The sequence below is a fragment of the Triturus cristatus genome, chromosome 7 (genome assembly GCF_964204655.1).
Source record: "Triturus cristatus chromosome 7, aTriCri1.1, whole genome shotgun sequence".
NCBI lineage: Eukaryota > Metazoa > Chordata > Amphibia > Caudata > Salamandridae > Triturus > Triturus cristatus.
Window position 1 is genome coordinate 1530085277 of NC_140590.1, and position 72089 is coordinate 1530157365.

The 72089-nt window shown below is 45.3% G+C and overlaps 1 pseudogene; it reads right to left on the reverse strand.

The window, feature by feature from the left end:
* Nucleotides 1–24749: 24749 nt before the first annotated feature.
* LOC146812312 (band 4.1-like protein 4A) lies at nt 24750–47901 on the reverse strand (annotated as a pseudogene).
* Nucleotides 47902–72089: the final 24188 nt, after the last annotated feature.

Below are 72089 nucleotides of genomic sequence, written 5' to 3' on the forward strand. Positions count from 1 at the left end.
ACAGCTGTCATAACACACAGGATCGGTGATCGCTCACGTAAAACTATTCTCACTTTAAAGTATATAGGTGACTGGCAATGACAAACAACAGTACTAACTTTAGTGAAGAGGAATATAGTGCTAGAAAGTTGCACCTAAAATGTTCTGACTTTTCAGGAAACCCATGAATATGGCCAACACTGTCAAAATATCTACTTTTTAGACAGAATCATATGTTTTATAGGCAACTAGCAATCCTCACCAGTATTTTATGCTCTATCGAGGTGTAGGATTTTGTATGCAAGTGGTCAGATAGCGCTATGTAGAATGGGTGAAACCACATTTCAGCTTTCTTGAATGAGGACAGAAATGGAACTTGCATTAGAGACTTTTAGTTCACAAGGGGCGCCTTTCATGTGGTGCGTAAGGAAGGAGTCATTGGGCTGAGGCATTTACTCTTCTGAGTTTGATGAGGCGAACTCACATATCTTTGTATTTAGTATTTCTAGCCCTGTAGACTCTGTTGGAGGGATGTGTTGTGTGATCTGTAATTATAGAGTTTCAGATGTGTAAAGTGTTAAAGCAATGTAAGTGGAACACTGTTCCAAAGCATTGGGGTTGGTGAGCGAACTAAGTTGCTGAGTGCGGTGTAAAGGGGGATTAGACGAACCATGCCTGGCAGGCCAGAACCTGTGGAATAGAGATAGGGATTTCATTTTGGTAAGTAGGTAAGAGATTGTTTGTCTGAAGTAACAGTAATGAAGTATTAGGTGAGTAATAGTACCTCTTATGTTAATCATGTCTATGGGCCTTATTATGAGTCTGCCGGTCCATGGACTGCCAGAATCACGGTGTCGGTCTACCGACCACCCTATTACAACTAGGACGGTTGGGACACCCTGGGACCACTGCAACCATTGCAACTGCCAGGGAGCTGCTGTTCTCTGGCAGTTGCACGACGGTCCTGAGGCCGCTGCGGCCCCGCCAAGTATATTACGAGTTTCCTCACTGCCAAACTTTTCATGGGGGTGTGACCACCATGATAAGTGTGGCAGTGAGGAAACAAAGGGGGCTCTACAGGGCCCACTGGTACCTCACGCCATGTGGATGAACACAAGGGGGCACAAAATGTTACCCCGTGGGTCCATGCACCTCAGTACCTGCACAGCATGAACTTCAGCAGAGTGAGCAGAGGAGAGTCAGTCAGTGGTTCCCTGTCAATAGAAATAGTATGCATGGAATCAGTGTTAACGTCCCTAGCAATGCTATGTGCTTAAGAACCTTCAAGGTATCAAAGAATGAGGTGAAGATAATGTGGCTAATATTCAAGAATTTGATCATAACTTTCCACTTTTCCTACAGGATGATATGTACCCCACATTTCTAAATTTGATAATCTAAAATAGTTCGTTTTTCCCAGTATAGAACTTTGAGATTAAAGAGAAAAATCATGGTGTGTTAGTACAGAAAGGTAGATTCTTAGTAAAAGAATAAAAAAAGAAAAAGAAAAACTAGGGCAGATTTAATGGAGCCCAGTCTGAGTATGGTATTAGCCAAAGATTATGGTCTCTAAATTGACAGCAGTGCTGTATTTTTGGTATTTGAGTGTCATTGGCTTACCTCATGAGGTAACAGGAATAATTGAGGTGCTACATGCGAACTGGAGTATGATTGGATATTAAGCCCTCTTTGTTTTAGGTTTTGTGAGCATAATAATATCACATGATAAACAATTATGCTATTGTTCTTGAGAAGCATACTCAGTATGGGAGAGCGACAATATGTTGTTGTGGAGTATAGGACAGATGGAAAATATCACGCTGAGATATTGCATTATGGGTAAAAGGTGTGCACCAAAATCATCTTTCATTCAATGAATAGTGCATTGAGTTGCAAAATCACCCTAGCTTTAATATTAGCATGAGTGTGGGTAAGCATTACAAGTGCAAAACACATTTTGGGGTAAATCGATTTTATGTGAAAAATGCCTTTTAAGTGCAAAATTAGTCGATGCTAAATAAGTTGTCCATTGTTATCTTATTTGGGAGCAAAATCACTTTTAGGATGGAAAATACATGTTGCTGCAAAATCACCCTTGGTGCAGCATCAAAAGGAGCGTAAAAATCCTTGCAGAAGATATCACATTTAGAAGTAAAATCATATTTCGGAGCAAAGTCACACTATGCGAACTATCAGCAAGAGTGGCAATACACTTTTATGTGTAACAACACATTTAGTTACACAAATCACATTTATGTGCAAAATCACTTTTATATTAAAGTCAGCAGGTGTTTGGTATCATATAGAGAAGCAAATTACCCTTCGGTGAAAATCATCAGTACTATGGGAATGCTTCTTGAAGTACAGTTAAATGTAATGAGGAAAGTACATTAGGCGTGAAATACAAATTAGGTGGAAAAACACCTTTGGTGAAAAGTCGTCAGGTGTGTGGTATAACATTTATGCGGATGGTAGAGGCAGTATAGACAGAAAAATGCAGTAGTAAGATGGCTCATTGGTGCCATTGCAGTGCATAGCCGCATTGCATCCTTGTCCAGCCACTGTAATTGGATGCACTGTGGAAGCAAGTGGACAGACTCACCTAATAGCCAATAGTAACACTGAGAATAAACTACTTCTCAGTCTTGAGTCAAAATGGTAATGACAATTTCTTTATGCAGCAGCTGAAGAGAGCTGCCGCAAACAAAATAATGGCTAGGGGGACTGACGTAAAACACCGCTCTGTGTATGTTTTTGGTGTTGATGACATGAGCTCTGATCAGACCTTTAAAGCTTAGAGACTGGCCACCTAGATTGGTGCCCAGTCTTGAAGGTAGTGAACTGCACTATTAGGAATGATGCCCCCATTCCTACAATGACTTCATTAAAATGTCAAATCGTTGCTACCATACTATGAGTGGAAGCTACTCTATGTTGATTTTTGCCCTCATATGGAGTAAGCTGCTGGATCAGTAATGCTCTAATTGTGTGGCTTCAACAGGTAAATAAACCCCTACTAAGGGGGACCAACTCCGCTAAGGGGGAGGAGCTACACCTAACTGTTTTAAGAGCAGTGGAAAAGGGAAAAATAAAATGATAATAGGGCTAGGGTAGGGCGGGGCAGAACTGGTGGCTCAGGGAGGAGGAGTGAACCATGCACACTAAGGGGTAGATTTACAATCCCCTATCGCCACTACAATGTCACTTTTCCCGACGTTGTGGTGGCAATAGCGACTTAGCCTTATTCACAATGCAGAGTTAAGCCACTTAATGTGGCTTAACGCCGCCTTGTGTATAAGGCACCATTTTACGCTATACTTAACGTGAAAGGGTTGGGCAATGGGTATTGTGGTGGGCATTCCACGCAACACCCATTAATTTTGACGCTGCAAGGGTGGCTAAAATATGGCGCACTGCCAAAATTAAGACCAGGGAAAACCTGCTCTTACCCTGGCTCAACAAGGAGAAATGTTTAATTTTGGCTCGTTTTTGCTGTTTCTATCTGTGCTGCGTTGTGCAGCATACATAGAAATAGCAAAAAGCCATTGATTGTTTATGTGCAGGAAGGTGTTCCTTCCTGCACATAAACAATCATTAAAAAATTGCGAGTTGCAACTTCTATGTGTGTTGCATTAAGCAGCACACATAGAGTTTCAAAATGCCAATTCGGATTTTTTATGTACAGGAATGGACACCTTCCTGCACATAAACAATCATTCTCCTTGCATTGCAGCATTGTGATTGGCTTAGTGTACCCTGTGTGCTTCCGGACTCTCCACGGCACGAGGAAGTACGTTTTTTGTATTTTTTTTATATATTGGTTCCTCCCATCCCTCGCCCCCGTTCCCTACCATACACCACTGCCCCTACTGTGGCTTCTTGTTTGTGGTGAATTATGGAATTACGTAGCCAACATTATTAGGCAAGTGTTAGAATTGTAAAACATTTTTCCTGTGGCAAAGTAGAGAATAAGATTGTCAGGTTCCTCTGTTCCGATGTCCTCAGGGCTTTGTTGATGCTCTAAAGGGGCCCACCTCTGGACAACCCCAACTCCGGCATGTAAGTTAACACGGACTGTTGGGGTAATCGAGCGGGGGAAGGAAAGGGTAGGAACTGCGGGGAGGGAGATCTGAAAAGCAAAGAAGGTGAAGCCTAACGTATAGGGGAGAGCAAGAGGCAGTGGCAAGGATGCTCCAGGCAATTGTGTATGAAGCACTATTCTCATGCCCAGCGGGTATGGCACTACCCCTTCTCGAGAAGCTCTCTCCTATATCTAAAGATGGAACATAAGAAAAGAAACAGTAATGATGACTGGCTGCTGGATTGTGACTTGCTACACGCCTTGCTTCTGCCAATTAATGGGTTCTGCCAGAATTAAATATGCATCATCAATTCCACACTAGATAATCCACGCACACTGGCAGTATGTCTCTACTGCCCCGAAACGAAGTCTATGAGCGATATGACAGTTGCCAATAGCGTCGTTTGGTAGCGTGACCTCTAGCCACTCAGGGAAAGTCAGGGCTGAGAATCACTAACGCACATACACCCCACTCCTTGCGTGATCTCCTTCAAACGGAGTAATCATGAGGCCCTTCTGGAGGGGTGTGGAGCCTTACAACAAGAAACGCTCCTCTGCATGAGACCCTTAAGTTATTGTCTCTTCCAACAGAGGGACGAGGTTGCTCGAGGGTTGCGTGAACCCGAACGCTCCTCTGCATGAGACCCGCCGTTTCCGGGTCTCTGCCAACAGAGGAGCGAAGGTAGGAATCAGCTTAAATACGCCTACCTCGCTAGTCTTCCGTTGTCCCAGGGAGGTGCGCCGCTCTCTCACTGTCCGGTTCGTTGGAACTACGGTGCTTCTCTCCTCGCGCACGGCCAGGAAGAAATATCAGCTCCGAAGGAGTCGATCTTTGCCCTTTTTGTTTCCGCGACGGGCGTTGCGTGAGTCACGTGAGACGTCTCTCGCAACGCCCGCCAGGGCTGGTAGTCTCGGGGCAGACGCGCTCCGAGCCGCCGCGTATGGTTATTGCGGCATTCGGTGCACTGTCGATCCCGTGATCCTGACAAAGATAATAAACATGGCTGGTCTTGGCAACTTGTCATTGATTGCTTTGACTCTAAAATATATGCAGGACATAGAGGTGCCTTGACTGAATGTTCCGCATTTCTTTACCAACAATCTACTCAAAATGAACACAGGAATTCTGCCTATGGTCCTCCACAAGAGTAAGTGGTATTTCCTATGTTCTTATAGGTCGCCATTTTCTTCTTCGTGTCATGTGAGACAATCTCCCATTTTTCTCTGCCCCTGTCATCATTGGAAAGTTAGTCCTTCCAAACTGAAAGTTTACAGCATTTCCGGCTACTTAGCTTCCAATTTGTTGTAGTAATGTATATCTCCTACGTCTAGAGTACAAAGGGGGGCTCTTTGTCGCAAATTGGATGCTGCTGAATTGCCTATGTCTTACTGTTTTCTGGTTGGCTGTAGATGATGACTGACCTATTTTTCAGATTATCTGTGCTGTGTCTAATGTGTATACTAAATCATATTCGCACAAGTCAGTTGATTTACAATGACCATTTGTTCAAGCGCTAAGCACTCCGAGGTAAAACAAAAAAAACATTTAGAGCAGTTAATTGCAATTTGTAATGCACTTTGGTTGCCAAATCTTCCATCAAAATTTGCGCAGGATGTTAATGACCTTTCAATATTTTAATTCTCTGATTGTGTTTAGACATCGGTCGTAGCAATAGAGTATCCACCTTCGTTTTTTATTATAATGTTCTATCCTATGTGGCTTTTGCTTGAAATATTTTTGTATGGCTTAAAGGATTCAAGTCTGTAAAAACAACAGCCACCCCATGCCTGACACTTGAAAGCGGTAGGTACTCTGAGTAATGCATGTGTGTGCTCATTCCGCAGGTACCTTCATATCATCAGTCGAATTTCTTCTGCGCTATATGGCATTCAGTGTATGTCCAGAAGGGCAGATCCAGGCCACTTTTTTTAAAGATTTCTACATACAATCTATTTGCATGCAATGAATTTAAATGGAACTAATTTGCATAGTCAGTACTCACCCTGAAAATCTGCCATATGAATTGGCCCTTCATTGTGTGTTTCTGTTCTAAAGATTCACATCTGAAGGCTGACATCTGAAGCCATCCTTTGCCTTCATATTCCCACACTTTTAGAATAGTTTTGAACATAATGTACTTTCCGGATAGCAACCTTTTGTACTCAGAGAACATCGATTTGCCTGTTAAGGTACTTGAAATGCATTTTGCAGAATAAAAAGTAGAGCTAAAAGAAAGAAAAGTGCAATTCCCCCCAACTTAATGTTGAAAATATATGGGCACTCGATTTCGAAGAGTAGCATCAACACATAGAAAAAAATCACTTGATACTGGAGTGAATGACCAACACAGGAACAGGAAAATTGATCATGACCTTTTCCGAATTTCACATGGATCTCATCATGCACCCTGACAACTGTGGAGAGTTGATATGGATAGAAAAAACACAATTGCAGTAGATGTTAGCTCTTGTGTATAAAGTGTCCACTTTGTCTCAGGCACAGATAAAGACAGATGCCAGGCTTGTCTTCCCATCCCATTCAGTAAAGAATGCTTAATGTAGCTATTCTCTAATCAAACCATGTGCATGTGCATGGGTTTTGTCACATTCACAACACATCTTTTAGCATCCAGCACCATTCCCACACAATGTTAACCAAGTAAATGCTATGCAGTTTATTCTAAAAAAACTGTTACAATGCAAACAAGTATTTTTTTAAATGACTTAGTACATGTTATATTACTTAAACATATATATGTATTAGCCAGTGGCAGTCATCACAGGGTAGTTATAGTTAGGACCACCTTTCCATAGGAAATGTCTTTTTTGGTTTGCTTATAACGTGGGGGCCATTTGACGAATCTTCACTAAACTTTGCAATGAAAGTTTTATCCACCTCAGCTTCTTTCTGGAAAGTGTCTGGGTTGTCTGTCATGCAGGTGAGAAAAAGTTAGGATCCCAAAATTCATTTTCTCCATTAATTTTCCCTAGGAAAATTAGATACAGCTACAGCTAAAATGGCTGGACAGAATTACATCAAATTTAGCAGAAAGCTAGCTCTTGGTCTAGATAGTGTGCTTTTTGTGTAAGGTTCAAAATATTTTTATATTTCATGCAGCCGAGGATTCGTGGATCTAACAGATGAAAAAATATGATCTGACTAACTTCTACCACCTCAGCAAAAATGTGGCAGCAGCCAGTTTTGGACTCAGGCACTCTTTTCTTTTAATAGTACCCATTAAAAAACGAGAAAAATACAGACTCTCACCCTTTGTAAATATGAGTCCCTCAGGGTGGGCCAGGGCCGGGGGAGGTATCGGTGCTTATATACTTTTAGGGGGGCTTGCAGCCACCCTCCCCAAGCCTTTTCTAGGCATGAGAGACAATATTCCCCAGGGCCAGCTTTCATTAAGTGGGGCGGGAGGTGTGTAGCCCCTCTCCCTAGAAGATATTTAGGCCACAGAAACCCCATTACTCAGGGTCGATCGTTTTTTTAGGTGGGGTGTGCAGGCCCTCTCTAGCCTCCTGGGACCTACATGAGGCTAGAGGGTGCCCGCACACCCCACCTAAAAAACTATCGACCCTGAGTGATGGGGTCCCTGTGGAGAATAGTGTCAAGACTGATTTGGATATGGCTGTGTCTGAACTGTAATGGCATGGGGAGCAAAAATATGATGGATTTAGGCCCAGATCTCTGTACTGAGATGAATGTTTGACATTGTGCAGCATTCTGTCCATCAATTGTTATTTTTGCCGGAGAGTGCAGACAAGAAATATTAACTTTATTCCCTGCCCGCAAAGAAAAATAGCTGCTTCTGCTCAGGTGGGAGCAAAGGAACAAAGCCGGCTCCTGCCAGCAAGTCTGCTGGGGCTGATGGCATTGGGGCTCCCCCCACAAACACCAACGATTTTACCTGTTGTGGGTGCCTTTGGTGGGCACCAGGGCACCCATTAAAAATAAAGGTGGCTCCTGTTGGTTCCCACAATGGGTGCTGTCTGGAGAGCCAGCAGTGCCATGGGAGCAGTGGGGGCTTCTCCCATGGCACACAACATATGCCATGTCAAGTGTTTCCCGGCTGGGCAGCGGTGCACCCATAAAAAATAAAAAAGATTGGTAAATGAGCATCAGGAGCAGCTCATTCATCATTCACTGCTCCTGCAAGGAGAGACTGATAATGCCCTGTGCGGGCTTTTTTTATTATATTTGTTTTTCTGCTGGTGCCCTTAGACAGGGCAGGGACACCACCAAGCATTTTGTTTAATGTTGTGGAGACTGCAGGCAACACAGCAGCCCCCAGCAACATTTAAAAAAGCACAGTAAGTCTCCTGGGTCATTGAATCCATGACCCCAGAAGAGCTTGTCACAGGGATTCTGCTGGTAAAGCAGAGCTGTGCTTTGGAAGCATTCTGCGCTATTCATCTAATGAGGAGTTCCCCCTAGATTCTGCCATCGGGTGCATGGCAGAATTATTTTCCAGTTGCTGCATGTGAGCCTTCTTTTGGTACGTGCTGGCGATCGTGAAAAGATTTACTGGCCACTATAGAGCACAAGCGAGATTTGCTGGCCATGAGTGCAGCTTCCAGTCACCACAGCACCTTCCAACGCCATTTTCGGGAACACTGGCGTGTGCAAGTGGCCGAATCTTGAGCTGAGTCTCACTTGAAAAGTACTTATATCTACACGAAAAAGAGTTTTTTTTGTTGATTTATTTTATTTTTATATTATTTTACAATAAGAAGGAAGTGCCTCATAGACTCCAACTTCCTGTTCCTCTCCAGCAGGCTCCTTCCTGTGCTTTGTCCATTTCCTGGTTACTTTTCATTTGGATTTCGAGGTGGAAGGATCACTCTGTCTGCTGAAGATAAACCATTGGATTTAAGGACTTTGTTTTCGTGATATCACAAGTAAGTTAAAAAAAACTTTTGTATAAGGTAGTTCTTTGTTTGATAGAGGGCATGCATCTGTATTTATTTGTACTTTTATTTGATTTTTTAATTTTATTGTGATGGGTGGCCTGCCGTTTCTGTAGGGGCCTAGTTATTTATTTGCCTATACTTTTTATCTTTTGAAAGGGAAAAATGTTGCACAGTTTAGTACATTTTCTCTATGTTTGTTAACTTTGGAATATTAATGTATTTTACTATGTGGCCTAGTCTGCCCATGGGCCAGCAGTAGGCCCAGTACTAGTCATAGGTACATGAAACAACTGTTTCTGTGGTATATGTTGTTTTAAAACATAATTAAGAGTCAGGGTGACATTGGACGAAATGAAAAATGTTTTGGGGTATTTGTTTCTGAAAATAGTGTATTAGTGGGGAAACATTTGATACCTTGGGAGGATGTGTGTTGTTGTAAAAGTATTATAGTTCATTTAATTTTTGTTTTTGGCATTGCTAAATTAATGGTAGTCTTTTCTTTAGTGTTACCATGCGTCCTTTGTCTGACCAGTATGTGTGTGTGTTTTCCCTTGGTCACCATTTGTCTTTGTTCTCTATGCCATGTGGCCGGGAGACATTTTGTGTAGTCAGTGACATTAAGCCTGCATGTGCTCCTTGCTGTCCATGGCTTCCTTGGTTGTTGTTTGTTCAGTGGCCGGCAACCATTTTGTGTAGCGGGTCAGTGTGCTTTTGCCATAGGCCTGCATGTGTTCTTTGTTGTGGCCATGCCTCCTTCCTTGCTGTAGTTGTTTGACCTTGTGGCACGCAACCATTTCATGGAGCCAGGCAGTGTGCTTTAGTCATAGGCCTGCATGTTTTTTCATGTGGCTAGTGGGTATTTTCTGTAGCCACCCAGTGTGCTTTTGTCCGTAGGACTCATGTGTTTTTGTTGGGGCCATGCCTCTTTGCTTGCTGTTATTGTTTGACAATGTATAATACTCAAAGGGAGACACTGTTCCTTCAAAGGAGAAAGAAAACGAGAGAAACTCGAGAAGAATAGAAGGGATTAGAGTCCTAGGCTACTATTAGGCCCAAAGATAGATCGAGGGGGAGGCACACCTTGATTTCTCTTGTTGCCCTCACACACCCTGAAGGATGTCATGCTTCATCATTGGGCGTTTTGCTCCTCGTCGGGCCGGCGCTGCAATGCCCTACGGGCCCCCCGAAGGGTCACTTTAGCGGAGATCTTTTAGAGAAAACGCCGTTGGGTGCATGCGGGTGTGTGGTTTGGGTCCTAATAAAATAAAGACACGTGGTGATGTGGGTGTGTCAGTGACGTGATAAACTAAAAATGTCTAAGGGTTGCTCATGAAATAAGATTTAATATAAGTAGGCACCCTTGGCATACTAAAAAACCCGTAGGTTAGGTGTTACCTTACTGGAAATAATGTACCATCCGGTGACTAATAAGTGGTCGACATGTTTCGCGCCCCACTGGTCCAAAATGGATCCTTGGCGCTTCCTCAGGACCAAAATAAAGGTAGTGAATGGTGAGAATGGACTGAGGGATACTACCCACAGTCAATATCCGGGCGTACAGGTAAAGATAGCCCTGCTCTCTGTGTAAGAGTAAGGTCGCTCCAGGATAAAGCCTAGGTAAACATAAAAGAAAGAGAGAGGAGAACATCCTACATGTTAACGTATGTTCACCTGTTCAAAGAATTCCAAAAGAGTACATAATTAAAATTAAAATTAGAAGAGAAACAGGGATATCACCTCCACTCACGGGTGGTGGCGTTATGGGGTCTCAACGATGAGACAGCGGGCGCTTAGACCAGGGTGAGCTGCCTGGGATAAAGACCTCCCGTCGCCGATCGGAGTCACCCATAGGTCCAGACACTAACCGTGGAAGAGGTCGTGGCAGATGCATGGGTCATCATACGGTATGCATGCCCCTTACGTTTGGGCCAGTACAACAGAACACCAGGACACTGCACATCACACAACTGCACATCACACCACTCACCTAAAAATGGGGAGAATAATGCTCCATAGATTAGGGGACGAGCGTACACACCTTCAAGTGCTATGAAAAAGAATAAATCACTAATGAGTCCTAGCTGGTAATGAGATACAACCTGATCTGAGATATCGTATAATGTACAACCAGTCTCCTCAGTACCTCTTCACTCAATTACTTACAGTTTTGCTCCGGCATGGCCTCTTAACCACCTACCCCAGTCGTCCTCCTATCTGGAAAAGAACCGAGGACTGCTCCGGGTCTCATTTGTAGTCCCGGCGTGGGCTCATCAGGGCGATTCCCGTATCCGGTCGTCTATGAGGAACAGGTGTGTGTGCAGCGTAATGTGGAATGGTGCGAATGTGCGGGAGACAGACAGGCGGTCTCCGCGCTTGCGTGTATTGAATGCGGGCTGCGGCTGGAGTTCTAGTGATGTCATTGTAGTGTGCATGCGCAGTCGTTTGTTCTTTCGTTTACTACGGGAAGTTACGTGGTCAGAGTAACTGACATGTATGGTGCCGATGAATAACTCTCTAACCAAAATGAGTCAGGCATTTTATTTCATCTACACAATTCCACTAAAACCCCGTGTGTGCAAAACCAGGAAGGTGATATGTACAGAATTAACGTGGTTAGTGCCTTTATGTGTTCCGTCAGTAACAAACTCATATCGATACATGTGGTTGTTAATGGGCGAACCTAGGGGGCAACGGGGGGAGGGGGGGGGCAACGAATATTACCCAAATACCCAATACCTATTGATTTCCAGAGGTCATTGAAAGCCCGGTTGACCCAAATGCTGAATAAAATGCTGAATACAACAGGGGAGTTACGTATGATAAATGCTCCTAGCTGTGTATGACACCCATGGAGATGGATGGAGAGTGCCTAAATATCAATGTGTCAGTCCGAAGTGTGACTCAGGGAAGCAGTTACTTTAGCAAAGTACGTAGTTGAGTAGGGATTACTGAAGTAGGTAAACTACATAGACAAAGGGGCCATGCTGAGGCTTAGTATGTGCTTACTATAATGATGGTAGGAGTGTGCTGATAGTTTAACTCTAATAGCAGCAGGCTGAGTTATAATTCAGTCCATGGTATCTCATCGTTGAGACCCACTTCATTTGTCCGAAGGCGGTGTACCCAACGTTGTTCTCTGCGTAGTAGGGTGTTTTTATTCCAGAGTTGGTTGTTTTCCAGTACTGTCCACCTGATATCATCACATGTGTGCCCTTTCTCAATGTAATGATTCGTTAGTCTAGTTGCTGTTCTGCCTCGTCTGATCGTACTCCTGTGTTCACTGATCCTCAATTTAACCTGTCTTGTGGTCATCCCTTTGTACCGAAGTGCACAGGGGCAGGTAATGAGGTACACACAGTTTCTTGTGTTGCAGTTCGTGTGGTTCCGTTGATCCCACGTGATCTTGTCCAACTCCAAGTGTGTAGTGTGTTTGGTAAAGGGACATGCGCTGCAACTACCACAAGGGTAATGACCTTTCACAGCAGGGAGGGACCAAAGTGTGGACTCCTGACGGCTGGTCTTAGCGCGGGGTCTCGTGTTGATAAGTTGGTCCCGTAAGTTGGAGGTCCTCTTGAATGCAAATCTGGGGCGCTCCATAGTGAGATTCCCCGTATTCAGGATATTCCAGTTCCGGTTCACAATGTTTTTGATTTGGTTAGACAGGGGGGTGAAGGTTGTGACACATGTGATGATATTGTCGGTTTTCTTAGTTCTGTCTTCCAGTAATGCCTGGCGGTTGTTGTTCCTGGCTCGTTTGCATGCCCGTTGCACAATCCTCTCTGGGTAGTGTCTTTGTTTCAAATTTACCGTGAGGGTGTTCGCCTGAATGTCGTATTCATGAGTGTCACTACAATTCCGGCGTATCCGCAGGAATTGTCCGAAGGGCAAGTTTTCCCTCAGTGCTTTAGGATGATGGCTGTGAAAATCCAGTAGACTGTTGCGATCGGTCGTCTTTCTGTAGATGGTAGTGTTGAGTCTTCCATCCTCTAGAGTGATCAATAAGTCCAGGAAGGGAATTTCTTTTTCACTCTCTGTTTTGGTAAAGCGTAGATGAGGGTTCAAGTTGTTTATCCATTGGTAGAACTCCTGGCACATCTCCACACTACCCTTCCATAGGATGAGTACATCGTCGATGTATCGTTTCCAAGTCACCATATTCTCTTTGTAGGGGTTATTTTCTGTAAAGATGTTGTTGGCCTCAAAGTGCACCATGTACAACCCTGCCAGACTCGGCGCGAATGTACTCCCCATGCTGGTCCCTTGTATTTGATGGTAGATGGTGGTCTTATACATAAAAAAGTTGTTCTTAAGGGCCAGCATGATAAGTTCCGTGATGAAGATCGCAGGTGTATTGATGGGGAGGTCTGTCTCGAGTAGAAGTTGTTCTACTACTTCAATCGTGGCATCTTGGGGGATATTCGTATACAATGCCTCTACATCTAAAGTTAAGAGGAGGTTGATGGTCTCGGTATTGTTGTCGTTGATCTCTTGTATCAGATTCAAAACGTCCCTGGTGTCTTATAAGTAAGCTGGAGTAGCTTGGACCAAGGGGCGGAGGAAGAAGTCACTGAACTTGCTCAGGGGTTCCAGTAACGAGCCTATGCCAGAGACGATTGGTCGTCCTGGAGGTGGAATGATGCCCTTGTGAATTTTAGGTAATAGGTAAAAGTACGGCATTCTGGGGTTCTCATTAATAAGGAACGCCGCCTCATGAGGTGTGATCCAGCCCTCGTTGATTGCTTCATTGACTAAGATGCGTATCCGTGATAGAAGTCTATCGGTGGGATCAATCTCCAACTTCTTGTAATACTCAGTTTTTCCGAGTTGTTTCACGCATTCTCTGTCATAGTCATCCACTGACAAAATGACGGTGGCTCCACCCTTATCCGCCGGTTTTATAATGATGGTTTCATCATTAGTAAGTGACAGTACTGCCTGACGGAGTTTCTTAGGTAAGTTATCATAGACACGCTGACTTTTCAGGTTGTTTGCCTCCTTGAGGACTGCTTTCTCAAATGTCAGCACTTCACTTGGGACCATGCCAGCTGATGGAGTAAATTTGGAAGGTGGTCTGAGTCCGGTATCCTGGCGGTCAGGGGTAGGGTTGTTGTTGAAGAAGGATTTGATGCGGATCTTTCGGAATAGTTGTTGTAGCTCCTCGTTCAAGCGGAAGTTATCCTCCTTGGGGGTGGGTACAAATCCTAAGCCCAGTTCCAGGACGGTCGTTTCATCTGCGTTCAGGAGTCTGTCTGTGAGGTTCACTATCAGGGTCTTGGAAGGGTCGAGCTCCTCGTTGTTCTCTGTTGTGTCTCTGGATCCTGCCAATGAACCTGTTTTTGACCTCTTCTTCTGCCTCTGCCTCGTCCCCTGCCTCTGTTCTGAAAAGGAGGAGGTGCATTGGGGAAGAAAGGTTGTTGGAAACCTGGATGTTGACCCGGAAAGGCTGGAAACCACATCGGGCCTTGTTGAGGAAAAGGTTGGTGCGCATAGCCGTACATAGGTGGCATCGGGGGTGGAGGGAGTAGGCCTGGTTTGTTGATGTTCCTGCCCCAGCTACTGTTGCTGGAGTTGCTGTACATGGATCGTCCTGAGTTCGTGGATGACGTGGAGCCTTCATCTGAAGCTGCATCACTGTCTGATGGTCTGTAGTCCTCTTTGGTATAGGGGTATATCTTTTCTCTGTCGAATCTCTTAATGTCTTTTTGTAATTTCGACACTTTCTGCTGTAATAAGTAATCTCGATGGTCTGTCATCTCCGCGTTTATTTCTGCTAAACGGGTTTTGTAGGCTGAAATACTGATCCCAGTTTTCAGTCCATTCTCTGCGATGTTGATCTTGATGATTAATGCCTCGGAGAGACGTTTGGCAGTCCCAATTATGAGGATGAGCCAGTCGCGGGTGCACTTCCATGCGATCTGGCTCCATTCTTTGCGGAAAATAAGATCTTCCAGGAAGATTCTCGGTGCCGTACGGACAATCAGCCCATTAGGTGCAGCACTTGCTCTCAGGTATTCAGTCATGATTGTGCCATGCATTGCAACTTTGACTTGTAACTTCTTAAGTGATGCCAGGGAATTCCAGTCACCTTGTGATGATGTACTGGCCATATTACCCTCACTATCCAGTAGTGAGGGAGTTCTCAAGATTTCGGCCACAATGTCATCATCAAATCCGAGTCCCAGATTGTCCCCCATGTTAGAGGTTGACATTTTTACTTACTCAATTGAAAAATGGAGGGATAATCCGAAAAAGCCAAAAAAGAGAGAGAAAGGAAAAAGGGGGGTTTCTTTGGGTCCCTCGGCTAAGCCGCCGTGCTAATTATCTATACAAAAAAGAGAGAGGGGGGGACCAGGAGCTTGTTGTGGTCCAGTGTCTGTGCTCCGTATGTCATCTATAATACTCAAAGGGAGACACTGTTCCTTCAAAGGAGAAAGAAAACGAGAGAAACTCGAGAAGAATAGAAGGGATTAGAGTCCTAGGCTACTATTAGGCCCAAAGATAGATCGCGGGGGAGGCACACCTTGATTTCTCTTGTTGCCCTCACACACCCCGAAGGATGTCATGCTTCATCATTGGGCGTTTTGCTCCTCGTCGGGCCGGCGCTGCAATGCCCTACGGGCCCCCCGAAGGGTCACTTTAGCGGAGATCTTTTAGAGAAAACGCCGTTGGGTGCATGCGGGTGTGTGGTTTGGGTCCTAATAAAATAAAGACACGTGGTGATGTGGGTGTGTCAGTGACGTGATAAACTAAAAATGTCTAAGGGTTGCTCATGAAATAAGATTTAATATAAGTAGGCACCCTTGGCATACTAAAAAACCCGTAGGTTAGTTGTTACCTTACTGGAAATAATGTACCATCCGGTGACTAATAAGTGGTCGACATGTTTCGCGCCCCACTGGTCCAAAATGGATCCTTGGCGCTTCCTCAGGACCAAAATAAAGGTAGTGAATGGTGAGAATGGACTGAGGGATACTACCCACAGTCAATATCCGGGCGTACAGGTAAAGATAGCCCTGCTCTCTGTGTAAGAGTAAGGTCGCTCCAGGATAAAGCCTAGGTAAACATAAAAGAAAGAGAGAGGAGAACATCCTACATGTTAACGTATGTTCACCTGTTCAAAGAATTCCAAAAGAGTACATAATTAAAATTAAAATTAGAAGAGAAACAGGGATATCACCTCCACTCACGGGTGGTGGCGTTATGGGGTTTCAACGATGAGACAGCGGGCGCTTAGACCAGGGTGAGCTGCCTGGGATAAAGACCTCCCGTCGCCGATCGGAGTCACCCATAGGTCCAGACACTCCAGGACGACCAATCGTCTCTGGCATAGGCTCGTTACTGGAACCCCTGAGCAAGTTCAGTGACTTCTTCCTCCGCCCCTTGGTCCAAGCTACTCCAGCTTACTTAAAAGACACCAGGGACGTTTTGAATCTGATACAAGAGATCAACGTCAACAATACTGAGACCATCAACCTCCTCTTAACTTTAGATGTAGAGGCATTGTATACGAATATCCCCCAAGATGCCACGATTGAAGTAGTAGAACAACTTCTACTCGAGACAGACCTCCCCACCAATACACCTGCGATCTTCATCACAGAACTTATCATGCTGGCCCTTAAGAACAACTTTTTTATGTATAAGACCACCATCTACCATCAAATACAAGGGACCAGCATGGGGAGTACATTCGCGCCGAGTCTGGCAGGGTTGTACATGGCGCACTTTGAGGCCAACAACATCTTTACAGAAAATAACCCCTACAAAGAGAATATGGTGACTTGGAAACGATACATCGACGATGTACTCATTCTATGGAAGGGTAGTGTGGAGATGTGTCAGGAGTTCTACCAATGGATAAACAACTTGAACCCTCATCTACGCTTTACCAAAACAGAGAGTGAAAAAGAAATTCCCTTCCTGGACTTATTTATCACTCTAGAGGATGGAAGACTCAACACTACCATCTACAGAAAGACGACCGATCGCAACAGTCTACTGGATTTTCACAGCCATCATCCTAAAGCACTGAGGGAAAACTTGCCCTTCGGACAATTCCTGCGGATACGCCGGAATTGTAGTGACACTCATGAATACGACATTCAGGCGAACACCCTCACGGTAAATTTGAAACAAAGACACTACCCAGAGAGGATTGTACAACGGTCATGCAAACGAGCCAGGAACAACAACCGCCAGGCATTACTGGAAGACAGAACTAAGGAAACCGACAATATCATCACATGTGTCACAACCTTCACCCCCCTGTCTAACCAAATCAAAAACATTGTGAACCGGAACTGGAATATCCTGAATACGGGGAATCTCACTATGGAGCGCCCCAGATTTGCATTCAAGAGGACCTCCAACTTACGGGACCAACTGATCAACACGAGACCCCGCGCTAAGACCAGCCGTCAGGAGTCCACACTTTGGTCCCTCCCTGCTGTGAAAGGTCATTACCCTTGTGGTAGTTGCAGTGCATGTCCCTTTACCAAACACACTACACACTTGGAGTTGGACAAGATCACGTGGGATCAACGGAACCACACGAACTGCAACACAAGAAACTGTGTGTACCTCATTACCTGCCCCTGTGCACTTCGGTACATAGGGATGACCACAAGACAGGTTAAATTGAGGATCAGTGAACACAGGAGTACGATCAGACGAGGCAGAACAGCAACTAGACTAACGAATCATTACATTGAGAAAGGGCACACATGTGATGATATCAGGTGGACAGTACTGGAAAACAACCAACTCTGGAATAAAAACACCCTACTACGCAGAGAACAACGTTGGGTACACCGCCTTCGGACCAATGAAGTGGGTCTCAACGATGAGATACCATGGACTGAATTATAACTCAGCCTGCTGCTATTAGAGTTAAACTATCAGCACACTCCTACCATTATTATAGTAAGCACATACTAAGCCTCAGCATGGCCCCTTTGTCTATGTAGTTTACCTACTTCAGTAATCCCTACTCAACTACGTACTTTGCTAAAGTAACTGCTTCCCTGAGTCACACTTCGGACTGACACATTGATATTTAGGCACCCTCCATCCATCTCCATGGGTGTCATACACAGCTAGGAGCATTTATCATACGTAACTCCCCTGTTGTATTCAGCATTTTATTCAGCATTTGGGTCAACCGGGCTTTCAATGACCTCTGGAAATCAATAGGTATTGGGTATTTGGGTAATATTCGTTGCCCCCCCTCCCCCCGTTGCCCCCTAGGTTCGCCCATTAACAACCACGTGTATCGATATGAGTTTGTTACTGACGGAACACATACAGGCACTAACCACGTTAATTCTGTACATATAACCTTCCTGGTTTTGCACACACGGGGTTTTAGTGGAATTGTGTAGATGAAATAAAATGCCTGACTCATTTTGGTTAGAGAGTTATTCATCGGCACCATACATGTCAGTTACTCTGACCACGTAACTTCCCGTAGTAAACGAAAGAACAAACGACTGCGCATGCACACTACAATGACATCACTAGAACTCCAGCCGCAGCCCGCATTCAATACACGCAAGCGCGGAGACCGCCTGTCTGTCTCCCGCACATGCGCACCATTCCACATTACGCTGCACACCCCGATGAGCCCACGCCGGGACTACAAATGAGACCCGGAGCAGTCCTCGGTTCTTTTCCAGATAGGAGGACGACTGGGGTAGGTGGTTAAGAGGCCACGCCGGAGCAAAACTGTAAGTAATTGAGTGAAGAGGTACTGAGGAGACTGGGTGTACATTATACGATATCTCAGATCAGGTTGGTTCTCATTACCAGCTAGGACTCATTAGTGATTTATTCTTTTTCATAGCACTTGAAGGTGTGTACGCTCGTCCCCTAATCTATGGAGCATTATTCTCCCCATTTTTAGGTGAGTGGTGTGATGTGCAGTTGTGTGATGTGCAGTGTCCTGGTGTTCTGTTGTACTGGCCCAAACGTAAGGGGCATGCATACCGTATGATGACCCATGCATCTGCCACGACCTCTTCCACGGTTAGTGTCTGGACCTATGGGTGACTCCGATCGGCGACGGGAGGTCTTTATCCCAGGCAGCTCACCCTGGTCTAAGCGCCCGCTGTCTCATCGTTGAGACCCCATAACGCCACCACCCGTGAGTGGAGGTGATATCCCTGTTTCTCTTCTAATTTTAATTTTAATTATGTACTCTTTTGGAATTCTTTGAACAGGTGAACATACGTTAACATGTAGGATGTTCTCCTCTCTCTTTCTTTTATGTTTACCTAGGCTTTATCCTGGAGCGACCTTACTCTTACACAGAGAGCAGGGCTATCTTTACCTGTACGCCCGGATATTGACTGTGGGTAGTATCCCTCAGTCCATTCTCACCATTCACTACCTTTATTTTGGTCCTGAGGAAGCGCCAAGGATCCATTTTGGACCAGTGGGGCGCGAAACATGTCGACCACTTATTAGTCACCGGATGGTACATTATTTCCAGTAAGGTAACACCTAACCTACGGGTTTTTTAGTATGCCAAGGGTGCCTACTTATATTAAATCTTATTTCATGAGCAACCCTTAGACATTTTTAGTTTATCACGTCACTGACACACCCACATCACCACGTGTCTTTATTTTATTAGGACCCAAACCACACACCCGCATGCACCCAACGGCGTTTTCTCTAAAAGATCTCCGCTAAAGTGACCCTTCGGGGGGCCCGTAGGGCATTGCAGCGCCGGCCCGACGAGGAGCATAACGCCCAATGATGAAGCATGACATCCTTCAGGGTGTGTGAGGGCAACAAGAGAAATCAAGGTGTGCCTCCCCCTCGATCTATCTTTGGGCCTAATAGTAGCCTAGGACTCTAATCCCTTCTATTCTTCTCGAGTTTCTCTCGTTTTCTTTCTCCTTTGAAGGAACAGTGTCTCCCTTTGAGTATTATAGATGACATACGGAGCACAGACACTGGACCACAACAAGCTCCTGATCCCCCCCTCTCTCTTTTTTGTATAGATTGTTTGACAATGCCCATTTTGTGTGGCCACTCAGTGTGCTTTTGCCACAGGGTTGCATGTGTTCTTTTTTGTGGCAAATCCATCGTGCTTTAAGTTATTGTGTGACCATGTGGCCGTGACCATTTTGTCTAGCCAGCCAGTGTGCTTTTGCCATCGGTCTACATGTGTTCTTTGTTGTAGCCATGCCTCCTTGCTTGTTGTTTTTGGTTGACCATGGGACCGGCAGCCATTTTGTGCAGCCTGCCACTGTGTAAATCCTTTTTTCCAGTTTTCGAAGCCATTTTCTAGATTGGTAGGAGGGGGCTATGCCATTTTGTTTTTGTTCATTTTTTTTTTTTACTTTTCCCTAATATCAGTTAAATATGCATGATGATCATTGTCGTAAATGTATAAATGAACAGTGTTTAATATCATATGGATTTTTAAAAAAAATTAAACATTTTTCCCCTGCACCACCTTGCCTCACAACAGGTTTCCCATATTCCCCTAGTGCACCAGCAATTCTTTTTTTTTTATAAATTATTATATATTTTTTTCCATGGCACCTTTTCCTTTTTCCCATGGAGTTGTGGACCCCCTGCCCAGTGTCTGCCATATGCGTACAGCCCCATACCAACGTTCATTTTTTTAAGGATTATTCCATTCTGCCCTGGACCCCCTACCTGTTATAGGTACACACACACCAGTATTAATTTATATTCCATTTCCCCCTAGACCCGCATGCCTGCCATAGGTGCATGGCACACCAGCATTCATTCTCCCTTAGATGCACATAAAGCAAACAGCTACATCTGCATGTTCTTACGTTGATTGGAAATCAAATGTTATGGTGGTGGGGTTTGACTTTTAAAAAATGGATACACTATTGTTGTTATTTATTTAGGACAATAAGTAACCACACTAAATTATATTGTCTGTACTATGAATCATTCAAACTGCAAAAATTACTCTTTTCATTAAATGTTTTTCTTGCTTGTTTGCTTCTGGTGCACAAGAGATATTTTCCAACAGTACTATAGGACAGAAGGCCTTTGCAAAATGACATGACCACAGAACATGACATGAGCCCTTTAGTTTCTTTTGCTTTTCCAGGTAAGTGCCAATGCCAATTGATAGCTTCAAGTTGGCCCCAAAGTAAGATGCCAAGATTTTTGGCCAGTGAGGAGGAGAAGAAGAGGCAGATTGACACCACTTGCTTGCCGCCCTCCTTTTTCAGGAAACTTTATGTGCCTGCCACACTGTCCTCCGAGCAGCAAGCTGGGAGTAGCACTCTTGCATCAACAATGGCACCACCCCAGCCTAACCCCAAGCTCTTGTCTCTCAGTGAGGCAGCCACTGCAATCATGGTGACAAGCAGTGTGCCGGAACTGGATTAGTCTCAGCCGAAAACTAGTACCCAATCGTTACAGGAAAATTTGCAAAGTGGACAACAGGAGCAGTAGCCAGCAATAGTAAATCTTCCTTATTTATGAGGAGAACAGGAAGTTGAGCTTCCTGCTGAGCAATATATACCCGTTGTTGAACCATTGTCTTCCAGATCTCCAGCAAGAAAAAAGAAGGGTACTCCACCATCTTCTCCAAGCTCCCCTTCTGATGCTCTGGACATGGATTGGATGCCTGCTACATCCCAGAAATGCCAGGAGAGAGAAGGGAAAAGGAAAGTTCCTGCAAGGCTTACAAATATGGAAGGGGATGAGGATGACGAGCCCGTCATTGTCATGGAAGCTGGATCAGAGGACCCTGATGTTACCCCTCTGATTCAACCTGCTCTGAGGAATGTGGCACTGGTACCACCGCCACCAACCACAGCTTCCATATTTGTAAGGCCCCTGCTGAGACCTGCATCCACTACTACCTCAGCTGCAGTACACAATGCAGAGAGGCAATCAATGAACTACCCACCTACCTGCAGTTCTTCTTAAGGTATTGAAAATGGCACAAAAGTTCTCCTCCCCAGTTTAGTACTACTTTACAATTAGCAAGAAGGCGGATAACATTGTAATATGCCCTATTTGCCTAACAAGTGTTGGTCGAGGTAAGCCTGGTTCACACTGTGGTACTGGAGGCCAAATGACCCATATGAAAAAACATCAAGCAATCCCGTGGGAGGTGCACCTTAAAAAATTGCTGCAGGTGGTGGTAGTGATGTGAGAGTGGAATCAGCTCCTATCACAGTGGGAGGTGAAGGTGATGCAGAAGAAGAGGGTAACAACGTTATGATAAGCAGCCCTTTACCCAACAGTGTGCCAGTATCATTCACCTCAGCAACCTCAAAATGGCACAAGAGTCAGATGGAGACACCACCACATTCAGTGACTGCCCTAAATGCTCTCCGGAAGTTGCCTGTGTTAGTGTCACCTCAAAAGATAAAAGTCTAAGCTACTATTATGGGCCCATTTAGGCAGGAGGGACCCTGCAAACACAACCACCCAACTGCACGTTTGCACAATGGCAAGCTGGCTAAAATGTTAGCACCGGACCTCCTCTCTTTTTCTTTTGTGGAAAAAGTGGGATTTTTAGAATTTGTGGTGGCCCTCTGCCTGAAATGGAAGTGTCCCAGCTGGACCTATTTTGTCAAAGTTGCTGGTCTCATGCTTCATTACGATGTGCTGCAATTAGATAGAGAAGCATTGCAACAGAGTGCTGTTTACACTATCCACCATACAAAAGACATGTGGACAATTTGCCAAGCTTTTAATTGCATGTGTATCACTGCACACTGGATCTCTTTAATGGAGGTTAGGCAACAGTTATCTACAGGTCTAAGCACGAAAGAAACTTTTAAGGTCGTTCAGCGACATGCAACAGTTGCCATGTTCGGCATGGAGAAATCCCACACAGTGACAAACAACTTGGAAGACTTTAACAGCAAAGTGTTTAAATAACTGCGATGCAGAGGTCTCAGAATTGGATTTGTTGCCACAGACAATGGCACTAATATAGTTAAGGCAATGGCAGATGGTGGTTATTTCAGGGTCCTGTGCTTGGCACATTGCATCAACCTGATTGTGCAGGACTTTCTCAAAAATGAAAACATAATCAGCAACATACAGACTACCTGCAGAAGAATCTGCACTAATTTCAGCCACTCGTTTAAAGCCTGGTAGCAGTTGAGGATCATTCAGCATGCCAAAAGAGTACCAGTTAAAGCCCTTATACAGTCCATCAGGAAATGCAAGGGGAGGAAAATGGAATAGAAATGTATGCAACTGGTCCTGCTCCCAGTGAAACGGTGGGTTGCCGTTTCATGGATGAAGCCGTTGGGGCCCAGGGAACAGAGATGAATCAAGGACGTCACAGACTGGGCAGTAGCTGCAAGGTGTACCTCCATCAGTCTAGGAGAGATGACCATGCACAAGAGGATTTACAAACCTGGTTGGGGACCCTGGCTAACTTTAGGGAGCTCGATGCGGGTTCTGGAGAAGACAGACAAGAATCAGAGGACTAACCTCTGAGGGCAACCATGGGAGGGATGTTAGATATATATAATGGTGTCTATCAATGGAATGAATGCTGTCTTTTTCTTGACACATATGAGATGATGGCTTCAATGTTCAAATTCATTACTGGTGCACTGTTTGTAATGTACTGCTTGTCTATATAAAAATAAATTCTTTTTTTTTTTTAAAGAAACCCATATACTGATCAATGACTCTCTCATTCAAAGAGGAGGGGTCGCCACTGGAAAAAGCATGAGCATGGAGTTGGACATATGGATCCTAGTCAAATGTATGACACAGATTCTACTTCCTTTTGAAGTTTTCAGCCAGGAAGTCAGCAAGGAAGACTGTACGATGAGTCAAGCTATCCCATTGTTGCATCTCCTACAGGACCAGTTTAAAAAAGTGTCTCGAAGGTTTGCATTTGCAGGTGTGTACGGCAACGGAGAAGCCCATGACTTGGTTGAGATAGTAATACTTTGCTCGGCTGTTAATCTATGGCTGCAAAGGGACACCATGTCATTCAAAGTGTACATCTGTGCCACAATCCTTGCTCTCTAAAAAAAAATACTGCCCACTTTCATTCCCTTTTCTGAAATGGATGTCACACTATAAAAGACATGCATTGTTGATCTAGCTAGAGACCTTGAAGAGAAACAGCTGGAAATTAGAGTCCCGGACAGAAGTTCTGGGATGCAGCCCTCAACTTCTAGAGAGGGCAGTGATATTGTCTCAGAGCAGACAACACCAGCAACAAGAACCCCAGCAACAACTACAGGAACAGAAAAATTGGACACAGCCTCTGCATTGGCTTGGTTTCAGGAAGCAGAGCTTAAGTCAAGTACAGAGGCTAAGGCAAAAGAGGTTGAACAAGCAGCAGCACTAGTGACCATTCATAGGATGTTCCAGGACTATCTGGATGACTTAAAAGAGGGCTACCTGGATCAAATCCCATTGGTCCATTGGAATGCGAAGATAAGCCAATGGCCAGAGCTCAGCAGGCTGGCAATAAAGTATCTGGCTTGTCCGGTAGCCAGTGTATCTGCTGAGCATGTGTTCAGTGCATCTGGCACAGTTTTCACAGTGAGAAGTTCCATTCTCTTACCTCAAAACATTGAGCGATTGACCATGATCAAAATGAACCAACACTTTATACAATTACACTGTTCCTAAAATACCATAGGAGGTGGAGGAGGAGGGCAATCGGTCATACTCCAGTATGCTGACCAACTTTAGGGTGAACCACATGAGTTTGTGGACAAACTCTACTTCCCTGACTAAGTATGCCACCATAGAACTTATGAATAATTTATCATCAAACTACTTAGAGGTTTTCCAACTTCCCTAAAAAAAATGGACATAGATAGAGGAACATTATAGATGTTTTTGTGTCTAGTTTATGCAGTCCCACCATTTTAGGCTTGTTTATGGCCGGATTGGAGTCGTACCCGTGTGCAGTGAAGAAGCCTCCCCATTCCCCTTAAAGACATTGGAGACAAGGCCTGCCTCATACCATGCCCATCCTTCTTTTTTTCATACCCTAGCAGGGTTGCCTCAGTAAAAATCATTTGTCTTACAAGACTGCTGATGTGTTGTTTACATCAAAGAGGAGATGTAATTGTGCACCATCGTGCTTGGATTGGAATAGGTAACTATTGAATCAATAAGTGATATATTCTTGAGTGATTGTGAGTGATGATTGATGATTCATGTGGTTGCAGACAGTGAGGGAGGGTGTTCAATTAATTTGTTATCTTGATTCCGATGATTTGCAGTGTTTGCGGCCTGATGGGTGATAATTTTTCATGAGGGTAATTGGCCCTTTCATACTCCAGAGTCCGGAGCAAAGAGTTTAGTTAAAAATACAAATCTATTCAAAATACTCAAATTCTTTCTCACTTCTTGTTCATCAACAGCAGTGTACTACAGGTCTCTCTCTCTCATTTTGGTCGGGATGGAATCGGACTGATTCATTACTCAGAGTCAGGAGGATGGAAGGACTCAGGGAGGGACTGCCTCAACAGCCAGAAGAAGGAAGTTATCGACTTCACAGGGACACCAACATGGTGATGACTCTAAGAGGCCTACTCATCTCTGTGGAGTGGAGAGAGGTGCGTTGATTTGGGAAATGCAATTAAACTGTAGATGATTAGCCTATCTGTTTAAATACTGTTATGTTCCACAAGATTGTTGCATGACCCATAGTATATTTCTTCAGATTATGAGATCAAGACCCAGGTGACTCAGTGTGCTCAGCACATCTCGGGGATATTGTGTTAGGTCCTCACCCATAGATACCACCTGCGGCCTGCTTCATTATCAGGCCAACACCCAACTCACCTAGCTAGTGTGGGTGGGCGGGCTTGAAGTGTTTGTAAGTGGAGCACTGAAACTACTGCCTAGGGACTAAGTGTGAGTTCAAATTGTCTGCCGGATGCTAATATTTTGTTTAATTAGAAGGTCCTTTGGCAAGGTTGAGATGCCACAAGGGCAAAATGGGTCTAGACATCTGAGGTCGACATGTTTCAGCCACATGAATGCCCAGTTGGTCAGTCTGCTTTCTTTAGGACCAGTAAAAGTAATAATGCCTATGTTATGGAGTTGCTATTACAACCAATCTTTCATGCATTCGTACATAAATTCAGTAAAGTATGCATGCAACTATACAGACCAATGATTGGACTTTTTCCTTGTTAAGGTCTGAAATGAGCTACATATGTCATGCATCAAAAGGTTTGGGGTGATACAGTCCCTGTGTCTGAAAGCAATGCCAGCTCCCATAGGAGGTGGGAGCCCGCAGGGATCACAGGGGCCCTGAGACTCCCTCCCCCAGTCCCAGTGCAGACTGGGTGCCATGGGGTCACCCACTTAACCATGGCTGGGCCTCGGTGATGGGGTCCCCAGTGCTGAAAATGGCCCAGGAATGGGGTACGGGCAGCCCCCTTCCCCATTGGTAATGGCTGGACCCCGGGGGATGGTGTCCCTGGGCTTAAATCAGTCCGGGGAGTGGGTCTGTGCTGTCCCCTCCCCTATTACAAGAAAAACTAAAAGACTGAGCCTCGGCAGGTGGGATCCCCGGAGCCAAAATTGGCACAGGCAGGAGTGCCCCGTAGACCCCCTCACCCATTGCAAAAGGCCTGGCCCCCGGGGGATGGGGTCCCTGGGGCTGAAATTGGCCAGGCAAGGAGTGTCACATGACCCCCTTTCCTTGATAAAATATATTTATTTTAAAGGCCAGCCCCCATTCAACCAATCTGCAAAGGGGCCTTCTGGCACACAACTTGTTGGGGGATGAAGTCCCCTTGGCTGGTGAGTGTCCTTGGGGGCCAACGACCCCTCCTGTTACCTCCAGTAAGTGTGCTGGTCTGTCCCCCAGCCCCTTTCTCCACCACTCTGCAGACTTGCCTAGTCCTTACAAACCATAGAAATTTATCTAAAAAGCTAAAGGTTACAGGGCCATTATAGTATGGAAATAAAAAAAATTAAAATGGAGAAATTCACTGAAAAAAACAAAGGTAACAGGGACGTTATAGTAAGGAAATGGAACTAACAAAAACCTTACAAATTCACTTAAAAAAACAAATGCTACAGGGACATTATAGTTAGGCTAAGAGTTCACTTCTACAAAGCCAATGAAATTCAGCAGTTAAAGTTACCTGAGCTAACTATTACTTATGCCCCTGCAATGCACTGCTTATGACCTCACATATTAAATCACTCATGACATGGTCGGTGACATAACTGATAACATCACTGATAACATCATCCACAAAACCACTCAGACACCTACTCACAGACAATAGAACCACTGATACACCCACTACCACTGCCACATAACAACTCACATACCTATTCACAGACCCATACCAGTATTCACACAACCAATCTCTCATCCATAGAACCATTCACACATCAATTTGCTCATACAGCCACTCGCATACCTACTTAGTCACCCATACAGCTATTCATGCCCGACTCACTCACAATACAGCCACTCACACATTCAGCCATGCAGACACTTGCACACCCACTCATACACCCTTACAGCCACTCTCACACTCAATCACTCATACAGAAACTCACACAGCAACTCACTCACCCATATAGCCACTCACACTGCCACTCACTCATCAATACAGATACTAACATATCCACTCACTCATACAGGCACTGACACAGCCACCCACTCACCCATACAACCACTCAGATATCAACAGAACCACTTACATACCCACTCACTCACCCTTACAGCCACTCACACAGACATTCACTCATATACACCCATGTACAACCACTCACTTACCTATACATACACTCAAACAGCTACTCACTCAATCATACACCCACTCCTCACCCATGCAGTGACTCAGACAGCCACTTAGTCACCCATACAGCCAGTCACACACCCACTCACACACCTATGCAGCCACTCATACAGCCACTAACGCACCCATACAGCCACTCACACACCCACTCATTCTCCAACACAGTCACTCACACAGCCACTCACTCACCCATACAGCTACTCACATACCCACTAACTCATCTATACAGCCACTCACATACCCATACAGCCACTCAGACATCCACTCACACACTGATACAGAGAGTCACACAGCCACTCAGATGAGATATGCTAGAAATAGTAAAACTAACTACTAGTACACAGAGAATAGCAATTTAACTCATGCTGTAGCTTAGTATACATCTTCAAGCCTCAGAAATGTTTACAAAACACTTCTACTCATGGGGTGAGGCCAGAGGTGATGTCATTATTGATGTCATTTGCGATGTCATCAGTGACATCACTGACTATGTCATTAGTGATATTTCACTCGTAAAAAACCATTGAAATTCCCCCGTTATAGTTAGTTCAGCTAACTATAACTCGCGCGACCGCAATCCACTGCTGATGACGTCGCATATTACATCACTGTATTCACTAAGATACTGTTAATAAGTCAGTTATACAATTAATTTTACAAAAAAAACATCCATTTAGACACGTATTTACCCATCTATTCTTCCATTAACCTTTAAATATACATATATAAAAAAAAAAATATTTAGAAAGACACATATTCACTGGATGATGTCATCAGTGATGTCATCAGTGATGTCATTTGAGATGTCATCAGTGATGTCATGAGTGATGTCACTGACCATGTCATGAGTGATGTAATATGCGACATCATCAGCAGTGGATTGCGGTCGCGCGAGTTATAGTTAGCTGAACTAACTATAACGGGGGAATTTCAATGGTTTTTTACGAGTGAAATGTCCAGCTAACTATAACATGTGTGAAACCTATGTTTTTTTCAGTGAATTTGCAAGGTTTTTTAAATGCTAATTCCTAACTATAACGTGTGTGAAACCTATGGTTTTTTTAGTGAATTTGTAAGGTTTTTTAAATGCTAATTTATGTATGTATTATTATATTTTTTATATATTTATTTTACAATAAACTACTGTTGGACTTGGCCCTTCTGGCAGGTTCACCCCTGAACTTTTTTTGCTTTTTATTGGTGACTTGGCGTGGTGATTTTTCGTTTCTGCTCACTTTCCCTGTGTCCCAGGGTAAAGTGCGTGCGCACTCTGAGTGCATGTGGTGAGATAGGCCTGCCCTCCCATAGGAATGCATGGGGAATGTATGGGTCCCTAGTAGTTCCTGATGCGTGGGGTGTGCAGGCCCGAGTTTGGTATGTGCGGACTCGTGTGATTGAATGCTGCGCGATGATGTGTGCGGCGTGCATGTACCTAGTGTGGAAGTGCCACTTCTAGAAGTGGGCACTTCGGTGTGCAGTGTGAAATGTGTGCCTTGTCGCGTGATTGGCTGGTTGAGGTCATGTGACGGGCTAGGGATTCCCCAGAGTCAGGATGAGTAACCCAGTGGTGAATGGGGAGATCAGCAGCTAGATGGGTGGGAGGAGTACACCTGGGTCCTGAATAGGGCAGGGTTTTCCCCACACAATGCTGGCTCCGCCCCCTGTGGTGCGACTGATGACCCTAGCCCTGCCAGTGAATAGAGTGAGGGGCTGAGCACATCAAGGGTGCTCCCCAACCAGCTGCGACTGGTTTTCCCCCTCACCCTGAACCCAGAACAAAGGGTTTTACTGTATAAAAATGGGGCTGTGTCCCCACAGAAACTGTTCTCTGCCAGGATCCTGCCTGAGGGGGGCTGCTGCTGCTGGACCAGAGGACCGCCACTTGGACTACCTCCCTGCCTGGAGGCCCAGTGAGCTGGCTCTGGGTCCAGCCTTGCCCCCCCCCACCCCTGCCTTGCTGTATGCAGGGGAGAACTTTGCTGGACTTTTGTTTTTATCCTCCTCTAAGCGCTGGGAGCGCTTTAATTGTATCCCTAAGCGCCTGGCAGCGCTTTTACTGGACTTATAGCGCTAGGAGCGCTTTATTTGGGCCCCCAGCATCAAGAAGCGCTTTCCCGGAAAGGCGCCTTCATTGGAGCCCGTAGCGCAGCGCTACGATAATCCAGGAGGGAACCCCGACGTAGGGATTCCCCCGCTTTGGCCGGATTTAAGGCGGGTGCCCACCCCGCATTGTGGCACTCGGTGGCGGGCGCCTACCCCGCTTATTTTATTGTTTCATATACGGGTGCCCACCCCGTATCGCCTCCCTCGCGGGTGCCTACCCCGCTGTGTGTGCCCCGAGACGAGGAGCCACTGTCGTATTTTTGTACCTGAAGGCGGGAGCCCACCCCGCGCTTCAGTAAAGGGAACACGAGAAGTTCCTCACTGCCGCCGGAGGGTTGCCTGGCAACCGGGACTCCTACCGCCGCGTCATCAGCACGCAGGGCAGAGGCAGGAAGTCCCGGCTCCAGGGGGAGCGAGGCAGCGAGACGCTGCTGCCCCGCCGAAAGACTACCGCCGACTTCTCCCCGAAGAACCTTCCCCCCCCCCAGCTACGAGCCGGTGAGTCCAGGCGGTAGGGTGGGGAGGAGAGGTGCTGTGTTGGGGCCCGCATTGTTCATTTAGAGCGCTGGTGTGCTCCATCGCTGGGGGCATGAGTATTGTGTAGAAGTCCAGAGGGACTCCCACGCCGGCCAGCATTGGTTGTTGTGAGCGCTAGTGGCGCTCCAACGGAGAGGGGCACCTGCATTCAGTCCAGAGCGGCCCCGCTTGGCAGTGGGCCGCTCCAACGAGGCCCCCCTCCCTCTAACTGCAGGAGCATTATCATTGAGAGCCTCGAAGGCTCTACGGGGGCATATTGTTAACAGAGCCCACGAGGCTCCAACGACGGGGTGCCTTGGTTGGTTCAGAGCCGCGCTCGGCTCTACAACGTTCTCGGGGGCATTATTTGTTGCACGAGCCCAGTGAGGCTCACACGTTCTTGGGGGCATCATTACTTTAGAGCCCAGAGAGGCTCCACGTGGCTGCTATATTTGGTTTAAAAGGCACAGGGGTGCCCCAGCATTTTCCCAGCTGCCCAGCACTTAGTGGGCAGCTGCAACGTGTAGGCTGTGCTCAGTTGCTCCTGGGCGCTTGGTGTTTTGCCTAGACTGCGGGCGCAGTCTTGCCCCTGACTTTGCTGGGACACAGGGCGTCCTTGCCCCTTCAAGGCCAGTTGGCCTATGGACTGCCACAGTGGTGGCTAATGTGAGTTTGGCGCTATTCTTGTTTTACACCGCTGAATGTTTTTATGCATCATGTGTTTTCCTTTCCTACACCTCTGAATGTGATGCATCATGTGTAATGTGCGTTTACCCCTATAGGTATTGTGATACTTTGGTGGTTGTTTGTTTTCTCCTAGTACAGGTGGTGCTAGTGAGGTCCTAGTTCCCTGCGTGACATTTTCCTAAGGTGGTTAGGGTTGCGTAGGTGGTACTTACCTGATACCAGTAGTTACTGGTTGTGTGCTACATTTGCTATTTTGTACTACAGTATTATTCCTATGTTCTAAAAAGTGCTAATTCCTGACAGCGGTCCATGTGGCCCTGTCCCCTGTACATATAATCCCTTGTAAATTCTGCCCGTGCCTGTTGGCACATTGTAAAGTGTGTGTTTTTATCTAATGTGTTTTGGTAATACAAAGGTTATTTTTATAGAATACCTTGTGTGGAGTTTCCTTTGTGGTGGGCCTTGGGTGTTGTTGCTGGGTGCGCGCGCAAACGCTTTACACATCGCCTCAGAGATAAGCCTGACTGCTCGTGCCAAGCTACCAAGGGGGTGAGCAGGGGTTATCTTTGGCGTGTAACTTCCTTGCCCTGACTAGTGTGGTGGTTTCTGCCTGACTTTGGCGCAAGCCTTAGCCAACCAGAAATTGCCATTTCTAACAACTACCTATGTATATAGTTATAGATTGACTGTATCCTTTAATATGGAATGGCTCAGCTCTTTTATTTTGAATTTGGATAAAGTTGAACAGCATAGTTAATATCTTCTATAAACTTATAAACAGTTTAAAATGTTTTTTTTTTTTTAAGGGTTTTTCACCGTGCGCGCACCCCGCGATTTTGTGAAAAAAAATAAAATGTTTTTTTCACCCTTCGGGGTCCTTCAGGGACCCCCTGACAAAGGCTAGGGGGTCTGGAACTCTCTACCCTGCCCCCTTTTCACGTTCTCCACCTTTCTTTTTCACTGCCACACACAAAATGGCATCGCGCACCGTGCGCGCACCCCGCAATTTAAAAAAAAAAAAAAAAAATGTTTTTTTCACCCTTCGGTGTCCTTCAGGGACCCCCTGACAAAGGCTAGGGGGTCAGGAACTCTCTACCCTGCCCCCTTTTCACGTTCTCCACCTTTCTTTTTCACTGCCACACACAAAATGGCGTCCGACACTTCCTGATTTCGACCGATTCAAATGTTGACTGACATCTAACCACCAATCAGAATTACGCTGGCGCACGGCCCGGTGCGCGCACGGTGCGCGCATATAGATATTTATGTACTTTTAACTGCAATTTTCTCAGGAACTACTGAACAGATTGACACCATATATGCAAAAGGCACATGCCTGACCTGAGGACTACCTCTTTGCCAAATTTCAAGTAATTCTGTTTAGCCGTTCGGGCTGTACCTTCGACTAAAGGTCCCGCTTGACGAATCACCCCGAGACTTTCAGGGTAGGAGCTGAGCGGAGCGCCCCATTAGTTTTGTAAATTTCGCGAGGATTCGTCAACGGGCGCCAAAGTTATTAAAAATAGAATTTTCAGATTTCCTATGGGAACTCGGTCCTAACTATAACAATCTACATATATATATGTCGCCAACCATTACTTAAACTTAAGTTACCTTACCTGTGATCAAATTACCTGAAAATAAAATATTAGAATGTTTAGAAAACAAAAAAAATATTTTTAGCTATAACTTACTGAGCCCGGAAACTTCGACACCAAGCAGGTCAAGCAGGTCCTGTTCTCAATCAAGTACGTCTGCCCAGCAGTTCCTCAGCTGCTGCTGGGTGCGAATGATTCTGGTGCTGCATCACACACACACCACCGCACTCACCCCCTTGCTGGCTGCCGCCTGCTGTTAGCATGTGGGAGAGGTGGTGCTGCACCCAAAAAATGAATACTGCCACCTATGCCTCTCTAAATATAGGGAGGGCCTGCGCCTCACTAAATATGGGGCAGGCCCACCCCCCTGCCATTCTGCGCCACCCCCATGGTGTCTGGGTGGTGCATGTGTTGCCTGCTTCTGCCATAAAGAGACCTGAGGAGGAAGGAACTAGAAGGAACTCAGGAAGGGGGTGGGACTGGAACGAAAAATCAAGAGGACAGACAGGATAGGCCAGGAAAGGATGAAAGTACAAAAACATTTTCAAAGCGTAAAATAAACGCAGGAAAAACTAGACAATAACAAACAAAGTATAAAAATGTTGGGACAGAGGAATAGGAAAGATCTAGATGGGGTTGGATGGATTAGGATAGTAAAAACTAACTGTAGCCAGCAAGGTACAGACAGAAGCAAGAAAAACAAAATGGCCGCACCCATGCAGACCGAGTGGTGCCGTTTCCGCTGATTTTTCAGTGTGGAACATGCTACTGGCCTGGAAAAGCAAAGGAACAGGCAAACAAGCAATCTTTCACCCATTCGCAGAGTTCTTTTCAAACTCCACAGTATTTGGCAGAGCAAAGCTCCGCAAGCTCTGCCCAGGCATAGTCTAAATAAGTGAGTGAACAGTTCTGCTCTTTCAAACTTTGACCTCTCAGTAGACATTGGCACACTAAGGGGCTGATTACGATGTCGGTCTAAAAGCATTCCGACCAAATCAGTTTCGGAATGGATTACGACCAACTCGGGTTGGGGGAGTCTGACCGACTGATTACGATTGCACTGAACACGTTCGATCGGACTCCCTTTGACTTCAATGGGATCCTGTGTTCCGACCGACAACACAGGCTCCCATTGAAAAAAGGGGTGGGTGCCAAAAACCTTGCACCCTGTGGCGGGCACCCCATGGTGTCTGCCACACTGTGCAGGGTTGCGAAGAGCGGTCCCATGGGTACCCCCACAGGCCCATTTGGAGGCCTATGGATGAAGGAGGGCCTGCTACCGGTCCCCAAATTCGGATTTCGAGAGCCCATCCGTGTCGGAAAGACCGATTCAGAAAGCCTGTCGGAATCCGATATTGTAATCGCTCAATCGGAAATGCAGCCCATAGAGACGTACAAGTCGGTTTCGACCGACTCAGTGTCTCAGAATGCTGTTCGGATGCAACTCGGAACCGAGTCGGACAGTCCGAACGGTTTCCGGCCATCGTAATCGGTTAGTCAGAAATGTTTCCGAATCGGTCGGAAACAAGGCTTCCAAATCGGATTCTGACAAACCAAAGTCCATTCAGAGCTGTTCCAAACGGCATCGTAATCGACCCCTAAATATTATGATGGTTTATCAATAAAAGAGCTTAGAAAAGAATGTATAACATGGTCAAAGTCGTACATCATAAAAGGTAAAAAAAGACCACGTAAACCCTCAATTTTAAGGATATGTGTACGTATTTTAAAAAGTTCAGACATTTAAGCAGCATTCTTGCAGCAAATTCTGGTACTGACTGTTTAGTTATGTGATGGCTAACATAGACTAGAAAAGGCATAAGCATTCATTAGACTGACTTGGATGGAAGCTTTAATTTCAGAAATTTCTGCAGGATGCTCTCCCATTGCCCCTACTACACTGCCCTTCGCTGGAAAACATACTCTTTAGGAACAATTGCTTTTGGGTAATATTTTCTCATTAAACAGGCCAGAGTTCTGGAATGTGTCCACGCCTTAGGGACAGAGGTGGTGCTAACGCATTGTCACCATCATATTTTTGCGCTTAGTGAAATGTTAACCTATCACATGCATAACCATTACTTACATATGTGCACATTATTTTGCCCTTAGATTTAGAGAAACATGTGATTTATATATCTTTGTTTAACTGTAGATGGGGTACAAGCTTCTCAACATTGACATAAGTGGACCTAGGTGCCCAGATCCATAATGTAGTCAACACTGCATTTCTGCTTGCTGTGCATAGCACTCTTTTTCGTTTCAGACACCAGAATCGCCATGTTCTTGTCAAAAGTTATTTTCTGTTAGCTTACTACCTGAAGGTCATTTTTGTTGCAATTAATTGGTTGAATGATGATTCTCAGCACCTGCACAGGATGGGAGGCAAAGGAGGTGAACACTCCTTTGTGAGATATTGTGAAGGTTGCAATGATGGAAGAAGCTGGCATTAGATATTCCTTAGAAGGAGGCCAACACCAAGTACAGCAGGAACAATGATTTTTTATTGGTTCCCACTCAGTGGAAACCTGTAAAATGTATCAATTGGATGAAATTTCAGGTTTTAATTGTGTGAAGCTTTTTAGTTAGTAAGAACACTTGCCCCTGCCCACCTTTGCAGGTGGGCGTCTCTTTCCCTTTTTGCGAGACCCAATGCTCCTTATATTTTTGCTCATAAACTTGCTTTCTAGAGCAAGTACATTTCTCTTTTTCTTGACTGGAACCTTTATTCAGTTCTACTTTCAATGCTATATTTACTGATGCCAGTTGCTTAACATTTCCAACATGTCCACAACCTTAGCTTAGCTTTAGGGAGTTTCCCTTTATGCACAGGAATTTTACCTCACTGTGCATAGGCTGTCTTAGATATCATGTAAGTGTGCAGTTCCTAAATTGAATCTAGATTATATTCATACATGCCATATTCATGTGACTACTGATGTCTGCTTAATTCATGCATCTTGGGATTGTAACCTTACTAATTTGTAGAATAAAATCTTCATGGTTTGCAAACTTTCTCCTCTCTGCAATTCCTGTGGGGCAAGTTCTACTTCACTGTCATTGATATATTGTTGAGTTTATGATTTCTCAGTTCGAAATAAAGGTTCATTCAGTGGACAAAGCTGAAATTCGAGTATGCTCCAAGATTGCGTGGTACAAACACATCCTTATATCTAATCATCATCAGTGGCGAATATCTGCCTCTGGAGAGGGCTCCAGGCACTACCACTGACCTTAACTTGTACAGTACAGACTTGGAACTGTCAATAATGTCTGAACAAGTCCTGCTCCATTCTTCATTTCTCTTTTAACTCTGTAGTCTTCTCTCTTCTCTCTCTTTACTCATGCTTGCTTCTAATGCTCCTACACCTCCTACTGTATTTGCCTGACAAAGCTGAAGAAATGACACAGATGTCAGCATGGGCCCTGTCCCCTAAACAAATGGTATCCAAAAGCACGAGGCCCCCATGGAAATGCCCGGTGGAAAAATCAGGAGTAGCCGGTTGAGCTGTTGCGGTAATATTCCCTTTCATAGGCAGCACCAGGTGGCAATAAAAAGTGCAGCTGGGCACTGCAAGCATAGCCCATTGTCTAGTCTTCACGGGCTTTAACATGTTTTGGGTTTTTGAGAATATAGTTCTCGCACTATTCGAGTAGGCAGGACGCACATGCCCAAAGCAGTGCGCAACGAGGTGGTATAATATTTATTTTGAAAGTTGCCTAGCATAGAGCCGTATTATGTAGCTATCCATTGCGGACCTAGGTGCATAATTACGAGCCCTTTGTTTTGTGGTTGCATCACTTTTTGTGACAAAACAGTGGCACTACCCACCAAATCATATTTATGAGGCCACGCAAAGTCACTTTGCGTGGTTTTGAATGGGCTCATAGATATGGAGTGTGCAAGGCAGTGCAAATCGCTGCCCTGTCTTACTCTGCGCTAGGGAAGCATTCCATGGGTGTTGCAGTGGGTGTTCCAATGCAACACCCATGGATTTTGACGCATCCCCAGATTTACAAGAACATGGAAACCTGGGGATGTGCCAAAACCCTTCTCCTCCGCAGAGGAGACACAATTCAGCACACATAGAAAGAGGATACAGCGTCCCAGGATTGTTTTTGTGCTGGAAGGTGCCCCTTCCAGCGCCAAAGCAATCCTGCATTCAATGCACGCACCTTTGCACCATTGTGCAAAGGTGCCTGCATTGGCGCTAGGCTGCCGAAACAACACCAGTGCAGGGGGAAAGGACAAGAATGCACTGTATGCCGTAGAAAAAATGTAAAGACACACCTGGGCACGGTATTTGACAATTTGTGAGGGAAAAAAAACCTCTAGAACAATGAGAATTTAAAAAGAACAAACAATTATTGCCATTACGGATATTAAAAAATAATTATTTTTCTTTTTTTACACAACATTTTCCAAAACATTTCTTTTCTTATAGATAAATATATTTTTTATACATATGTAGTTTTTCTTTAAATATTTTTTTTTAAGTTTTATGTTGTCATATTTCTCAGTGGACACATACAAGACAATGATACGTGATATAGACATGTATGCAAAACTAGAAATTCATTACACCGTGGAATACATAATCATTGGTCAAACATAATATATCATTCAAATATCAGACCGATGTGCAGACTGGCAGCTTGTTGTCAAGCTACACGTGTTTCGGCAAGGCCTTCGTCAGGACTCCATCGCAGTAATCACTGTTTGTAATGGTACACTTTAAACTCGGCGAGAGGAAATAAAATTAACTAAGCACAGGAGGGATACTACAGAGATTGTGGAAATAGACCCATCCTTTAGGATCTATAAATAGATGTTTATAGTCAATAGCCCCTTATTTGGCAATGAATTAAACAGGATGAATTGATTTTGCAGACACTGCCTGAGAAAAGGGAAATGGATCTACCCGAATTGCTGGCTTCAAAAGATAATTTCTTGATTCTAGACCAAGATGTTATAAGCAACTGTTCCCTGTGCAGTTTTTTTTATAGTTTTGGACGATGTATACAACGTTTTAAAGATTTCTCCCGGACTTGTATAGATCCCTCAATTATGTCTCGGTAGCAAAAATCACCTCCATGATGGGGCTTGCAAGACCATGCAACGTCCGTGGTCAATACTGGGCGCTTCCCTCCGGAGTTGCTAGATACAGCGCATTTCTGCCCTGCGCCAAATCCCCATAAATATGTCCCTTAGTTTACTGTTTTCCTTACGTTTGCTCCAATTGTGTAGCTTTCTCTCGTGGGAGAGTTGTTTTAGGTAGAAACGTTGCATGGCAATGGACAGTCAGAATTGAAAGATGCACAAGAAATGTAATCTTGCATACAGTGAAAATGTTCTTGATGCTCGTGTAAACCCTCTAGTTTTTGCCAGGGGTGTAGCCAGGGCTTTAAGTGGGATGAAAAAACTGGGGGGTCTCTCAAAGGGGGTTGATCAATGTAATTAAGGCATGGCTTAAAAAACACGTAAGCTAAAAATCTGTGCTTAGGATAGTGTGCCGCCCGACTTGTATTTGGCTGTTTCTGTCATTGCGTCCAGATGTATGATACAACAAGTAACGTCATACCCACAACAAGTCAGGACTATTGGCTTTGCCACTGTTTGTTAGTTGCATACGATAAATAAGCAGCAACTATGGCTTGTATGTAATATTGACAAAGCTTTCACTTAAAGCCCTGGTGACAACACGGCAATGTTGCTGCTCCTGAGTTTCGAAAAGAGTAGGGAAATACAGAGAGAAAATGACTCTCTTTATAGGATTTCCCTTCGCCTAGAACGCTCACCTGCCATGACGTCATGCCGTAACTTCTCCACTAGTGAGAGGTTAGCAGTGTGAGCAAGCGCACATCTATGTGCCTGCTGTCACTGCAGGCCGCCTGTGCCAGGGCACAAAACAGAGCCCGATAGAGACCCGTTTTGAGGCCCCCTTTGAAAAACTGCCAGTGCTCGGCACCGGTGAGACCCGGCCCACTTAAAGCCCTGGGTGTAGCAGACACCCCTGCAGCCTCCGTGATGTAGAGGGGCCCGCGCTCCCATTCAAAGCAAGGCCAATGAATATTTGAAATATATATGGAGACTCTGGGTCCCTCTTCACAGGGAACAAGTGGTTCCTCAGGTCACAGGCCCCGTCGCCGGCTGCACCAAGGGAAGCCCCGCCACTGTGAGCTGTAGACAGCCCAGCTCGGAAACATTGAGTAGCTGTTTCATCTCTGTTGGTGTTTGCCCGTTTTTTAGGTCTCGCCTGAGCCAGCGCATGCGCTGCTCTGGCGAGACATTTAGCAGCTGCTTTAAAAGTGCTACCTTGCCAGCCACCAGCTTGTTATTACGCGCAGCACAGCACTTTTTCCAGTCTTGCGCACGTGCACCACTCGCGACACCACTCGCGTTTTTGTTTAATTTCATTTTTGCGCGCGCACACAACTCCTGGTGGCGGAAATGCTTGCACTTTTTCCCACGTGCTGAGCACAGAGCGCGTCATCGCAATCACTTTCGATCACTTTCGCTTTCACCGTGATCGCGATGACTTTCGCGGCGGCGCGGCATCACTTTTACGGCCGCGCGGCCAATGCTTGTTATTGTCTTCACATTGTGCTTTTCATCTAGGCTGCTCGTGGACACTGGAGACTTTCCGTCCAACAGGCTGTCTTTGGATCCATTTCTCCTCTGCTGTGAAGCGTGACCACCAGAACACTATCTATCAGAAGCACCAGATCTTTCTTTGCATTGACTTCAGACAGGACTGATCTCTCACCATCAGAACCTCGGGAGCATTAATTTTGACGGAAGATCCAAGGTCAATGGGAATGCCTGATGCGAACAGGGTCCCCCTGAGTCATTATCTCAGTGTATGGATTCTCCTTTAATTGGTCGACTGATAAACCAGATGGGTCAAGGAGTTCCATCTGACCGGGATCAGTGCCTGGACCTCCTGAAGTTGGGATCAGCCTGGTTTTTCTCTTTTTGTCATCTCAAGACAGCTTTCTACTGTGGCGCTAAATCCACCATGTCATTCTCCGGTCGCAATCTGTTTCTCTTCTTTCGATGCTCCCTGTTGCTATTCTCTTATTCGCTGCCACTGCTGGTATTACAACGAGACCATCATCTCATTTTTTGCTTTAAATTGTAGGACTCTTCACAGTTTTGACCTTGTCTTCTTCGTTCAGGCTGGCCAGAATCACTGTCACTTTCACCTGAAGGGTTTTGTTGACGAGGGGTGGGAAACTCTGGTGACTTGCTATGGTCAGTGGGCGAACTATACAGTCCACTCTGTTGTCCATTTTCTTCCCATGGTGCACTTGTTTTTCTTTGTTGCGATTCTAGTCTGTAACACATTTGACTTTCTTGGAGCTTTACACTGGAGATGGAGCAATAATTTTAGTGGTTCTTTCATTTTCCTCATTTTCCATGTGTGCTGTTTACACTATGCGATCCGCTCAGCCGTGAGTCCCCCCCCCCCCGCCCTTTACTCGGGCTCCTTTCCACATTCATGTTTGGGGTAGCAGGGGTTGAACGGAAAGGTCTCTGCTGATCTGAAAGGCTGTCCAACCATTGAACCGATGTTTGCTACTCAGTGAACCAATCTTGTTTAGTTTCCTTTACAGGGAGCTGGATTCATTTTCTGGCAATCTGAAGAACTTGTTGTGCTCTATGTAGCATTTCCAGAGGTGCTTGCAAGCTGTTTTACTGTGTGTTTAAAAAAAGAAGGATGTTTTATTGCACTTGCAACAGATATCTGCCTTCCCGAAATATAGGAATATTCACGCCTGTCCGGATATTTCTCTCGCCATAAATCCATAAAGTTCAGAATCTTCATGTAATCTGACATGACTCTGGCTATTCACAGATTATTCTGTTTATGAGTATCGGGTGAATAATCTAGATCTGAATTCATAAGGAAATTAAAATCCTCCCTTAAATCACTTTCCCTGGGATGGTCAACAATGTCTGATACTACTCTACCAGTAGGGCTGGGTCGTGTAAAATTGGAGCATAGATTGAACCTATATTTATATTTAATATTGGTAATTAAACCGCTAACCAGGGCTCACTTCCCTTCTTTATCTGCTTGGAAGGAGGTAACATGGTACAGGAAATGTCGATTTATATAAAGTGTGATCCCCCCAGTGGGCAGCGCTCACAATTGAAATGCACTCATAGCCTGCCCATCGCTGAAACATGTTATAATTCAGCTCCGTTTAGTCCCGAAAATGTGTCTCCTAAAAAAGCACAATCTATGGTGAATGCCCTTTTAACCAATCTTCAATTGCTCGGGGTTTACGCATAATGTTTAGGCCATTGGCATTAAAACAAAACTATTCTCAGATAATCATTATGTACCCTCATGTAAATTCTGGGTTTCAATATATAAAAGCATATTGACCTAAAGTGCAGTACAATAAATACCCCACAAAAAAATGTGTGTGTCTATGGATATATATTCCCCATCCATTCGTCTGCATATTGCACATTGCATACTTAAAACTTAAATTGCTGAAATACATACATCTCTGTTTAACCAGCAATTGAAAAGTAAACTGCATTTCCTGAGCTACTGAGCTACAATAAGGTTGAGGGAACCCACAGATATTCATAACTTTGAGAAAGAAGCATTTCCTAAAAATATACTGTGCCAAAAACTAAAGTGCAGTGCAAGAATATATATATGCTTCTTTCTCAAACATTTCACATAATTACAGTTCATTTCGCCTCTCTGTTGAACCGTTCCGTATGTAAAGTGCCCAAGGGATTTCACTATGCCTAAGTAGAGCCTACTAGTAAACAAGCAATGGCATAGCCAATAGGTCTCGCCTTTGGGACCTTATAAGTATTTAGGGGCATATCAGCAACAACCAGCGATAATTATCTCTAAGCGCACTTAGCCCTAGGATAATTATCGCCGGCTAACGTGGATTTTTATCGCTGAGATAGCGTGCTATTAGCAACGCTTATCTCAAAAGCAATAAAAATCCTAGCGCTAACTGCCAAACGTGAGATTATTGCTGGAAACCCAGCGATAATCTCACGAAGTTTGGCGTTAGCTTGATGATAGGGCCTCACATACTTGGCCATGATATCCACCTTCCATAGGATATCATGGCTAAGTCAGTCCTGAAGCAGGCGTAAGGAAAGTAGCGATAACAGGGGTTATCACTACTTTTCTTGCCGCTATGCTTTATAGCGTGGGGCTTGATGATAGGAGAAATGTCGCTTAACGACATTTCTCCAGTCATGTCAGGTCAGGAACGCCCACTTTTTATCTCATTAGAGATGCAAAGCTGGGCGTTAAGAATCTGGGCGCTAATGCAAGGTTTCACGCAATAGCGTGACCTTGCTAATTAGGCGAAAAATTATCGCCGCTTTTCGCCCGAAAACGGATGCAAAAGTGGCAATAATTTTATAGCGCCTCGTTGCTGATATGCTCCTTAGTTATGCAGCACAATATCCTTGGTGCAAAAACATCAACTGTTGCATGGCTAAACACTTACAAGGTCCCAAAGACGAGAACTATTGGCTATGCCGATGCTTGTTCTCTGAGAAATTCGGAGTTAAGTGATACACTTTCATCAGTGCAATCACATAAAAACATAAAAATCTCAGCACAGAGTACCTATCCCGAAATGTAACCCAACATGTGAACCTTGGCTGGGGTGTGAATCGTAAAACGTTGTTCCAGACGAAATGTTGTACTCCGAGCCAAAACAACCACGCTCTTCTTCCGTCCTCTGGAAAGGTTTTACAAAGAAATAACGAAAGCGTTTAGTTTGCCTTTCTTGTCACGCATATCTGTTAGCACAATCGACGGAAAGGCCCGCATATTCAAAAGAGGTAACTTTAGAAGAAAAATAGAAATATATAATAACATCCTGAGGCGCTTCCATTTGAATCGAGGTAAGAAACAGTCCCTGTGCGTAATAGACCGAGAATCTCGGCAGACAGCGCGAGAGCGCATTTGTTATTAGAGTCGCCCACAATAATTATACGTTTGGACCCTGTGTCTAAAGATCAGCTCACAAAATAACTGCAATTAAAGATATATTTACTTCACCCTGGATTTAAAAAAAGGATTTCACATCTGTTTCCCTTGGTGATGGCTCTTACATGTGGCTGTATTTATACAACATCCCCATTCCAGACTGCGGGCTTCCTGTTCAAGGAATGTGTTGTGTCCAGTAGTCCCCAACAAAAGACAGCGTGGACAATTTTATCCCTTGGAACCAGAGCACTGCGCCGAGAGACCAGGTAGGTAGGCTGATACTAACAACTGGGGAGAGGATGTGGCGTATCGGCCAGCGCTGCTGACTTTGGAGCTGGAAATCAGGTTCGTGTCTCGGCATCAACTCAACATCCTGTGATTCTGGGCAAATAATTTGAGTTCCCTGTGCATACAAAAAATATTAATGTGTCCTTGTGTAATATAAATGGTGCTCATGTCACGTGTCCAATATATTTGGGTAGAGCTAAAGGTATATAAAATTGCAAAAATACACCAAGCAATCTACCTGGCATCCTCTTCCAGAAGGGGGGTTTGGAGGGCAGACGACCTACCGGGATGTCTGGCCCACGGTCAGATTGGGAGGGTGGTGTTGTCCTAGAACAGCCATTTTACATTGGGCTACATGTGTATCCCAATATAGCTCAACTCTATATAGTGGGTTGCATTGTGCTCCCTGCCAACATTTTAGGTTCAGGTGACCTGGTGGCAGGGAGATATTTGTGGCATTTTTGCGGTGACTTTGCATTTTCAAGCCAGTATAGCAAAGTTTTAGTTAGCTGTGACTTACGGCTGGGGAGATAATGTCATCGTCTAATGAGTGTGTAGCTGAAGCGATGCGACTTCTGAAGGAGGTCAGGCGCCTCGACACCGTGGTTGGGGACGAATCGGCAGTATTGGCCTCCCACTCAGCCTGGTAGGCCTCGGCTCGCATGGCCGTGGAGGTGGTGGCATGCTAACTGCCGCAAAAGCGATGGGTGGCTGTGTCGGTGGAGGCAGAGGTAATTGAGAGGTGCTGGTCTATGTACGGGCGGCCTCTCTAAATGCGGCCATGGGAGGAGCATTGCCCTCTGGCGTAAACCGGCCTTGGCTCAAGCGTGCACGTCAGCATCTGGGGCATTTGGCAGGCGGGGTATGGGGAGGATGTGGCCTGGGCATCAGTGCAGTCGTGGCTACGACTGCGGGGGCACGCAGCGGCCAGGATGTGAGGACAGCGGCCCCCTACGTCCACGCTGTGTGTATACGGGGCCACTTAAAACATGAATGTTCAGAAGAGGACGGTATCAGCTGAGTGCCGGCTCGCTCAGAAGTGGCAGAAGTGCAGGCTAAAAATAAGCAAGCGGTGTCAACAGAGCTGCTCGCTTCAGCATATACATCAGCAGGTCCCGGGGTCGTTCCAGGTTGCATTTTGGCCATACAGCCTCTGTGACTATGGCTAATGTAAGCTCGATCTACCTCCTCCCTGTTGGTGACTGCTCACTGCGGGAGGGGCAACTCCCCAAAGAAAGCCCTGCATATGGGATTGGGGAGTAGCATGTCGGTCCCTGTAAAAGACTTAGTAGTAGCAAATGAAGGCCTCCGCTATGCTGCTTTCTGCAGAGTGTCAGCACCCTCACTCATCCAGAACGTCCCCCACCCACCTGGCCCCTTCATCCCCAGGAGGTGACCAGCCTTGTCTCCCACCTCGTATAATTTTTGCAAGGTCACCAGGTAGTAGCTTTTTGTGGCTGCATGGTTCATTGCATGATAGGACTTAGTCAGAGCCTCCGGACTGTAGAGGCCCCCATGTTTGCTCCGTCTGTCCTCCCCTGCTTGATCAAAAATTCAGTTCAGTAGATATTCTGCAGTGTAAGGGACAGGGTATTCTTCCACCAGCACAAACACGTAGTTGGGTCGCAAGAGCGTCCTGTGGGCTCCCAAGAAGAAGGAGAATTGTCTCTCTGCCCAAATTGTTGCAAGAATGAAGTTTGGCCGGGTGAGGTTATTGCCTGCATCGACTTGCACAGTCCACTATCTAGCTCTTTGCTGAAGTCACCCTCTATGATATGTCCATTACACCCTTCCTCTAGAAGTATCGGACCGCGGGCATCTAGCACTGATCACTGTAGCTGAAGAGGGGTATAAACACTTATCAAAAAAGGTCCTCCCTACCCAGTGATCACTGCACCCCTACAAATCTGCTGGTGATGTTGTGACATGTTTTAGCTATTCAGAAAGGGAGGGGTTCTGGGGCAGTATTACCACCCCTCTGGCATACTCTTGTGTACCCTGACTGAGCCAGTACGGTTTATTGTCCTCTATTGAGACATGGAACATTTTATCCTGCCAGATATGTTTCCTACAGCAACACGGGGTTAGGGGTTTGCTGTTTCAGATATTGTGCGATAACCTCCCACTTAAGCTTGCATAGCAGGCCATTGACATTCCATGTCAAAAGCCTGAGACGGATAATATCTCTGTGGGGGGTCAGAACTTAATCTAATCTTCCCAGCCATCTGGACTATGACACCCTGGAGATGGGCAGCCTGAGGCCACCCCTCTCCACCATAACACTACTATCAGTGTGCTTCTGTGCATGTACCAGGATAATCTTCTGGTGTGAGCTTCCCCCAAGACTCCCACTCCTCCACCCTCAGGCCATATCTGAAAGATATCACATTTATGTAATCAATGGACCTAGAACATGAACAACTCAAACTAGGGGGACAACCGGCATCCCCTACTTAAAGCCTTCTCAGAACCACACACTTCTGAAAAAGAAGTATCTGTCACCCCAAACTGCCCCGCTCTCAATATAGCACCAACAGGGCAGTAACCAAATGTGCCCACATGCCAGTTCCGTTTAGCAAAAGTTGCTGTATAACAAAAGTGTTTGACGGCTAATATCTCTGTGGGGGGTCAGAACTCCATCTAATCTGCCCAGCCATGTGGGCTATGACACCCTGGAGATGGGCAGACTGAGGCCACCCCTCTCCACCATAACACTACTCTCAGTGTCCTTCTGTGCATGTACTAGGATAACCTTCTGGTGTGAACTTCCCCCAAGACTCCCACTCCTCCACCCTCAGGCCATATCTGAAAGGTATCACATTTATGTAATCGATGGACTTAGAACATGAACAACTGAAACTAGGGGGACAACCAGCGTCTCCTACTCAAAGCCCTCTCAGAACCACACACTTCTGAAAATGAAGTATTGTTGCAGGGATTCTGCTTATGCACAGACCTATGCACAGGAAACCAGGACCTCAATGAATTGTGGTGTACCAAAAAACTCACCTCAGAACCCAGAACCCCTTATCCGACCAGCATCAGTGTCCCATTCGTTATCCGAGTTTTATCTCGGCGGTCCCAATGTATAGACAACCCAGAACAAAGCGACTTAGGGTATTCTCAAGAATGGTGGGAATCAGAAATACCTGTTCGTAATTATTCTCATATCAGTCCACAACAGAATAAACAGAGACACGGTGAAGTTTAAAGAGTTTATTTTATAAACCTCGTGTCCTAAGATGCAGTACTTTGGCTAACATAAGCAGACAAATGATTAAGATCAAAACCATCAGCATAGTTACAATACCATAGAAAATGAAAGGAGTAATCATACTAAAATGACAGTGGATATCAGCCACCTTCCTTTCGCTAATAAACTAATATTATTATTATTAGACTAATAAAAGGTCTCTAGGCTTGAATGGGGAACCCCATACCGTAAAGATCAGCTTAGTGGGATCACATCACAGGATCAGCTAGACTCTGCTCCTGGGAAAGCTCTTCTTCCGAATGTAATGAAAAACATGCAACACTGCAATATTAAAAGCACCCGACTTTCAGGTATTTGCAGCTGCGTGCGTGTTATGGCTAAATAGTGGGCCGATCAACCTGAACCCAACAACATGCACCGTCTAGCGACCCAGACTGTTTCTTTACACAATGTTCAGACCAAGGTCGCTGCTCACTGTTCGGGATGTGAACAACAGACAGTTCTCATGTGAAGCAAAGTCCAGCAAGCATTTCTCGAATAATAACATGTAACTACAGTGTCGTGTGCAAAAGCAGCAAAAGCGGCAAGATGGCTTTCTAACATCTAACGCGGTTGTGCTAACTTAGCATTGTACGTATATAGATAGAAATCTTCACTACAGTATCTGTCACCCAAACTGCCCCACCCTCAATATAACACCAACAGGGCAGTAACCAAATGTCCCCACATCCCGGTCCCGTTCACCAAAAGATCCTGTATAACAAAAAAATGAGTTGAGAGCTCACTGCACATCCCTGGGAGGTCCAAGAGAGAGTCGTGTGAAGTCCAGCTGGTTACTCAGTCCCATCACATCTGTTCCCCTCTTGGTTGCGGGATGCCAGCGAAAGTCCAGTCCAGTCAGAACGCTCTCAGCTCAAAGGGTGGGATTCCTGCTCCATGCATGCGCCTACTCTCACTGTAACCATGGGGTGAGTCCAGGCTGAGTCCTCTCCGTCTGAAATGGATGAGTCTTGGGTGGCATCTGTTCTACCGAGGATCGATTTAGGCCTTCTGTGGCACCACTGTTTCCAAAAGCAGGTGGCAAAACAACCGCCCAACTATCTACAAAGCAAGTGGAGTGGTCTATCCCCACAGGTTTAGGGGGCTGTCGTTCTTCCACCTATCTCCAAGGTTCCTCGGAGTCTTTGAAGAAGTGTGTCTTGTCCACATAGATCACCTTCAGTCCTGTGAGATACAGGATCATATACTTATTCTGCATCAACCAAATGTTCACCTTAACTCTGTAAATGTTCCCTGTTGTTGCTGGACTCTCAATGTGTAGTTCAGGGAAATCATTACTTTAGCTGAGTTCAGAAGCACAGTTTGTGGGACATGCATCGCTCTGAGACCAGTTTCCCTCTCAACATATTTGAGCAGTCTGAGGAAACTGGAATCAGGGGAGCCCCTGGGAGGGGACTGGGAGCAAAGAATCTATGTGCCCCTTCGATGACAAAGCAGGTGGACCATTCATTGTTTAACCATAATCTGAACCCTATCGCAAAGAATTTTCTGCGTCTCAGTCGCTCCATACCTACCGGGACCTCCCCTAGTCTCAGTTTATTTTGCCGGGGCCTACCTTCTGCATCTTCTGCATTTTCTCCAATTGTAGCTCCAGGTCTCGAAGCTTTTTGAAGACGCTCTTCAGGGTGCGCAGTTTAGCCTCCGCCAAGGAGATGCGAGTCTCCATTTCCGTCATCCAATCAGTCACCTTCCTCATATTTAGCCTCAAGAGAGAGACTTCCATGCCCACTCCCTGTATCTGCCCCTCCAGTGCCTCCCTAGAGTCCTTTAAAGCCTGTAGAATGATTGTTTTTGTCTCTGGTTTTTAGTGGCCCTCTCTGGTTGGGAGGGTGTCCTCGGTCCCCAGGTTGTTGTAAACTGGTATACCCGCCCTTGGGCCCCACCGTCTTTCATCATTGTGCATACAAAGCACTGCACATTCTTGACTTCTCACTGGCTTGCACCTCAAGCTACGCCGGCTGCACCATCAACACCAAAAATGGAGGGGTGGGGGGGTGTTGGACTTGGCCCTTCTGGCAGGTTCACCCCCGAGACTTTTTGCTTTTTATTGGTAACTTGGTGTAGTGATTTTGGGTTTCTGCCCACTTTACCGCTGTGTCCCAGGGTAAAGTGCGTGTGTGTTGTGAGGTTGGCCTGCCCTCCCATAGGAATGCATGGGGGAATGTATGTGTCCTGGTAGTTCCTGATGCGTGGGGTGTGCAGGCCCGAGTTTGGTATGTGCGGACTCGTGTGATTGAATGCTGCGCGATGATGTGTGCGGCGTGCATGTACCTAGTGTGGAAGTGCCACTTCTAGAAGTGGGCACTTCAGTGTGCAGTATGAAATGTGTGGCTTGTCTGGCGATTGGCTGGTGGAGGTCATGTGACGGGCTAGGGAAATCCCCAGAGTCAGGAGGAGTCACCCAGTGGTGAATGGGAGTTTAGCATACTGATGGCTGGGGAGGAGTATACCTGGGTCCTGAATAGGACAGGGCTTTCCCCACACACTGCTGGCTCCGGCCCCTGTGGTGCGTCTGATGACCCTGGCCTGCCAGTGAATAGGGAGAGGGGCTGAGCAAAACAAAGTGCTCAGGAACCTGTTGGAACTGGTTCGCCCCTTCCCTGCACCTTCAGACAAAGACTTTTTCTGTATAAAAAGGGGCTGTGTCCCCTTACAAGGTGTTCTCTTGCTGATCCAACTTGAGGGGGGCCTGCTGCTGCTGGGCGCCAGGAGAGACCGCCACTGGGGAATGCCTCCCTGCTGGAGGGCCCTGTGAGCTGGCCCCTGGGCCCAGTCTTTGCCCCCCCCCTGCTTTTGAAGACTTTTGCTGGACTTACTTTCTCCCCCAAGAGCCTGGAAGCGTTTCTACTTATAGCGCTAGGAGCGCCCTATCTGTGGCCCCAGCAGCGCTGAGCTGCTATCCTTTACAGGGGAACCCCGACGTAGGGATTCCCCCGCTCTTGCCGATTTGAAGCGGGTGCCCACCCCGCATTGCCGTGGTCGTTGGCGGGTGCCCACCCTGCTAAATTGTTTATTTCGTTGGCAGGTGCCCACCCCGCTTATTGGTTTTGCTTACAAGGGAGCCTACCCCTCTCACTGCCGAAGAAAGTCACCGCCGCGGCACCGGCGAAACCGGAAGTCAGGCAGGACAAGGGCGGGCCTCCGGGACACCCAGGACCGGAAGTAGGAGGGCAGGAGCCTACCCCGCCTCCCACCGAGGACTCGCGTTGAACTGCAAGCCCCGGAGCAGGCAGGAGCCTACCCTGCGCCCCGGGGTACTGAGGAGAGAAGCTGCCTTCCAGCGGACCGGCCAGGAGCGGAGCGGAGTCTCCGGAGAACAGCCCGGTGAGTAGGGAAGGGCTGGGGGACTCCGTACATGCGCTGTGGGTGCCGGTCCCAGACCGGCCTATTCCTCGAGCGGCCCCCATGCATTGCAGAGCCCCGTGAGGCTCAAAGGGGGCATGAGTGTTTAGAGCGCTAGACGCTCCAACGACGGGGACATTATTCTTTGGTGCCCAGAGCCCCGAGAAGGCTCCAACGTTGGCTGGGCATTGTCTATTTCAGAGCCGAGTGAGGCTCCAACACCCTGCATTGTTTCCATCGAGCGCTGGTGCGCTCCAACGGCGTTGTTTGTTTAGAGCGCTGGTGCGCTCCAACACGTGGGGGCATTCTCTTTGGCAGAGCCCAGGGAGGCTCCGAGGCATGCCCGATTGGTTTTGAGAAGGCACAGTGGTGCCCCAGCATTCCTCCACAGCTGCCCAGCACTTCGTGGGCAGCTGCACCGTGTAGGTTGTGCCCCTCCACACTTTGGCTTGCGCAGCCTGCGCAGCCTTCCCCTGACATTGACACAGGGCGTCCTTGCCCCTACAAGGCCAGTCGGCCTAGGGACTGCCACAGATAGTGGCTAATGTGAGTTTTTGCACCATTGTTCCTTTCCTGCACCTCTGAATGTGTTTATGCGTCATGTGCTTTGCTTTACACCGCTGAATATATTTTATGCATCATGTGTTTCCCTTGTTCTACACCTCTGAATGTGATGCATCATGTGTAATGTGTGTTTACCCCTACAGGTATTGTGATACTTAGGTGGTTGTTTGTTTTCTCCTAGTACAGGTGGTGCTAGTGAGGTTCTAGTTCCCTGCGTGACATTCTCCTAAGGTGGTTAGGGTTGCGTAGGTGGTACTTACCTGATACCAGTAAGTACTGGTTGTGTGCTATATATGTTTTTGTACTACAATTTTATTCCTATGTTCTAAGTGCATTTCTACAAAGTGCTAATTCCTGACAGTGGTCCATGTGGCCCTGTCCCCCGTATATATAATCCCTTGTAAATTCTGCCCGTGCCTGTTGGCACATTGTAAAGTGTGTGCTTTTATCTAATGTGTTTTATTATAATACAAAGGCTATTTTTATAGAATACCTTGTGTGGAGTTTCCTTTGTGGTGGGCCTTGGGTGTTGCTGCTGGGTGCGCGCGCAAACGCTTTACACATTGCCTCAGAGATAAGCCTGACTGCTCGTGCCAAGCTACCAAGGGGGTGAGCAGGGGTTATTTTTGGCGTGTAACTCCCCAGCCCTGACTAGAGTGGTGGTTTCTGCCTGGCTTTGGCGCAAGCCTCAGCCAACCAGAAATCCCATTTCTAACAGGGGGCAATTATTTCTCTCCCAGCAATGGGTTCACCAATTAGGAAATGGTGTAGGCATTCTCCACCTTATCAGGCCTCCAAGTAACCACCTCGTAGGACATGCTAATCAATCCCGGGCTGTATCTCTGAGAACGTACCGGCAGGGGCCCACAGGGTACGACCCCCCCAGTGATGCCATGCAGGGTGTCAACATCAACTCGAGATTACCATTCTGATGGCTCAGTCTCTGCCACTATCCTCAATGCGGTGCTGCTTGCCACTCTCCCCCTTACCCGGTGTGTAGGGGGAGACTTCGCCACTCCTGTAGGCCAGATGGCATAGTACGTAGCAGTAGCTTCCAGGCCTGGGGTGGTGGAGTCCTCTTTTCTCTTCAGATGGACTCTGTCCCACCTCACAACACGGCCCGCCTCAACCATCACCACTGGGGGGGGCATGATCAGCCACCAGCGGGTACCGTTTTGTGCCACTTCTCTTTTTTGAGTGGGTCTGGGGCACCGGCTCTCCGCAAGGCCTCTCCTCTACTGTCTTTCAGGCTGCGGGGGAGCGTCAGCACTGCCACTCTGTTTTCAGGAGTGCAGGAGCAGAGGGATGATATTGGATTACTGGGGGTTCAGTCGGAGCCTCATTTAATTGCTGTCACAATCTTCAGTGTTCCAGCCACGCCCCTGTGAAAGATCTATTTTAGTTTAACATTGAGCTCCCAGAAGGTCTCTTTTAAAAGCAGAAAAAAACCTAAAGGGACTTAGAGACCTGCCTGCCTTGTCCACTCTCTATACTGTAAGATTCTTACAGTGGCATGGCTATTTTTGTCTACAAAATTACCATTTGTAAGTCATTTTTCAAAATAATGTTTTTATCAGAGGCCTACTTTAATTATTTTTTGAGAGCATGTATAGTTATGAGTGAATGAATGCATGCATTGGTGAATGTTTGAGTATTTTCAATGTCTATTTATGCTGTAATAGGTGTGTGTGTGACTGTATGTGTATATTGATGAAACAGTCATTGCTTGCTGGGAGGAGGGCAAGGCTACCTCTTTCACAGGTAAGGATTCATTGGCTTCAAGAGTCAGCAGGAGGTTCCTTGAAGCCAAACAAATTCAGAATTTGTAACTGAGTTATTTATTAGCCTTTAAATATAGTTATTGGAAACAGGCAAACGTTTTCAGAGCATCCTGGGGGCATATGTATCAAACTCCCCTTTAGCGAATCCTAATTTGCGATATTTTGCGATTCGCAAATTCAGATTTGCTAAGCGGGATGTCCTCATTGAGGAGATGGTCTGCAGCCATGAGCTCCTCTTCGGGAAGAAGGCACTGCGTGTCCCAGAGGCCAGGAAGAGGAAAATCTGGCTAGAAATACAGAGCAAGGTGAATGCTGTTGGAGTCACCACACGTACCATCGAGGAGCTGTGCAAGCGGTGGTACGACATGCGCCAGAGGTCCAAGGAGAGGGTGGCAGCCAGACTGAAGGATGCCAATCAGACTGGAGGAGGACCATCCACTGCAGAGCTGCCAACCCCCCATGAGGAGCTCGTGGAGTCTACCCTCCTGCCTGAGAGCATTGGTGGTGTGGCTGCAATAGACAGCTCCGACCCCTCATCCAGCAGACAAGGTAAGATGCATGCTAAATCAACCTGCACTCCTCCCCATCCCTTGCACACTTCCCCAAATGCGCATAGTAAACTCCCTATATGTCAATCCTGGTCAGGTCTCACAGCACACCCAGCAATGCATCATGGGACTCGTAGTACTGTGTCTGACTGTGTGTCCATGACACCATCAAAATTAAAAGCAACATGTGTGTTTTGGGGATAAGTGAATGAAACTGTGTCAGAGGTTAGCCTTTAAAGAATTGTAACTTTATTGAGTGCCACATGCAGACAGTAACACTAACTCATGTAGTCCCCTTTACATCCACAGCACTTGGCATGCCACAAGAAGACAGCGCAGAGGGAGAGGAGCCTGCAGACCCTGCGGACTCCAGCGAGGACACAGACCAGCAGCCAATTCAGCGCAGGAAGCGCGCACATGTGCCCCCACTGCCTCCATTTGAGGAGGAATTCCCAGCAACAGGGGATGACACCAACAGGAGAGAGGGGAGTCAGGGTGTGACAGAAATGCCCTGTCATGATGCACAAACACCAAGGCGAATTGCACAGGCGACATCCAGATCAAGGTCCAGGAGCAGCACTGCAACAGAAGCAGAAGGGTCCGTGTTCTCCGGCTTGGAAGAGAGCATGCTGCAGGAACAGCGCCTGCAAAGTAAGGCACTACGGTCAATAAATCGCCAGCTATGCCGCATACATAAGGACACTAGGAACATGGCAGCGGCAATCCATGAGCTCTGTGCCACTTTGAGGGACACCCAAGCTGCCAATGACAGGGCTGGACGACGTGCCAATGCACGCCTACACAATTATACGAAGGCAGTGAACCGCCTCTGCACCACCACCAGCGAACTCACACGCAGAAGCGTAACAATGCAGGTAGACATGGCACATTGCTGCCAGGACATTGCACGAGGGCTTGCGCAGGTAACCACTGCTGTGGAGCAGCTGCAGACAGCCAATGCTGGTGGCAGCGCACTAATGGCCTCTGCTGAGAGTGAGGACACATCAAGTCGCAGCAGCATCACTCCAACCTTGCCAGGTGAAAGACGCCGCAGTGCCAGACAGGTTGCAGGCCAAGGGAGCACCATGGGGGGCACTCACCCTGGACGGCACCGACGGAGGTGATCATCTGCGGGGACACTGACTGCAACATGGGTGCATTAACCCGAAAACGCTGTTTGCACTATTACTTGTGCCTTCTCTGCACTGTGTGTACAACATGTGCTGGGGACAATTACTATTTCTTGCATGTGAAGTGTGATTAAACACTTGACACATCATCAAGCTTTGTTGTCTCATTTCATCATTACTCACCTAGAAGTAGTTTTGTGTGATCTCAGTCCATCTCTGGCGTCCAGCAGCTGCCCCAACTCCTGCTGCTGGTCTGGCAGGGGGAGCAGGGCGCTGGTCATCCGATGTGTCTGTATTGGTCACATCAATTGTGGTGCCTTTCCTCATTGCCATGTTATGTAGCATTGCACAGCTTGCCACGATTTTACAGCAGGTCTCAGGGCTGTATTGCAGTGCTCTTCCACTTTTATGCAGGCACCTGAAGCGGCTCTTCAGGATTCCAAAGGTTCGCTCAATGACGCAGCGTGTAGATCTGTGTGCCCTGTTGTAGCTCCTCTCAATTGCATTTGCCGGATCCAGGTATGGGGTCAGGGTGAAGTTGCGCACTGCATAGGCACTGTCACCTGCATGGAAAAAAACACAATAGGTAAGTCAATGTCCCCCCCCTCAAGTGGTGTAGTGGATGTATTGATGTGTGCAATGTATTTACCAAGCAGGTACCCCTCCCCAAAGTCTCCAGCACTCAGACGTCTGTGTATTCCACTGTGTCGGAAGATGAAAGAGTCATGTGTACTGCCAGGGTATTTGGCTACGATGTCTGTGATGAGATACTTAGCATTGCACACAATCTGTATGTTGAGGGAATGGTAGCATTTTCGATTCCTGTAGACATATTCAGTTTCTGCTGGGGGTGTGATGGCCACATGGGTCCCGTCAATGCAGCCAATGACGTGGGGGAAACGTGCAATCTGGTAGAAGTCCAGTATTGTTTGCTGTAATGCCTGTTGGGTGGTGGGGAAGTAAATGTGATGTGAGAGCCTCAGTAGCATTGCATCTAGGAAGGCATGGAAGAAGCGCGAAAGTGCACTCTGTGACACCCCACCAACCTCCGCTATGACCCGTTGAAAACTCCCTGACGCCAGGAGGTGCAGGGAGCACAGGACCTGCACATGTGTGGGAATTGTTTGTGTCCTGCGTGTAGGGTGCTCCAAGTGGGGTTTCAGCTCCTCAATCAGGTCCATTATGGTCTGTGGGTGCATTCTGTACTTGTCATAGATGTCCTCTTCAGTGTTCTGGAACAGGGTGATGCGCAGCCTGAATATACGTTCCTATCTCATTCTCCTGTGAGCAAGGGCCCGAATACGCAGCCTCCTGGCTATCACGTACATTGCAGCCATTGTGGGTGTGTCTGTTGCATTGTGGGGTGGTTTATATACCTTGCACCAGTTTACCACCTGCAAGCAATTGGTGTTAATAGCGATTTCTTAAAATGCGAATTCTGTGGATTCGCAATGTGCGACTTTTTCATACATGAGATTGCGATTTCTTAGTTTGTGATTTCTTGTTTGCGATTTTCGCTGACCTAAGAAATCGCAAATTAGGAATTCGCAACATTATTCGCAGTTTTGATGTTTTGCAGCCTAAGGAATCGCTAAATTAGCGATTTCTTAATTTTCAATGTGGAAGTGTGTCATATATCTGAAATAGCGAAAAATCCGTCGCAAACGCTGTTTTTTGCGATTCGCAGCGTTTGCGACTAATTTTTCCTTTCATACATATGCCCCCTGGTTCTTTCCAATTCACAAGTACAACCTGCAGCAGAAACACAATGAATAAAAACAGGCAATATTTGTATTGAGACATGAAAAGATCAGCTAGCAAGAGCCAGGGGTGTATTATCAGGCCTGGACTATTAATTGTGATCTCCAGTAAAAAAAAGTCTCCACCGGGATGAGCCCAGCTGAGCTTCAAGGAAGATACTACTCTGCCTATCAAGCTTTTGCTTTTCCAGCTGGGCTCCTCTTGCCCTGGGCAAAGACAGACCATGAGGAGTAGAAGCAGCCCTCAAACACGGCTGTGAAACCCACTTTTTAGGTGAGCACAACCGGATAGATCTCCAAACTCCAAGAGGAATAATACAAAGCGCAGCCTTGAGGGACAAAAGGAGAACAGCCAATTGTCTCTCACTTCTCACCACAACAAAGTAAGCTTATATAGATAAGAAGTCAGATCACCTTGTCAGAGCAACTCATCTGCATGGGGAGTATTGTATAGAGATACAGATCCCCACTCTGGTCCCTAGAATCTCTGGACAGTAGACACACATTGCTGTTGTTTTTACAAGGTTATTTATTATGCACTATTTATATATAAATCGTATGTCACTTCCCCCGACAGTTCCTGTACACATCAAATAATGGCTGCTCATTCGGGTCTGTTTGGTGGACTTTCCCATGGCACACAAACACACAAATGACCATCCCCTTTTAAAAAACTTTGACAGACCCAGGCAAACCTACCAATTTTCATCCATATCCCTGCTGCCTTATCCAGCTAATGTATTCTAGAAGCTGATGAACCATCTGCTATCCACTTTTGTGGAGAAAGTTGCGGGATCCCTCTTAATCAGGAGCCACACACAGCATGGAAACTGCTGTATTAGCTGCCGCTAACTGAAGTATGCTCTTGCTGGATGAGGGCAGACCTATGGCTGTCATCCTTTTAGACTTATCTGTGATATTCCATACTTTTCCCCGCACCTTAATGACTATGTGTCATATGTACGAAGTCATTTTGCTTTTCTTAACGGTGCGACTCGCTATTTCAGGTTGTTTGGAAATGCAAAATGCTGTTTTCTATGTACAAAAGACATTTTCCATAAAGAAGAAATAGCATTTTTCGCATTTCTAATTTGGAAATCGCAAATTAGTATTACCAAATAGCGATTTGCTAACCTTATGTACAAAGGATTTCCTAATTGCAATTAGTCGCAAAATGGCCTTTTAAGAAATGCAAACACCATCACTGTGTTTCACTACTAACCCACATGGATAGACTCAGCCTCATGTGCCCAAGTGTTAAAATCACATCTCACAGATGCCTTTAGAATGCTTTTGGCACCCGCTAAATATCAGGAATGTCCAAAATTCCAAGGAGTATATTCGCAACACCATGATTCCTGAAATTTCCACGACATAACAAAGGGGCACTTTGTATAGCAGTCACCATTATTCTTCCAATAAACATAAATTGCCAGTGTGAGTAACCTTAATACCTGAAATGTCCAGAGCATGGCAACGAAGACCTCCTTTTGCCAGGGTCACAATAATGCCTAGAATGGCCATCTTAAGCCAAAGAGTTACACCTTTAGCAAGGGCAATATTATCCAAAGAATTGTAAAAATATGCCATGGGGAAATTGTGTGTCAGTTGCACCAGATGAGAGAGAGTGAGGTGAATCACCAGATCGCATTTAGGGACATGTTTGCAATAGAATGACGTAGCGCAGTGTTAATCTAAAATTGTTAACGCCATGCTCCGCCATTCTGAAAACGCAGGGATGCGCCGTATTTACAATGATACGGTGCACCCCTGCATTTTTTTTAGCTCTGGTGCTGAATCCGGCTGCCTAGCGTCAATGCCACCACCCTTGTACCATAGTGCAGCACACATTAAAAGTTGCAAAACATTATTTTTTTTAATGATTGATTATGTGCAGGAAGGGACACCTTCCTCCACATAAACAATCATTCATGGAGATTGGCTGTTTCTCTGTGTGCTGCACAATGCAGCACACATAGAAACAGCAAAAACGAGCTAAAATTAATAATTTCTCCTTGTTTCGCCATGTTAAAGACCAGGTTATTTTTGGTCTTAAAGTTGGCGCTGCCCCATAATTACGCCACCCTTGTGAATAGGGGGGGCGTCAAAATCAATTGGTGTTGCCGCAGAACACCCACCGCAACACCCAGAAAGGGGCCTTCTTTATAAGGCCTTGTAAATAAGGCAAAGGGTTTACCGCCACAGGAACGTCACAAAAAGTAAGTGCTTGTAAATATGCCCCTAAGTACCCACACAAGTAGGTGTGTACGCTCACATGTGCACAAGTACACATATACTACAGCACACACATACAAGCACATGCAGCCAGACACATATACACTCAGTCATGTCAGCCAACATACTTCAGACACACATGCACACACACCCACCCAACCCCACACACAAACTAAACCTTTACTTCACCACACAAACTTCTTTAAACTTTGCAATTCAATTCATTATTAGGCGCTTGGTCTGCTGATCACCTGTCCCAGCCTGGCAGCTCCTTGCTCCCACTGGTGCAGCACCACACCATCACCTCCTCCTCCACTACTTGGCCTCATTCTGCAACTAGTCATGAGGGTACCTAGCTTGGAGGCCCAGGAGAGAAGGAACAAATATATTTTCCCTAATTCAAAAGGTCCAAAGGTGCTCATGAACAAAGAGCGACAAACAGCACAGGCCAACAATACATTGGCGAATTAACATGGGCTACTTTTTGCAGGTCCACATTGTTCCGCATGTGGCATGCCCTTTCACAGTAGTCCTGAACATTCCAGTATGTCAGTTAGGGATGGATTTTGGCACAGCCGATCAGGGCCTACGCCCAAGGGGGTCATTCTTTGATAGTGTGAGAGATAAGGATGGTGTCTGCACTATGCAATCTTGGTGCAAATTCGAATCTCCGCTATGTCCACTGGGATAGACCTTTATCTTGAACTGAGGTAAAAATGAAAAATTCAACAATATGTCAATGACAGTGAAGTAGAATTTGCCCCACAGCAATGACAGAGAATAGTACTTTGCAAACCATGAAGTTTTACAAACAATTCTGTAAAGTTGCAATCTCAAATTAGTTGACTCAAAATCAATAATCGCCAGAATGCAACATATGTGAATATAGTTATTGGAAGTTAATTAGCAAATGCAAGAAACAATTAAAGGGAGAGTATGCAAATGTAAAAAATCTCCATCACCAATGAAGGGTATCTCCTTAATGCTAATCTAAGGTTATGAGAAAAATAGGGAAAATTCAGAAGCAGCAGGTGTCAGCAGATAAAAATTTGCAAATAGAACCAAATGAAGGTTCTAATTTGAATAAGTAGGAATGTGCTTGCTCTCAGGCGTAACTCTATAAGCAAGAAAATAAAGAGCATTGGATCTCAAGGGAGGGAAAGGGACATCTGCCTGCAAAGGTGGACAGAGACAAGTCAGACTAACTAAAATCAGCTTTATACAGCTAAAACATGATTTTCTTATCTATGTGATAGACTGCACAAAGTCTCACCAAGTAAGAGCCAATAAAAACTACACACCCGTGGAGAGCCTGGTGTTGGTCTCCTTCTCACGGATAGTGCATTGCCAGATTTAGCCTTCACTATATCTCGCCAAGGAGTTTCCACCTCCTCTCCCTCCCATCCTGTGCAGGTCTGAAAATCATCGTCCAATCAATTAATTAAAACAAAACATGACCTTCACACAGTAGGCTAACAGAAAATGCATTTAATGAGAACACAGTGACTCTGGTGCCTGGAACAGAGAGAGAATCATGCACAGTAAGCAGAAATGCAATGTTTTAATTTCAGGATGGAGTTGAACGCCTAAGGTCTATGTCGACCCATGTCAATGTTAAGTTGCACACAATGTAACTATAGTGATTAAAAAACGTATAAATCACTTGTTTCACAAAATCTAAGTGTAACATTTTGTGTGTACATATACGGGTAGGGGTTATGCGAGTCACAGGTTAACATCTCATTATTAAGAGCAAATGAATGATGGTGACACTGCACCCCGAACGCCACAACCTTCAGGGCGGTAAACCGAGCTGTTTGCATTAAGATTATGCATGAAGCAGTCTGTCCCTGTGACCTAGCTTCAGTGATTCTGGACACACTGATTTGACTAGAGGCACCGGTGTTTAAGAACCAAACAAGCCCCATCCTTCCCCTCCCTTGTCCATCTTACCCACTTATCTTGCAAATGCATACCCCATTAACACAACTGCCCCCTCCTTTCCATGGGCTCCTCACATACAACTTAGCACCTGAGTGATGGAGGTAACTTGTGGGTTGGTCAAGTGAGTTGACGAAGGATCAGAGATGTTTTTGTTCAGAGGTCAGTCACTGTTCAAATAAAACCAGTTGGGGACAGACCTGTGAACACAAAAGGGACTCCTTGTTGACTCATTGTAGTCACTAGCAAGGGCATCAAACTTGTTTCTGCTCAGGGCGCTATCTAAGCAAGGGCTGGCTCTAATGTCAAGATATAGCTGTCTCCAGGCAATTCTAATTACTTGTCCTGCAGCAGTGCTTAAATACAGGGTTTCCATTTCTAAGGGGTAGATTTACAAATATTTTGCACTGCATTAGCGTCACAAATGTGACTCCAACCAATAAAAAATGTTTTTTTCCTAATTTACTTTCAGTGCAAAATGTAGTTGGCGCTGGAAAGCACCCTAAAAGTAACACAAATCAGTGTGAAGCACTACTTCGCATTACTAAGCGCCAGGGGGCATTACATAGGCGGCACATAGGTGTTCCCATGTACCCACCCATGCCTTTTGATACAAAACCCTATCTACAAAAAATAGTAGACCGGGTTTAGCACCAAAAGTTAACACCATTTGAAAGGAGGCGTTTAAAGGAGAAATGTTTTAATTTCTCCTAACTTTTCTGACTTTGCATGGATACTGCCACCCATGCTAAGTAGGAAAAGTCTTGTAGCGTGTCAAGCATTGTACTTCGCACTGGAAGGATACACTTCCAGTACAAAACCTATGGTAGACTCAGGCATACACCCTGGCCCTATGGCGCTAGGTTGTGTACCTGGCGTACAGCAGCTAAAATCTGTGCCGATGCTAGGGAGACGGGAGGAGAAAGCCATTTCTCTGTAGCTATGGCTCTCTCCTGGTCCCTCACTGTCACGCAATGCAGTGCAGCATTTTCAGCTGTGGCGCTGCCTTTCGTTACTTTTTTGAAAATCTGGGCCTAAGGGTGTTATCAGTGTTATTAATACCCAGTTTAAAATGTCTAAATTCTTCAACATCCAAAGGATGAAATGCTGAGTTGGCCTTGCATGGATCCAGAATTGCCACTTACAGGTCACACACAGACGTCAGCAGCAAGCTCTTAACTCACAGTCATTTTGGTGACAACATGTGGGTGACACTTGACTTCACCATGTGCCAGCTGTGTGTAGTGATAGCAATTAGCAGTGTGGGTTTGCGATTAATTGATAAACTTCTGTAGCAAGTGACCAGAGGTTTAGCCATAGGCTAATCTACATGTTTTTCATTTTCAAAATGTACCACTAACCTTTGTATGGCTTCTTCAGCTGACTCACAAACTTACATTTCATATTTGTTCTGAAGATACAAAAATCCTCTTTAGCTTGAAGTGTGACCCGGGCACCCAAGGCTAATTTTTTTAATTCTTTGAGATAATCTCTGAAAGGATGAATTTCTCATCAATAGAGGCTCTACTGACAGTAATTGTGTGTCAAATTCCCACTTTCACTCTGACTGTTTCAACTTAATAGAACAGAAGCAGGTTTCTGCTTAATACATTTTTTTTCTGCCTGAATGCTCTGCAGCCTGTCTCACTCATACCACCTTAAATAAATACTTAGAGATCTCTACAAGCTTCCGGCACAACACATAATAAACTTGAAGCTGATTTGGACCTGAAATAGAGAACAGTGCTAAGGTATAATCCTTTGAAATGCAGCTGTGATAAAAGCTTCTCCTCAAGTGTAATTTCATCAGGAGGATCTCTGGAGAAGGAGTTATGGTAGAAAGTATTGGAAATTATATTACTACTACTTTTCTGGGAATTTACAATGATATCCTTCCCTTAATCAGGCTTACTGTGGTGTTTACAAATGAAGACCCTTTAAATTTCCAGAACTTTTTCCATGTGCCTCCCGGTCTGGGAGAGTTAAGATCCCCCTCTGCGCATCCCCCCCCTGCTGTCAACTACAGAACAGCTTGCAGGGGAGGCTGTTCCTATTTATTCAAAATTTACAGCCACCCCATCAGTTCATGAAGATTCTAAAAACACACGTTTTCCATAAAGTGCCTTAACAGTCTTCTTTACTGAAACTACTCATTGGCTCTCAGCACGCCATTACGGCATACCTTTGCCATGGTCATGCAATGCTCACTATAATTTAATACCATATAATATATTGCAAAGATTGCAAGGAATGCAACAGAAATAAATAGAAACAAGGCGCATGCATATAATGTGATGTCGCCACCTATATTAGCAACACTGAAAAGCGAGGAAACTTATTTATAGTTGGCTGGATAAGGTACTCTGCCAGAAACTTGGCATATGTCCCAACCACCATATTTCTAGTGCAATTGACTATAATGCATGTGTAACATGGCAGAGGGGACATTCACACATTTGTGAGAGAGTATCTCACCTGTCCTAATCTTAATAATGTTCTAAAGCTGATTGAATGTCAACAAATCCTTGTGTCCTTTCGCACACTTGTGCATATTTATCCAGGAGTGTGTGTGTGTGCGCATGTGTGCGGTGTATGAGGGAACCCAGTGTGTGTCTATTTTAAAATATATTTGTGCATCTTTGTTTATGTGCAGAACCATATCATTTGCTGGCTTCTTTGCATCTGCAATCAGTTCCTGGGACTGCTATAGATTTGGACTTTGAGGCAGCAGATTGTTTTGCATTTTTTCAGATCTCAATTTCTCTCTGCTTCTGGGCATACTGGGCTCAGCAGTCAGTCTTCATTAGGACTAGGTGGCTGATCACTTCCCTGAACTAATTTGCAAAACGTATGCCCTCCCAGGACTCCTACTCTTAAATCAAGAAGTGGTGGCCAGTGAGTAGGCATGTTAATAGGCCTGTCATTGAATACATCAACCTCAGAAGCAGTCACTCCATCGCAACTTGTCAGTCTTTAATTTTTAGGTCTGGCTCCAGACAACTTTAGTTGTGTTTCCTGGAATGACCACAAATCACTGCCACACACAACATAAACAAACACACACGTAAGAAGAGAGAAAGGGGCTTTTGCTCAGTCCTCATCTGCTACTTGCCTGTTTAGACGAGTCCCTTAGGTATTGACTCAATGGGCTGTCCATCACCGTTTTGGATCAGCTCGCAGCATTTCATGAATGTTCAGACTTTTCCACAGTTGCAGTTGAGAGAGCCTGGGCCCACTTAAACATCCCCACTGAACCAGATGGTCTTTTTAGCTGCTTGAGAGGTAAGAGGGAGGAAATAATCACACTTTAACCCCTTCGATGCTGCGCAGATTCCGCCGCTGTGCTGACGGAATCTTGCGCGGGTGTGGTCATGACGGAATGGTTCCGTCATGAGCACAGCTCAACCGTGGGTCATGACGGAACCATTCCGTCATGAGCACCGAAGGGGTTAAATTTCAATACAGTGTAAACAATTCAGTTACACAAGAATCCACTCGACAACTAAATCTGAGATTAGAAAAGTTTAATTCAAAATTTAAAAAAATAGATTAATATAGATCAATCTCGACATCATGACGTAGAAATACAGAATAAACAGAATGAGTCCAAATCTCCTAAAGAGATTCACCCCATATAACAAAAAGCATAAAACGAATTTGGTTATGGCGATGCAGGTAATAAGGGAAAATAATTGCAGCACCATATTCTTCTCTGTTAGTCTCCACCTGTGCAAATAGCAAAACCAGTTTTTATTTGTGCTTGGACTTTATTTACAATGGTATGCACAGTCTTCATGAGGCTTCCCTAGCCCTACTCTATATTCTTCTAGATTTCAACCCTAATTTTATTCTTCTTCCACTCAGACCTATGTAATCTTCTTGTAAGCAACATAACAAGGTACATTCAACGTCTCTAATAATAAAGGGACCAAGTTCATTTACAAGCATCTCTAGTATCATGATTTTCAATACATCATAAAGCACAGAAAATTCCCCTGAATCCAGATAGGGAAATTCAGCTTCTTTCAGTACTAGGTACCTCACGGCACTCAGTCTTGACGGGTAAGGGAGTTCAAGTGTAAGCAGGAAGTTCAGATCAAGTTTTGAAAGCTCTAAATGTATCTCCACTATTATTCCAGAATTTCCAAAATTCATCCTCGCTGTCATCCATAGCAAGATAAGTCCACTCAGGAGAAGAGTACCTCCATCCAGGCACACTCGATCTCTTGTACCTTCTCAAATTAGGCCCTTCACTTTCATCTCCACTGAGGTCAGATTTTCCAGATGGTTCAGCTATGGGTGCAAGTGTTATTTCAGAGGACAACTTCAGTCTTCTCCTAGCTTCATTTTCTTCCACTCCCACTCATGGTCCACAAGCACTAGCTCCTTCATTGGGGTCAGAATCTAACTCATTCGCCACCACATTATTAGGTTCCACCGAGTCACCTTCAGCTTTCAATTTGTCTGGTACTCCTTCAGATCGCTCTAGTGCTGCTTCAGACTCTGGTCCCCTACAGCTTGGCTGACCTCTTCCTGTGGCCTTTCAACCATTGCTGGCATCTCTTCTGGGAGAGGTGCTGTTACTTCTTCAAGGGGACACAGAACCCTATAAGTGTGAAATGTGCGTACCAAGTTAGGAACACCACCACATTTCACAGCAGTCGTAGTGACCAAAATCACCTGGTATGGACTATGCCAATGGGACTCAAGATAGCTCTTCCTCACATGCCTTTTCACCACAACTCAGTCGCCAGGACTAAGGTCATGACACTGTTCCTGATGTGGCAGAGCTGTAGCTGCTTTACACTGGTGAGACACAGAACAAACCACATCAGTCAATCCATTAAAGTAGTCGAACACCAAATCATCAGAGATGTTTACAAGCATATTCACAAGCACAACAGGCAATAGCATAGCCCTTCCCATGATGATCTCATAGAGTGACAATCCTGTCCGTCAATCTGGGACATTGTGAAGACTCATCAGCACAAGAGGGAAAGTGTCAGGCCATTTCAGAAATGTTGAAGCACAAAATTTAGCCAACCTGAATTTCAGAGTGGCATTGACCTGTTCCTCAATGCCTGAAGCTTATGGCAGATAACTGCAATACAATCTCTGCTCCACTTGCAATGATGCAAATAACATTCTTAGAACCTCATTATTAAAACAAATTCCTCAGTCTGATTCTAAAGAGGTTGGCGATCCGAACCTTGGAATGAGTTCCGTCAATAACAGCTTAGCTATTGTGAGACTATCACATTTCCTGGTCAGGTAGGCTTTCGCCCTATGTGAGAAAATGCACAACACTACTAAGCTGTACCTCAATCCATTGCATACTGGTATCTCAAAAAAATCCAGCTGCGTCCTGTTGAAAATACCTCCAGATCTCCCTTTCTGACTTAATGTAACAGCAGACCTTTTTCCCACATTCATCTACTGACAAGTCACATATCTATGGCACAAGTCCTCAGCCATCATTCAAAACTTCGGAATAAACCAGGTTTGCCTAATGAACCTCACCATGGCACCCCTTCCTACATACATTGACTCATGGTAGTGCCTCACCATCAGTGGCAGTAAACATTTGGGTAGTACTGGTCTCCCATCTCCCCCTGAAACTCAAATGTCATCGTCACATTTCACACATCCTGCTCTAATCCAAACCTGCTGCTCTTCCTCAGTAACGTCATCTTGCAATCTATTCACTTCGTCCCATGCATCAGCAAAGTCTTTAAAAGTTTGAAATTAGTTTCATCTGTTCCCTCATTATTGTATTCTCCATTAAAAGTGCAGACATTCATAGTAAAATACCGTGTGACCTCATCTGCATAACGATTCCTGTAACAAAATAGTTTCCTTCACAATGGGCGGAACATTTGACAACAGTAATCTGGTTAGGCAATTGTAAAGCCTCTAACAGTTTTCTCATGCTTTCTCTCTTGTAAATGGGGACCATGATGAGGTCATAAATCTCCTCTGAGACCACAACTGTTTAAAGTCGTGAACAACACCAAACCCATATTGGCTATCGGTGAATATGGTCACCTTCAGCTGGTCTGAAACATGCCTTGCTTGTGTTAGGGCAATCAATTCAGTCACCTGCACGGAGAATACTCCCTGAAGCCAGGCAGCTTCCACCACTCCCTCAGATTTCCCTTATTGTCCCTTAGGCAAACGCCATCCACAAATAGGATGCAATCAGACTCAGGCAATAGCTAATCCATTATATAAGGACATGGGTCAGTGCACAGACAGTGACATTGAGGCAGTCTTGTTCTACTTCAATCCAATCCTTATTACAACCAGGTAATGGTTGTAAAGTAGCAGGATTTAGAACTGAATATCTTTTCAGGGTTACATTTTCAGCATCCAAAATAGTCTGCGCATACCTGGTGAGCCAGCTGTTTATCAAGTGCTGTGCACGTGTTCTGTGCAACAAAATTTCAACAGAGTGTGGCACATAAACAGTCAAAGGCTGACCCATTACAATACTCTGGCGTCTCTCTATGCTGACACTTGTTGTCACAATGGATTTGCGATATCTGGGCAACGCTGATGCTACTGGGTCTAAATTGGCTGAGAAGCAGGCAACTGTTCTACAGGCCCCTTCATGATTCTGAGTCAACACTGAGAGAGCAAAACCTTCTCTTTCACTGCAAAGTAGTGAAAATGCTTTGTTGTAGTGAGGCATTCCCAGTGCAGGAGCATAACAGAGACTCTCTCTCACTTTCAGGAATGCATTCATACAATCATTGTCCCAGACACAGGATGAGACACATCTTTGTGTGCCAACATCTTCAGAGGTTTGGCCACTAGGGTAAAGCCGGGTATTCACTGGCAACGGTAGCCCACCATTCCCTGAAACATCCTGACTTCCTTCTGCGTGTGAGGCGAACTCATTTGCATGATTCCTTATATTCTTTCTTGTGACACCTTTCTCTCACCTTTCACAATGCGACGTCCTAATCAGAGGACTTCTGTCATACAGTACTGCAACTTATTTGTGGTCACTTTATGTCCATTCTCAGCTAAATGGTTGAACAAGGCAATATCATCATTTTGCATGCTTCCCTAGAAATCGATGCAACCAAAAGGTAATCGATGTATTGAACCAAATCAGAATTGCAGGGCATGATCAGAGACTCCAGATTCTTCTTCAGCATCAGGTTGAAGAAGGAAGGACTTTCCATATACCCTTGTGGGACACGGAACCTTGTTAAAACATGATTCCCTGTTGAAAAGCGAATAAAGCTGGCTATCTGTGAGCAAGGAAATGAAGAAAAATGCCCAGCAAAAATCAATGACAGTGAATCATTCAGCCTCACATGGAATCTGAAACAACATTACAGTAGGATTCAGCACCACGGGACAAAAAGAAACCACTATACTGTTTATTTTACAGTGATTCTGTCCTATGCAGTACTTATTGATTGGCTTTTGCAAGCCCATAATAGGTGAGTTACATGGACTCTCCAGTATCTCTTTCAGAATCTCTTGTTCAATCATAGTCTCAATTACAGGTGTAATTCCAGCAACTGTCTCGGGCATCAGGTTATACTGTGGAGTTCTCGGGTATTCAGCATTTGCCTAACTTGGATACAGACTTGCTCAACTCCTTTAATGAGTCCAATGTCTTTTCCTGAAAAGTACCAAACTAGATCTCTCTTGGTGTCTCTGAGATCCAACGGTAAGACTTTACCATCAACATGGGAAACAATGAGACGAGCAATTATTTTTTGCCATTTTAATTGGAATGTCCTCATTGTTCTTTGGAATCTCAATGCCCTTCGGTGTGCAACAGATGGTGCCATTTAACTAGCACAACAAATCACATCCCAAAAGACACACCGGACTTGAATCACACACCACAAATTGACGATTATCTTCAAATGTCCCTATCTTCACAGGTACGTTTTCAGACAGGGGGTTTGGCAACCTCTTATTTGCAGCTCCTAAAACTTGGATTGTTCTTCCAGAGAGGGGTAGGTTTGGAACCTCTGCTATTCTCACAGTAGAGCAGGAAGCACTAGTGTCGATCAAGAAAGGGACATTGTGACCCTCTCTATCAGCATCAACATATGGCCCACTCTGGTCTACCTCTAAGACTGCGACAAGTGTACAGTCTTCCTCCCCCTCAGGCACAATCATAAGAAGTAATCTGAACCGTACCCATTGGCAGTCTCAAACACAGGGTTCTGTTGGAATTGATTGTTACTATGGAACAGATTCTGATTCCCACTCATGTCTGTATTCTGGTTGGATCGAATGTTATTTACAGCTTGCTGTGGCATCAGGGGTTGTGTCACTTGCATTACAGGGTCTTGGGGAGCAACTGAATTTTGAGATCTAGGTCTGGACGCATTCTGAGGTTGCATAACATTACCCAGTGTTTGACTAAACCCTCTGTTCTACTCTATACATTTGCGCTTTGAATGCCCAAATTTATTACAAAAAAGACATGGATTGGACTTTGTTAAGGTGGCAACATCAACTCCAGTCTTTGTATCAATAGGAGCACCTCTTACTCTTCCCTGCCCCTGAAATTTTCTACCTTGTTGTACTGGAACTCCTGCCTGTTAGACCCCATGCACAGGGACTGTATTCTCTACATAAGGCTGAATCTGACCTCCTTTTTGAGCAGCCTTCATCTGCGCCATCATCAACTTTTCCTTAACCTCTTGTGTTTCATCTCAATCTCATCACAACAATATTTAGCATAACACAGAATTTCATCAACTGACTTGTTCTTCCAACAAATCAAATGTTGTTGAATCATCATCCTACTTGCAGGACTCAATCCAGTCATAAATCTGAACACCAACTGTCCCATATCCTTGGGTTCAAGAGTGTCTATCTCACTATACTGTTTGAAAGCCTACAACAATCTTTCGGAAAATGCATGAATCGTCTCTTTAGTTTATTGGGTCATCCTGTCAATCTTTACCCAATCAATATCCTGCGGAGGGGGGGCGTGGTCTGGCCACGCAGGAAGATGGCCGCCTGACGAGTGAGCTCCGCCGCGGGATGAGCCCCTAACGAAACTTTCTCACCTTCCATCGGCTTTGGAGTCCTCTTTTCATGCCCTGCTGCAGCCGGAAGGTGGGGGGCAGGATTTGGGCGGGTTTCGGAGACATGACGACAACGGCTCCCTGTTGCTGACCGTCTCGACGGTGTTATGTGGTGCTGCATATCCGGCGCACTCTGCCTGACGTACTCCCTCAGGCCGCCTCATCCTCCTCATGAAGCCGCGCCTCCGATGCTGACGACGAGTGCCTGCCTGTTTTCGCTTTGACCGCGCCTCCTTCAATTTGCCTGCAGCAACACCTCCTCCAGGAGTTTCACCTGACAGGAATCATGGTTCTTGCCGCGCTGTTTGTCTGCTACTGGTAGGGCTAATTCCTCCTACAATACTGTTATAGCGCCTTTGCCACCCATTTCACTCAGGAATTGTGCATCCCATCCTCTGCAAGGTCAGCGACCCTCTTGCAATTGGAATTCATGGTTCCTCAAGCTCAGCTGAACTTAAAAGCTGAACCTTTCGCTCTTTTATGAGTTGTTTCTCCTCACCTTCACTACAGCTGCAATTTTGCGCCCTTTGACTATTGTAAAAGTTGGTGCTTCATGGAAGTGGCTTTCTTTAGCGCAGACTGACTGACATACATAAGAGTGTGTCTCCTTCCAATGTCGTCATAGCGCACTCGTCAACTTTTTCAGTCAGGAAGTGTGTTCTCTGCTCCTGCATGGGTCATGACTACTCTGCATTCTGAAGTCTTGATTATTTAAGTTTCGCCGCAATCACAATTGTGTCTGCCACCGCCATAAGCGCGCATAAGCTGTTTCTCATTCTATTACAGTTATATTTACGCGCCTTTTTGAGCATAGCGACAGTTGATACCTTGTCATTGCACAGATGTCACTTCTCCCATCTCATAACACTTTCTGTCATCATATTGACTGATCACACAAGTTACCCTTTCAACTTATAGCTTTGGAAGTGTTTCCTTTTGCATTAGATTACTCTTTCTAACCCTCTTTACTGTATTTATGAATGTAATTATACTGTGCTCATGGTTTTGGGAGACACCTAGCAATGATTTCTCCTTTAAAAATATACTCTTGCATTTCAGTGTTTGAAAGTGAGTCATAAGCTCCTTTTGGGGAGACCAGTGTATTATTATCATTTACATGTACAGTTATTAATTGTGTTGCTTTTGCGTATTCCGATACTTTGCCATATTTTTTGTGATTACATATAAGCATCTCATAACACGGAAAGACGTCTTCACGTATTTTCAAAGTTTCCATCAAGCATACTCTCCAAATGTCTGCTACTAAGCAAGGAAATAAGACTCCTAAACCACTTCTTTTCGCAGAAGCTCTTAAACAGTCTACTAATATGCCAACAAAAGGCAATGCATCCTCCCCAGCCACTTCACCTCAAGCTTCGCCCTCTAATGGTGGGCAAGCGTCGGCGGCAACCATGCAGCGTATTCTGCATGAAATATCTGAGGTTAGTCGCCGACTAGATGACATGAACCTCACAATCACATCCTTAGCTGAGGAGAAAATCAATTAGAACGGAAATTACCAGCTTCCATGCGAAGGTTGAATCCCTTGACTCCAGAGTTCTGGCAATGGAGAAACGATTTGATTCCCTTCCAAACAAGGACCAAGACCTTTTATTTTTTCATAGCAAACTCATTGATTTGGAAGACCGAAGTAGGAGGGACAACATCCGTTTTTTTGGTTTTCCAGAGCGCATTGAAGGACAAAACTCCAGTGCATTTTTGTGTCGTATACTTCCAAAGCTGACTGGCATTTCTTTCACTCCACCTCTGGAGATACAGCGAGCTCATAGAATTGGCCCTCCACGTAACGATCCTGCTGCGCGCCCACGGCCGATCATTGCCTGTTTTCTTCGCCATGAACAAACAAGACAATTACTGGCTGCTGCTCGGTTACAAGGCTCCTTTTCCTTTGAAGGTCATCGGATTCATATGGCAGCTGATTTCTCTAAGGAAACAAATGAGCGGCGGAAAGCCTTTCTCTCCATGCGACCTCAATTACGTCAATTAGGCATCAAGTAGGGCCTGTTTGAACCTGCACGTTTTCGCTTTACCAGAGATGGAGATTCTAAGGACTTTTATGACCCAGAGCATCTTCAGCAATTTTTGGACTGTCTCCAACCTCAAGATATGGAGGTCCTCACTCCATCTTCGCAGCAGGATCAGTCCCAATCACCCTATAAGTCTTCTACTCCATTGCCAGATCGCAGCAGACGCCCTCCTAGTAGTCCTCGGCCTCGTGGTAGGGACTTTGAAAGACTTCATCGTTCACAAGAAGATAGGAAATCTGCATTACAATCGGTTTCGACGGCTCAATTCCCGCAAGATCTGCAAAGAGACAAGTCCAGGTCTCCTCTTAAAACTCCTTCAGATGCGGACTGAATGATTCTTTCTCCCCTGAAAGTTGTTATCTTCAGGCCTTTTGGTAGTTAATTGTAGACTCCATACTTACTTGTGAGTCTCGTTTTTTACTGTTAGTTACATTAAGCTTAGTTAACGTATTTTGGCATGTTTTGCTGTTCTCATAATGTCTGCTTACCTTTTTTCTTTTCTTTCTCACTAGCTATATGCCTTATTTTCTTCTTCTTCTTTAACCCTGTTTTCTACTATTTCTCTGCATTATAGTGTTACTTCTTTATTCTTAATATATTATTGGCTCTCCATATTACAATTTACAGCATATTACTATTAGTCCTGCATTTATTTGGGTGCCTTGGCACCTAATTGTTTGATTATAGTTTTACTAATTTATTTTTGCCCGCCTGCATATTGGTTTAAGTCTATTTATATGCGCAATGTATGCTTTATGCTTTTAGGTTATTCTATGTTATCTAATTATTACTCGATCTCTTCTTCCTGAGCAATGCTTCACAGCTTCTTAACTCCTATTTTGCTCTTTCTTACTCTTCTATTCTCCTCCATTGTACTAGTGTTCTCTATCAAAATGTTCTTATGGGCTCTCCTTCTATATTATTATTATCTTTCCTAATCCTTTCTCTTTTTCTGTGGGGTTTTTCCCGCGGCGGCGCTCCAGTGCGCCCAGGCCCGCGGGTAACAGTTTAAGGTTTCTTGATCTTTACTTGCTACTACCTAATATTTTATAGTTTTGTTTACTATTGTATCATCTGTCCAAATCTCATCTTCTTTTCTTTATTGCTCTTTTAATTGTTTCTTCATGCTTTTCACTTGAACCAGAGTATCGTTCTTCCATTTTTATATATTTCCGTTTCCCTCCTTTTTTTTTTTTTTTGTCTTTAACCTTTTGTTCCCTTTGATTAGTTCAGAACGTTGTTTTGTGCTTTATTCTCCTGGTATTGATATTGGCACTACTCTAATATGGCAAAAACACATTCTCTAAATACAATTACTTGGAATGTACATGGTCTCACCCATTACATAAAACGGAAGAAAGTACTCTCTTACCTTCAGACTAAACATGTAGATGTGGCTTTGCTACAAGAGGCTCACTTGGATGCTCTAGAATCAGATAAACTTTGCAGAGATTGGGTGGGCAAGGT